The sequence below is a fragment of the Camellia sinensis genome, chromosome 14 (genome assembly GCF_055761805.1).
Source record: "Camellia sinensis isolate YWXY chromosome 14, ASM5576180v1, whole genome shotgun sequence".
NCBI lineage: Eukaryota > Viridiplantae > Streptophyta > Magnoliopsida > Ericales > Theaceae > Camellia > Camellia sinensis.
The window spans coordinates 67,316,235-67,388,323 of record NC_138974.1 but is presented as its reverse complement, the minus strand read 5'-3'; the positions used below and the strand labels follow the sequence as shown (position 1 = coordinate 67,388,323).

At 33.8% G+C, this 72,089-nt stretch overlaps 3 protein-coding genes, 1 long non-coding RNA gene and 1 pseudogene across 16 annotated transcripts in view; 4 read left to right on the top strand and 1 right to left on the bottom strand.

Annotated features, from left to right (window-relative positions):
• The window catches only part of LOC114278412 (telomere repeat-binding protein 5), a 6,602-nt gene extending 5,833 nt beyond the window's left edge, over positions 1-769 (top strand). For all 3 annotated transcript variants that reach the window (XM_028220449.2, XM_028220452.2, XM_028220451.2), the window contains exon 10: positions 173-769. In XM_028220449.2, coding sequence (XP_028076250.2) covers positions 173-340 — 168 coding nt within the window. In that variant the 3' untranslated portion in view covers positions 341-769. The remainder of the gene's footprint in view (positions 1-172) is intronic.
• Positions 770-15,847: 15,078 nt separating this feature from the next.
• Positions 15,848-24,516, top strand: LOC114278411 (uncharacterized). 10 transcript variants are annotated; one of them, XM_082903938.1, is made up of 15 exons: positions 15,848-16,458; positions 16,764-17,102; positions 18,143-18,241; positions 18,473-18,676; positions 19,280-19,468; positions 19,844-19,921; positions 20,199-20,378; positions 20,709-20,795; positions 21,073-21,276; positions 21,438-21,500; positions 21,605-21,684; positions 22,177-22,391; positions 22,789-23,100; positions 23,420-23,483; positions 23,889-24,516. In XM_082903938.1, exons 1-15 carry the CDS (start codon positions 16,194-16,196, stop codon positions 24,048-24,050), a joined length of 2,541 nt encoding a protein of 846 aa, XP_082760064.1. In that variant the 5' UTR covers positions 15,848-16,193; the 3' UTR covers positions 24,051-24,516. The 10 variants fall into 10 exon arrangements, with proteins under 10 accessions (XP_082760064.1, XP_082760060.1, XP_082760061.1 ...); XM_082903934.1 differs by having other exon boundaries at positions 19,721-19,921; XM_082903935.1 differs by having other exon boundaries at positions 18,143-18,322.
• Positions 24,517-33,708: 9,192 nt separating this feature from the next.
• LOC145807576 (uncharacterized) lies at positions 33,709-36,283 on the bottom strand. Its single transcript, XR_014350796.1, has 2 exons — positions 35,733-36,283; positions 33,709-33,949 (listed from the first exon to the last, which is right to left on the bottom strand). It is a non-coding gene; the product is annotated as an uncharacterized LOC145807576 (long non-coding RNA).
• Positions 36,284-58,805: 22,522 nt separating this feature from the next.
• Positions 58,806-63,311, top strand: LOC114278410 (scarecrow-like protein 33 pseudogene; annotated as a pseudogene). The gene is made up of 3 exons (XR_014350669.1): positions 58,806-58,919; positions 59,393-61,720; positions 63,130-63,311. The product of XR_014350669.1 is annotated as a scarecrow-like protein 33 pseudogene (transcript).
• A 7,484-nt stretch (positions 63,312-70,795) lies between these two features.
• The window catches only part of LOC114278409 (scarecrow-like protein 33), a 3,590-nt gene continuing 2,296 nt past the window's right edge, over positions 70,796-72,089 (top strand). Inside the window, exon 1 of the mRNA XM_028220442.2 lies at positions 70,796-72,089. This exon is cut by the window's right edge and continues 1,739 nt beyond it. Coding sequence (XP_028076243.2) covers positions 71,488-72,089 — 602 coding nt within the window. The 5' untranslated portion in view covers positions 70,796-71,487.

The following is a 72,089-nucleotide window of genomic DNA, read 5'->3' as shown; positions in this document are numbered from 1 at the left end:
CCCACTTTTATTTATTTTATTTATTGCCTAAGAGATCTTTAGCTCCTGGGTCCGAATGCAAACGGGACAATATGAGTTGTTACCTTTAGTTATCTACACAATGTTTGTTTAATCATTAGAAGTATGGTCACATGATGTGGTTGGTGGTGTTTTGCGATTGGGGATTATGCAGGACAAGTGGAAAACACTGGTGCACACGGCAAGAATATCTCCCCAGCAAAGGAGGGGTGAGCCCGTGCCCCAGGAGCTCTTGGACAGGGTCCTCGCTGCCCATGCTTACTGGTCCCAGCAGCAAGCCAAGCAACAGCTCAAACAACAGTTGGAGACTTGCCTCCTTTGAAAAACTTCACCAGACTCAGCTCGCAGCACACGCTGAAGAAGCAGTAGGTTTGATTGTGGTTTAAAGAAGGTGCTCTCTAGTTTTTTTTTTTTTTTCGTTGTTAGTATTATGATATGATATTATGTAAAAAGTAACGACAAGGGGGAAGGATAGTTATTGTAATATTTTCCAAGCTCTTGCGCCGATTCTTTTCCCTGCATGCGGTGAGAGGTCGGTGCTTGTAAATGTTTGACAGAATAAGAGCTTTGCTAACGGATTCAATTTTTTTGGTGCCAACATGTTGGCATTTTCTTGTTCATTTGATTTCTTGTTTGGGTGGTTGGAAAAGCAAAAGTAGAAAACATGGGAGCTGAAGTTCATTTGTTGTACTTGTAGATTGGTAGTGTGATTGTAATCTTCTATTTAATGCTAATGCTTGTTTAGCATCAATATTATGAATTTGTTGACTCCCTAAGCTTTGTATTCTTTTCTAATCGACTTGTTTGGTGTAGCTTTGATGAACATAAAGCAGAAGTTCGAAGTATTATTTTTTTAATTTTAAGATTATTAACTTTTTTTATTCAAGGTGAAAATTTTGATATGATGACCTTATGATTACATTTTGGTATTACGAATTGGACGGTCACGATGAGATGATCAACTTTAATACCCTTTCTTTTTAAGGTCACAAATTCCTTTCTTAATAAGGTTACCTAACAGATTCCATTTCAATGGGACATTGGCTTGAAAGAGAGGCAATCTAAGTCGGGGGCAGCCAAGTTGGTTAGGTTTGTTAGGAAGAGCGATATATTAGTGAAGAAGCACGTGTATGCACGTGCTATTGGGAAGGTGGAGTAAAGATATCAGGCTGTGGACTTTATCTGTGAGTAGGCTCAGATTGGAATCTTATAAGATATACGCATAGTAAAAATAATAACAATGAAATAAATAATTTTCAATGATTGAGTTTGAGGATATCTTTGATGATAAATTGATAATAAATAAGCCCTTTGTATTAGACATGACTATGCACATGTATTAGGTCGGTGGTTTTAATGTAAAAATAGATGTTTATTGAGCTGTAATGAACATGAGCTTAAAAAAAACAAGGGTTATAATGAAATAATAAAAAGCATATGAATATTGGCAATTCACATCTAACTTTGGTCATGGCAAACAATTTATTGATTCAATTACAGATTTGTTAGAGTTTGTGTTTTTTTTTTTTAATATTAAAAATTAGTTTGATAAACAATAAAAAGATGCTTTCCAAATTAAAAAAACCATTTTTGCAATACAATATGAAAATGATGAGTAATTTTTAACATTTCTTTATTTTTTTACTAAAATAAATTTTAATTTTTTGAAAAAGAAACTATAGAGAGTATTTTGATTTTTTCTTCGTTTTTTATCTTTCAATTTGTTTTCTTTTATATCATATGGTTAAAAGACTCAAGTCCAAAAATATGATTAAAAGACTTAGGTCTCGTTTGGAGAGACGAAATTTTAACTAAAAAATCATATTAGAAAGTCAAAGATTTGTTCCATTCTCTCTCTCTTTCTCTCTCGCTCTCTTTTTATAAAAATGTTAAAAAATTATTTCTAAATACTTTTGATACTTTTACCTTGTATTTTAATAAAAAAAAAAACTAAAAAAGAAACTGAATTTGAGATAAATAGTAAATGAGAAGTGGACATGTAATCCTTAATGCATTGATTAATTGTGCAGTAAAAATTGATCAACCTAATGCTGCCAAAGGAACTTGTACAAAAAAAAAAAAGGACTAGAGAATCTTCTACATGGGGAAGGAGATGCCTTTTATTTTACTTTTTATGTGTCACTCATATATTGCTTAGAAAATTTATGAATCACTTTCACGAAAACGCAACTTCAATATTTTATTTATATATTACTTTAAGTTAAAAATTGATAGACGAAGTGGTTTGTGCTCCTATTCTAGTGGCTACAAGAAGATAGGGTGTCTCGTCCCACAATTCTTATCTCATTTTTGAGATTCGAAATATGAAATACTTTCTTAATAATAATTTGTAATAATAAAAGGTCCAAGAAAATACATCACAATTAAAATGAGAGGATGGGTTAGCAAAAATGTTTTGAAGTTATTTTTTAATTAAAGAATTATCTTTGATTTGCTGTAAAAAATTTTAAAGTTAACGAGATGTGGGCTAAATTTACAATGAATACTATTCATAATTTACTTTTCTAAGTAGTAATTTAAATAATTTTTCTAGGTATATAATATTATTTTCTTTTTTTAAGGAAATTTTGGATTGTCTAATTTCCTTACTAATTTCGAACCTTTTATTTGCTAGTGCCCAAATAATTGTTTTTCCCGGGTGGCGCTTGTGTATGGTTTAGGCTTCTTTTTGGGAATTAGTTTTAAAAAATAGTTTATTAGCAAAAAATTAAGTTTTGAAAAAAAAAATCTAAAAAAAAGTCAAATTGTAATTTTTTTTTAGCATAAGTAAGTTTATCTGATTTAAATTTTTTTGATAAAAAATGAGTTTAGCAAAGTTTTTTTTTTTTTCAAATGAGATTTTTTAGTTAATAAATCAATTTTTTAACCATAATCAAACAAAGGCTTTCATATCCTAGTCTATCTTAAGAATGGCCCAACCTTCCCAAATTTATTTAAGAAAATGTTTTGTAGCTTGAAAGTTTTTCCTCCGACGGCCCAAAATGACGTCGTTTTGAGCAATTTATTTATTATTTATTTTTTTTCTCCTTTTGTCTGAAACAGGGGGAGAAACAGAGAAGAGGAGAGGAGGGAAGGAAAACAGAGAGAGAGAGACGGCGATGGCGATGGCGGTGCGAGAGACGGTGATGGCGGTGTGAGCGACGGTGATGGAGGGTGCGACAGTGGATGCTCACTCTTGTGATTTCTAGCTCTGATGTGTTGAAGATGAAGATGAAGATGATGTGTTGATGATGGTGATGTTGTTGTTGGTTGTTGTTGATTTTTTTTTTTTTTTTTCTAGTAGATCAAGATTTGAATCCAGATCTGAATGGGGGAAAAAAAATGTTGGCCGATTATGATGTGATGAAGAAGATGTTGTTGATGATGATGATGTTCATCTTCTTCTCTCCTTCTTCTTCTTCCTCTTCTGCGTCTTCTTCTTCTTCAGACAAACGGGAAGGAAAAAAGGAAAAAATAATAATAATAATAATAAAATAATTCCAAAATGACGTAGTTTTGAAATTTTGGGCGATTCGGGGAGCTTCCAATATGAGCTACGTAGCGCGATTGATTTATTTATAGCTGAAGTTTCAGGTGGCCATTGGACAAAGGTTAGAAACCTACAATTTACCTGTAGGGAGTTGGATTTTATATGATTAGATTTATAATAAATCAAAAATTGACACACATGTTCTATTTGTTTTGGCAAAAAGCATTTTCTAATAGAAACATATTCTTTTATTTTAGACAAAATCCATTTTACTTTCCTATAGTAAGGTTCGATAGCACTTTATCCTTAGATGGTGTTTGGTTATCATTTTGGGCTAAATAATCACAAAAAGACAAAAAAAAAAAAAAGTCAAAAAATCACAAAAAGACAAAAAAAAATTTACTATTCCAAAGCTAAAAAATCCAAAAAAGTCAATTAAGAATACTAAACGAACATAAAAGTCTCAGGCTAAAAAAGTCAAAAAACTAACTAAAAAAGTCATTGCCAAATAAAGGGTTACTTTTTAAAAATAGCCATATGCCCCTATGTGATTTTGGACTAAAATATAACTTTTAACACTATTAATTATAGATATAAAATAACTATAATACCCTCAAATTCTATATTTTTTTGTTACTTTCTTTCTCTCTCATCTTTCATACACATAATTTATAATATATAGTATTAATTCAATTAAATTGTAATTAATTATAAATTCTTAATTATTTATTGTTATTAAATTTTTATTCTAATTTTAATATAATTATTTTTAGATCACAGTTAATCCTAAATATTTAACTATTTATTGTAATTACTAACTTTTAATCTGATTTTAATTTAATTATATTTTAGATCACAATTAATCTTAAATTCTTAATTATTTATCATAATTTGTAACATGTTAATCTAATTTTAATTTAATTACTTTTTGGATCAATTCTTAACCATTGTTTATTTTATATTTTATTTAATTATTTTTTATATTTTAGATCAATTCTTAATTACATTTTACTATTTATTTTAATTAACATATTAATCTAGTTTTAGGATTGGAAAAAATTGCGATAAAATTGTCCTTTTGTTGTATTAGTTCATTCTAAATTTTCAAAAAATAAAACTCTCTGCAAAATAGCGTATGTAATACACATTCCGTTAGTTTACACAAAAAAACTAATGGTGCCACCTTAGTCCAAAATCACATTAGAACTTTCTATCTATACTTGAACAATAGGGGGGTGAATGTTCCAACCCCAAACCACAATGGGGTAAAATGGCGAAGGAGGAGGAGGTGAAGGTGGGGTGGTAATGGCAATGATGTCAACAGTGATGGGGGCGGTAGCTGTGGTGACGATGTCAGGATGGGATGACCATTTTATCTTGTCCCGCTATGAACAAATTTTTTCCACATCGAGAAAGAATTAGAGCGGGGACAAGTTTTACTTTCTCCAGTCAGATAATATTTATTAAATATATTTATATGTAAATAATATATAACTTTTGATTTTTTCCAATATAATAATATTAAACCACTCAAATAATACACTTATCATTCATTTTTCACTTATTTATTTTTCATCTTACATATTTTAATTTTCTTTAATTATAAATTATTATTAATAATATATTATATTATCTCTAATTATTATTAGTATTTTTATTTTTTAAGTTACAAAATAAACTCTCATCAACACTAACCTGATTTGCCTCCCTCCGATATGTAATAGGGTGGCCCCCCGGTGGACATCTTTAGATGTGGTGGTAGAGGTGATGGTGACCATGCTAATATAATGGTATTGATAAAATTTTAATTTATAAAATATTTTTCGTTTTTCATCAACTTTTATTTCAAATAGTTAAAAAGACAAAAAAAAAAAAAAAAATGTAGGAGCGATAATCAGCCATCCCGTTGTGGGTATAATTATAAAATTTAATTAACATACGAAAAAACAAAAAACCAAAAAGGCAGCAGCATCGTGTTGCTTTGCAATCAGGCACAGAGGCCAGCCCAGAGCCATAGTATGTGTGGCCTCTCACGGATTAATGGGTCAGACTAGTCGAGCTCCAACTTCTAAGCCCACGTATTTTTCAGACTATTTTCTAGTGTACGGAATTGGGCCAGACTAAAACCCAATCTGGGCTCAAGATGATCGGGGGAATTATCACATGAGTGGTGGAATATTTCCCCGATATGAATAATATTATATCTATCAATTAATATATTAATTAGTGTATTAATAGATGATATGATATAATTTTAAAAAATTTAAATTTTTATAATTTGTATAATGGGTAGGGTGAGTAATAATGTCATAATATGTATTAGTACACTAATTGATATATTAATTGTTACATGTAACACCACCGCTCTAATTTTGTTCCCTCAATTCCATCTCTAATGATGTGACCCACCTTCATGTGAAGTGGTCTCACACTCCTCTCTCTTTCATTTTAGCCTCTCTAATTTCACATTATTAGGAATAGATTTGGATGAGCAAAATTAGGACACCAATCATTATTCTTATTACATATAAAATGGAGTCACAAAAAATTAAAAAAAATTATTTGAGACTCCTAATAAAATCCCCACAATGATGTGGAATGATAGTTGTCAACTTTTGACTTGTTATATACTCAATTATGTGAGGTTTTACTTTCTTGTCACATAATTGAAGGTGTATTTAGAGATCTTAAATGTAAGTCTCTAGCATTACTTTAAAAAACATTTACAAAAAAGTAATAAATATAATAATTAAAATTATAAACTTTATCACTATTACGTAATAATTTTTGAAAATTTATCCTTATTAATAATTTTCCCTTATTGATAAACCAGTCACCCTAGTGCCATTTGTATATTTTCTTGGGATATAATAATTACATTGTAGTGAATTTATTTTTTTAAAAAAATTGTATATTCGTGAAAAAAATTATAATTATAATTATTAATATTTACAAAATTATATATCCATAATAAATCATAACTAAGGCCTCATTTGGGAACAAACTATTTTAGCCCTCGTTTGGCAATCCACACTTGGGCTAATTTTGCCACATCCGTCCAAAGTAGGCTATATTAGCCACAAGAGACACAAAAGAGTCACGTGGATGGGAAAGAGTTCAGCCCGTGTACAAATTACCAAACTATTCCCATTGCCAACCTGTTTGTGTCACAGTAGCACCAAAACAAACCACACACTTTCCCTCACCTAGGGCACGGTTAGACGAGAAGAAGGAGGCGGAAATTGAAGACTACCATCGATGAAGAAGAACAACAACTCAAGTTGTCCATAGCCCAAGCCCATCGGAGTGCACATCGGAGGTCACACTGCAACCAACACATCCTCACCACCATCGATCGTGAGGTACATAGATTTTCTTTTTGGTTTTGGGTCGATTTGATCTCCTTCAACCCGATTTGCTGGGGTAGTCATTAATCGTCCATTTTTTTGTTGTGTGGATGTTATTTACTTGTTTGGCATGTGGGAAAACTACAGTATGATGATGGATGCTCCATAAAATCTGATGGATCTAAATTCTTGTTTTTCTTTAGAAAATTGATCTCTGAAATTACAAGATGCGTGGTCTGTTCCATTTTTTTGCTCGATGCTTTGATTTTGCACAGCATTTATATGCCAATTCATGGGAATTTTTTTTTTTGCCATTCTTTACATGTCCTATTTATAGACACTGAATTATAGATTTTGCCAAGATGAAACATCATTTGAAACATGTACTGTTATTTCCCATTCTTTACATCTCTTATTTATAGACTGAATTTCAGATTTTGTCAAGATTAAACATTATCTATTTATGGACTGAATTATAGTTTGGAAAATTATTTGAATTTTGATGAGTTGAGAGCTAAAGTTGGAATTTTTTTTTTTTTTTTTTTTTTTTTTGGAGATTTGGATCCTCTCTATTTCACAGGGAAATATTGATTCATTTACCTCCTACAAATACTGATTTCAAATTGTTTTTACTTGAAATGCATGTTCAGTGATCATAAAATTTGGTGAATTCAATATATTGATCTGGGTCGGTACAAATTAGGTGTTCTGATCTGGGTCGGTACAAGTTCACGCGTCATTACGGAGTGTAGTGGAATGCACTTTCAGCACATAGAAAAAACAATAGGGGTTTATTCAAAATATGCCTTGGTATGATTTTGCAAATGTGCAAGTTCAGTTGGTTGGTTTGTGTTCAATTGGTTGGTACATCAATGGCATTACATAACTATATACGTAGAAATACTAGCAATCCAACAACTATTAACCCCATCTTCAACGAGGAAGAGACTATGACAATAGTAAATGGCATACCAAAAGTTGCACATGACGAGGGTGGTTTAATGGTTGCGGATAAGGACCCCCATATGGTATTGTTGCGAGTTCCTATACGGGACAAGTTAGTGTACATGCACAATAACAGAATGTTAGGAAACATATAGTCAACCTAATATTTGTATGCTTATAACATTGTTCAGCCATGGTCGGGATGTATGTGATTATATTATATTGTACAATATGTATGTGTTTACACAAAAAAATGAAAGTACTATGGTTTAAGTGCCTTATTTTGTGAAATTATTGGGTTGGAGAAAGAGAAAATTTGTTATGTACTTGTAATAATTAAGTATGGTAGCATGATGGCAAACCACAGTATTATGATTTGATGACTGTGACAGAAAAGTTAAAAATTTTTAAAAAATAAAATGGGCATGTACTATGTTGAAAATTACAATATTTGGCCGTCAACTCAATTTTGGGTAAAAGGTAGTATGATTTATACCACTTTTATTTTAACAAATAGTAAAACAAGTGCAAAGGTGATGTGTCTGAAAATAGATACCAAAAGGGAAATTTATGGGTGTGTTTGGAGATAAATTTTTTAAAAAATATTTGGGGCAAGAGTAACTGAATTTTTTTGGTTTGTTTAGTTATATTTTGAAAATAGTTTGAGAGTTTGGTATGATTTGATGTAGTTGAGAAGATGTGTATGAGAGAATAAGTGATTGAGAAGGATAGAAGAGAGAGAAAGAGAGAAAAAGTGATTGATTGATATGTAAGAGAGAGAAAGTAACTTTGAATTTTTTTTTTCAAAAAATTTGAACCAAACAAAATTTTGAAAATTTTCCTAAAAACTTGTAATATACAATTTTTTACAAGCCCTCTGTTTTTGTTTTTATTTTTTAAGAATGGTAAAATTCTTATTTTTTCTGTAATTATAAAATAAATAAATAAAGAAAATGAAAATAATAGGCTGATGTGGTAGCCTTACAACCTACATGCCCAGGTAAATGAACAGTAAAGGGAACATGGTATGCCCAAGGGCATTTGGGTAATCTTACACATGGACATCTTACCAAAAAGTCAAAAAAGTCAAAAAGCTTATCCCAAACCAGACTTTTTAGTCCTAGGCTAAAATAGTCAAAAAGTCAACCCACATCCCAAACGAATCTTTAGTAACTTTTTAGTTTTTTACGAAAAGATGTGTAAAAAAATAGAGAGAGTGATGTAACAATTTATAGTGACTTTTTAACTAAAACATGTAGTTGTCAAACGAGGCCTAAGTCACAATTAATATCACAATGGGTCACAACTAAAAGTCACAAAAATTATAATTGGTGCATATGTGTATTATAAAATTTTCTAATTTATAGATATTCACTAATGTTGTGTTTAGTTTGGAGATTTGGGAAGGATTTGGAAATAAAAGGAAAAAAAAAAAAAAAAGTGAAATGTGAATAAAATATATATATTTTTCACACACATTTTTTTTAAAAAATTCCTTCTCAAATCTCCAAATCAAATACAACGTAAAGAAAAGAAAAAAAACACAAACTTTTAAAATGCTCAACAATTAATTAATTTATATATATATGGCATATGTGTATAACTTTTCGTTTCATATGAAAAATATGTACAAAAAATAAATACATATTCCAATTTTATAACTAAAAAGAAAAAAAAATATTCCTTACATATATGCATATACAAACAAATATTTGCATAAATACTTTAATTTTAAAATTAGTATAAATAAAGATTTAAATTTATATATTGAATAAAAATGGCTCAAATATAAAAAAGTTAATCGCATCATGTAAACAAAAAAAATTTCAGAACATAAACCTTACACTTTGGATCATTTACTATGTGTATTATCAAGAAATCAAGACAAAATGACATACCTGAATCCATTGGTGAACGGTTAAACGGAAGTGTGATTATCAATGAACTCTTTGTTATTGATTATGTTATTGCCTTCTAATCCTTTCCCCTTTGGTGCCTTATGTTTCTCCTTGAGAGGATTTAGAAAGAAACATGGCAGTGTTCTTATTTTTCCACTTGGGAAGGAATAGGGACCATAACCTTTTAAAGGTTGTAATTGGTTTTCAAAACTGAAAGGTTGTGGAAGTTCAAAATGAATGAAAACCAACTTTAACTATTATTGGTTTTAATTTCTATTTATTGGTTTTCAAAACTGAAAGGTTGTGGAAGTTCAAAAGGAATGAAAACCAATTTTAACCAATATGTTTTAATTTCTATTTCTGCCCCTCATAGAAATAGAAATTATACAACTAGTATCTACACATTAGGTCCATAACACATATACCCTTAAGCCTATTAACTAAATTGAATCACTTAAATTGTAGGTTTCTTATAAATGATAACATCACATTTAATTATGTGATCCCATTGAGACATTATCTAATAATCTCCCACTAGACCACATATGTATCCTGAAAAATGTGCTTAACTTTAGTGAGCTCAGAAATTTGTTATCATAACTTGAGGGTATCCAAACAATCTTGTCCATTAACTATATTAATATAGGATCGAAACGGTCTTCGTTACATCAATTGTAACTCGACCCACCAATGGTCACGTATACTAATACAACTAAATGACATAGATCAATCATGGATGCGTAGCATGGAAATTACATGTGATGTGATCCATACATGCCTATTTCCAACTGGTCCTACTTAACTTTATTGAGATCAATACTTCACAATACGTAACAGAGCGTAATAAACTGAATATTTCATTTCTGCAGAAATTAATCTAATTACATAGATAAAACTCAAGGCTGACATAAAGCAGTAATATAAATACAAACTCCCACTAAACCAGAATGTTCTCAAATAGAATAGCACCCATCTGAGCAGTGTGCTCATGAAAGACCTTGGGTGGTAGTCCCTTCGTAAGTGGATCCGCTATCATGGAGTTTGTCCCAATGTGCTCTATGGAAATCTGTCCACTCTGCACTCTTTCTTTTACAACTAGGAACTTGATATCAACATGCTTTGATTTTGTCGAGCTCCTGTTGTTATTGGAATATAAAACTGCAGACTTATTGTCACAATATAACTTAAGTGGTCTTGCAGTGCCTTCCAAAATACGCAACCCAGTGACAAAATTCCGCAGCCATATCCCTTGGTTTGATGCCTCATAACATGCTACAAATTCTGCGGCCATGGTGGATGAAGCTATGAGCGTCTGCTTTGCAGACCTCCAAGAAATTGCTCCGCCAGCTAACAGATAAATATAGCCTGATGTGGATTTCCTACTGTCTTGGCATCCAGCAAAATCGGAGTCGGAATATCCTATGACCTCTAACTTATCCGATCTCCTATATGTGAGCATATATTCCTTTGTTCTCTGTAAATATCGCATAACACGCTTGACTGCTTTCCAATGATCCATGCCAGGATTACTTAAATATCTGCCTAACATGCCAACTATAAACGCAATATCCAGGCGCGTACATACTTGCGCGTACATTAGACTCCCTACAGCCGAGGCATAAGGAATCTTCTGCATTTCTTGAATTTCAAGACTGTTCTTCGGGCATTGGCTGAGACTAAACTTGTCTCCCTTAGCAACCGGGGTTTCACCTGATTTACAATTTTGCATGCCAAATCTATTGAGTACTTTTTCGATATAGCTCCTTTGTGATAATCCCAGAATACCCCGAGAACGATCTCGGAGTATTTCGATTCCTAATACAAAGGAAGCATCACCAAGATCTTTCATTTCAAAATTCTTAGATAGAAATCTCTTGGTGTCATGCAATAAGTTTATATCGTTTGTGGCAAGCAATATGTCGTCAACATATAAAACCAAAAATATGTGTTTACTCCCACTGAACTTGTGATACACACATTCATCAACAACATTAGTTTCAAAACCATACGAAGTGAGAATTTGATGAAATTTGAAGTACCACTGACGAGAAGCTTGTTTGAGTCCATAGATGGATTTAGTCAATTTGCAAACCATATTCTTTGGGTCTCCTGACACAAAATTTTTTGGCTGCACCATATAAATTATTTCTTTAATGTCACCATTAAGAAAAGCTGTTTTGACATCCATCTGATGCAACTCAAGATCAAAATATGCAACAAGCGCCATAATTGTCCTAAAAGAATCTTTCGAAGAAACTGGAGAGAAAGTTTCTTTAAAGTCAATTCCTTCTTTTTGAGTAAAGCCTTTGGCTACAAAACGTGCCTTATACCTCTCCACATTACCATTTGAATCCCTTTTGGTTTTAAATATCCATTTACAACCTACGGGCTTCGCACCAACTGGTAATGAGACAAGTTCCCAAACTTTATTGTCTTGCATAGACTTATATTCTTCATTCATGGCTTCTATCCACTTATGAGAGTTGGAACTTTCCATGGCTTGACGAAAGTTGATTGGATCATCTTTCGACATTCCATTTTCTACCTCATGTTCCTAGAGATATACAATATAATCATCTGAAAATACAAATCTCCTTTCTCTGGTGGATCGCCTTAATGGCACAGATTCTTGAGGTTGAGGTTGTAGAGTTTGTTCCTCAAGAACAATTACCTCATCTTGAATGGGGGTTTGAACTATATTATCTTGAACAACATTGTCTGGTTAATGATCCGAAATTACTTCTCGAGCAATGACAGGTATAGGAACCTGTGATTGGTCAAAAGTAGTAGTAGGAAGTGGGATTACTCCTGCTTCATCCTCAAAAACAATGTCTCTAACTGGATTTCTCCCTCCAAACTCAACATCCTCAAAAAATGTTGCAATTCCCGTCTCAAATATTGACCTATTTGTGGGATCATAAAACTTGTAACCCCGTGATCGTTCGGCATAGCCAATAAAGTAGCTGCTAATGGTTTTAGAGTCCAATTTTCGTTCATGAGGTTTATAAGGCCTCGCCTCAGCAGGACACCCCCACACATGCAAATGTTTTAGACTAGGCTTTCGCCCAACCCAAAGCTCATAAGGTGTTTTTACAACTGCTTTAGTTGGCACCCGATTTAAGATATAAGTTGCTGTCTTTAGAGCCTCACCCCAGAGGGACTCTGGTAAAGTAGAATGATTGATCATACTTCTTACCATATCCTTAAGAGTCCGGTTTCGTCTCTCAGATACACCATTCATGCTAGGTGATCCTGGCATGGTGTATTGTGGGACGATTCCACATTCCTCCAGGTATTTTGCAAACGGTCCTGGACGTTGTTCACATTAAGTTACCAAACAGATAATCTCTAAATAAATTAATTTAATGACAACATCTCAAGATACCTAGCATAACATTAATACCAAGCCTTTGGGTAGTGATATTAACTGTAAGTGGTATTCTTGTTGTAATGATCAAACATTGACAATAAGTTATGTCAAATAACAAATCTATCTTTTGATGGATTTATTATTCACATTAGGTTTTCTTGACAATTGGCACATGTTTATCACCACAAAATGTGTGTGTAATTCTGCCAATTCTTAATCATGTCTTTGGACCGATAAATACCCGCATGAGATACACAGACATGAACTTCAAAACATTCCATATAAAACAATCTAGACAAGAGAGATCACTTTTGTGACATATTATTTGAATTGACTTATATTGAGAGTGTTAGAAAATTAAATTTCTGTAGACGTTGTATGAAATTACATTAAATTTAAAGATTTTTAAATTTGTGACCCCGTATATGTTATATAATCTGCAGCAATTCCAATTATATATATACATATATAAATAGAATTGACGGGTCCAAAAAACAAATAATTTTTTTTTTTTTATAATGTTCAAAATTAAACCGATCAAATCGCAAGATATATCTATATATATATATATATATAAATACATGATGTTCATCCATTTGAGAGAAAACAAAAAAAAAAAAAAACTGCCCACCGAATCATTTTACAATTCCAGAAAACAGATTGCCATTTTCACAGAACAAAACAGGAAAAAACAGAATTTACATCCATAAGAAAATTCAGAATCTGATTCCAGGAAACTAAATAGAATGAATAAAGCATATCAATTCTGATAAGACACATGATATGCATGCTCTGATACCAATTGTAAACAAAAAAAATTTCAGAACATAAACCTTACACTTTGGATCATTTACCATGTGTATTATCAAGAAATCAAGACAAAATGACATACCTGAATCCATTGGTGAACGGTTAAACGGAAGCGTGATTATCAATGAACTCTTTGTTATTGATTATGTTATTGCCTTCTAATCCTTTCCCCTTTGGTGCCTTATGTTTCTCCTTGAGAGGATTTAGAAAGAAACATTGCAGTGTTCTTATTTTTCCACTTGGGAAGGAATAGGGACCATAACCTTTTAAAGGTTGTAATTGGTTTTCAAAACTGAAATGTTGTGGAAGTTCAAAAGGAATGAAAACCAACTTTAACTATTATTGGTTTTAATTTCTATTTATTGGTTTTCAAAACTGAAAAGTTGTGAAAGTTCAAAAGGAATGAAAACCAACTTTAACCAATATGTTTTAATTTCTATTTCTGCCCCTCATAGAAATAGAAATTATACAACTAGTATCTACACATTAGGTCAATAACACATATACCCTTAAGCCTATTAACTAAATTGAATCACTTAAATTGTAGGCTTCTTATAAATGATAACACCACATTTAATTATGTGGTCCCATTAAGACATTATCTAACAATCAATCATGTATTACTGTCAAGATAATTATTTAGAGAAAGTCAAATTTAAAGACACTGGCTACTGTTCAACCACACATGCATCTTTGATTTATAAAGATAAAAATATTAAAAAATTTATCAAAATTCCTATTAAAGTCTCACATAAATATGGGCTCACATGAAACCTAATTTGATAAAAATTTTAAAAGATTTATAACATTATTCTTATAAAGAAAGTCCAGTCACTCACAAATAACGAGCGTAAAAGTGTAATTTGGCTGAACTGGGCGGTGTTTGGGAACTTAGACCCACTACCCAAACACTCACTCTGTGTGCCCACTTCCATTTTGAAAAGTGCAACGCGGAGGAGGGTTTAGTGAACGAGCGAGGTCTCGTTTGTTTGTTTTTAGAAGCAGAATAGGAAGAATTTATTAGGGGTGAGCATGGTCCGGATTGGACCGGATTGGGATAAAATCAGGATCAATCCGTTATTTACGGTTCCTAAAAAATTGGAACCAATCCAATCCGTTTAAATCATGGAACCAATCCGAACCAATCCATTTAAATACGGATTGGATCGGTTTAGGACCACGGATTCACATAATTAAATAACAAAAATATATATATAACACTTGAATTTCATAAAAATATAAACATAGCGCTATATTAGTTCCATAATAGCAACATGTTTTTCTATAATAACGACATACTGTTCTAGAATTTAAACAACCATAAGAAAACTGGTTTCACCATAAGTATTTAGACCATTGCAAATTAAAACTTAAAACTAACAAACAAAAGTAATAAAAGAAGATATTATACGATTTTAGGTTTGAGTTTAGATTTTACATAGAATAAGAAAAGATACTATGGGGGAGAATGTATAATAAAAATATAGACTATTTGTATACGGTCCGGATCGGTTCCAATCCGGAACCGTGGGATTCAATCCGGAACCAATCCGTGAACTACGGATTTTTAATTATTCAATCCGGAACCGAACCACGGATTCAAAAAACCAATCCAAACCTATCGGATTGGACTGGACTGGATCGGATTACGGATTTCACGGATTCCTTGCTCAGCCCTAGAATTTATAGTGAGGAAATTAAATAAAATTATATTTATTTTGATGATAATTGTTAGTGTAAGAATTATTAAATTATTTTTATATAAAATAAAAAAATATAAAAAATTAAACATTAATATTAAAAAAAAATACTCAACATGTAAAAAAAAAAAAAAAAAAAAATCTAACCCCCTCACTATTTTTCTAATATCACTTTTACCTCCTTCATCCCAATCTCCCTTCCGACTTTCATCTTAATTTTTTTCCTAATTCTACAAACAAACACAACATGAATCTCACTTCCATCTTAATCTCAACCCACCCCCTACCCCAAAAACAAACGGGGCCGAACCAAAACAAACGGGGCCGAAGGGTTTAAGCGGATTTAGGGGTGGGCTCACCAATATATGCAGATGAATGTTCTTTTTATTTATTTATTTATTTATTTAATTAAAAACATCTGGACTGTACTGTTGTGAGAGATGTGTCTGTTTTTTGTTATAGTAGTTGAAGTTGATTTGTTTTGTGAACAACAACTACTGCTACTACTACTACTATTATTAAAATATTGTAGTAGGATCGATAACGATGACGATGATGATATATATTCCGATTTGGATGTACAGTTTGTTGTTGGAGTGGTGAGAAATTTAAAAGATGGGAAGGGAGCACAAGTCCAACAACAAATGGGACTTGGGCTTTCATAATAGTAGGATCGATAACGATGACGATGATGATATCTATTCCGATTTGGATACTGACCTGGATAATGTTGCTGCTCCTGTTCCATCTTCCAGCTTAAGTATGGTGATATCCTTGCAGAGTGAAAATACATGGCCTTTTAGCTTCTTAAATACCATACCTTCTCCTACTCATCCTTCTCCTCGGCAATTTTCAGAGGATGAGTTCCATCGGTCGTCGGGTAGGTAATTGCATTAAATTTGTATTCAAGAAACATTTTTCCCATTTGTTTTTGTCTCTTTCAATTCAATGCATAGAGCTAGGTATGTTCTTTCTAGGTACACAATAATTGTGATGGAGAATTGAAGTGAGGTAATATAAATTCAAGCATTTCTACTAATTATTAAGAGTATTTTACTTTGAGTATTTATTAAATTAAAAAATTAGAAAGATGTGAGCTGATGAGCCCCAGGGAGTTTTAAGTATTATTATTGCCTGTGATGTGATTGTTGGTTTATTAAATAGAAACTGTGTTGATGCTTTCAGATGAGAAATCACAGTTCAACAACCAGAAATTGAAATGCACAACTTCTCAAACTTACTGTACATACAAAAAGGCAAAGCCTTTTGGCAATGCCCTGGCATCAGCATCAAATTCTGATACTGAGCAAGACATTGACAAAGAAAATGTTCAACCACGTGTTGGCAATGGGGAGGTGTTTGCATGCTACAGAATGTCGCGGGAGATGTCGGCACTGACTCATGTGGTGTCTGGACGTGTGACTCAGGATTTTGCTAATCGATCGGATAATTGCAATTCCAACAAGGGGAAGTGCCAAACGTCTCAAAGAAGCTGTCTTTCTGAAATTGGGAATGCATCTGAAGGTACCTTGGTGTTAATTTTTGATGGAATGATAGAAGGACAAAGCATTTGTATTATTGAAAACGATGCTCTGACAGTTTGGAAATGCATGATTTTCTTATAATTTGTGTTCTAACTGATGGGGATTCACACATTTCTTATAACAGTTGGCCTATTTTTGTTGGGAAACCCTCCATATTAATCAAAAAATGGGAAGGCTTGATATGTATGGAACAACGTTTTTATTTGATATAACAATAATTTTGTCCTTTCACATGAATGTTGGCCTAAATATATGGGAATGGGATTTAGTTCTAAATGTGAGGCTATATGAATTCACATGTATCTTGTGACCAGTTGCATGTTTTTATTGGAAGTCTAAGAGTTTATCAAAAAATGGAAAGGTATAAACTCATGGGGAAACCTACAACGGGGGGAAGTAACTTAATGGGCTTGGGTTATGACAATAACACTGGCTTTTACTTTGATGTTTTCAGATGAGAATTTAGACCCTGACCACCACAAGAGGAAACACCAAAGTTCTCAACGCATTTATAATTTGGCTGAGAAAGACACTGATAACGCAGATGCACAACTGCAGAACTGCATTTGCTTTTGTCATTGCTTAGAACCGTGTTCTTCCTCTTGGGAGATAGTTTCAATGCTTCACAGGGATCTATTCTAGTTGATGAGGCAATATAAATTAATTCAAGCGTTTTGTACTATTTATTAGAGTATTTTCTATTGGAAAGTCAAAGGTATTTTCTCTGATAATGTAGATGCACAACTGCTTAGAGCCATGTTCTTCCTCTTGGGACATAGTTTCAATGCTTCACAGGGTTCTATTCTAGTTGATGAGGCAATATAAATTAATTAAAGCGTTCTGTATCTGTACTGATTATTAGAGTATTGTCTATTGGAAAGTTAAAAGTATTTATTGAAAAATGGAAAGATGTGAGCTGTGTGGGAGCTTCACAGTAGGAAGGAACTTTATTGCCTTTTTGCTATGATCTTTTGCTTGACAAATTGTTGGTTTAAATATAAGTTGTGTTGATGCTTTCAGAGCTCCACAAACGTAGAAGTTCTCAAAACATCCGTTCATCCAAAACGGAAAATCCTTGTGGTGATGCCCCGGCATCAAAGTCTGAAGGAATAATCGCAGGCAAGAGCATTTCTAACTTCTCTGAGAAAGACATTAACAAAGTAAATGCTCAACTAGGTTCAACTCTGTCAATGTGTAGAGGTATATTCTAGTTCTAGTTGTAGGGCAATGGTTTCAGTGGTACACACGGTTCTATTATAAATTCACGCATTTCTGCAAATTATTAGAGTATTTGTTTATTGCAAATTCAAAGTATTTACTAAAAAATGGAAACTCTGATGATGTTTTCAGGTAAGGAATCACAGCCTGAAAATCATAGCAGGAAATGCCAAGGATCTCAACGCAACTATCATTCCAGAATGATGAAACATTTTGATGGTACTACTGAATCAAATATGAATGAAATGGTTATGTGTGAAAGCATCTCTAATTTGCCTGAGAAAGATATAATAAAGGAAGATGCTGTACCTGATTTAGCCCTATCAAAGCGTGGAGGTATGTTCTAGCCCTTGTGGATACACATAATCCTTGTTTCTACAATACATAGGAATGGGATTTAGTTCTAATTGTGATTCTAATGAATTCGCATGTATGTTGTGACCATTAGCATATTTTTATTGGAAGTCTTTACTATTTACTGAAAAATAGAAAGATATGGGGAAAGCTACAATGGGGGAAGTAACTTAATGGGCTTGGGGCCTTAACTTTGATGCTTGCAGATGATAAGTTAGAGCCTCATAACCACCAGAGGAAATACCAAGTTCTCAAAGTATTTCTAATTTGCCTGAGAAAGACACTTGTGTGGTAGATTCGCTACAAAGTTTGATTTGGCCAGTAGGCATGCTCTACCTCTTGAGACATAGTTTCAATGCTTCACAGGGTTCTATTCTGGTTGCTGAGGCAATACAAATTATTCAAGCTTTTTGTACTAAAGTATTAGAGTATTTTCTAAGTTTTTCGTGTTCATTAAAAAATGGGAAGATTCGAGCTGAATGGGAGCTTCACAATAGGAAGGAACTTTATATTATTGTCTTTTTGCTATGATCTTTTACTTGATTGATTGTTGGTTTAAATTAGAAGTTGTGTTGATGCTTTCAGAAAAGAAACAACACAACCGCAGAGGTGCTCGAATCATCGATCCATACAAAATGGAAAAACCTTGTGGCGATACCGTGGCATCAAAGTCTGATGGAATTATTGCAGGCAAGAGCATTTTTAAATTGGCTGAGGAATATATTGACAAAGTAAATGCTCAACCAGGTTCACCTCTGTCAATGTGTAGAGAAGGTATATTCTAGTTCTAGTTGTATGGACATGGTTTCGGTGATGCACAAGGTTCTATTGTAAATTCACGTATGTCTTCAAATTATTAGAGTATTTGTTTATTGAAAATTTTAAGTATTTATTGAAAATTGTAAATCTTTTAGGCGATTGGGGGCTTCATCCTGGCAAGCAACTAAATTAGCTTTAGGCTATGACACCAATGCTTTCCTTTTGTAACGTTTGTTTGTCGTTTGAAGTTGTAACAAATGTTTTCAGATGAGAAATTAAAGGCTAGAAACTACTATGGGGAATGCCAAAGTTCTCAAAGCAACTGTTCTTCCAAAACAACAAAACCTCTTGAGGATAACCTGGTCTTGAATTCTAATAAAAAAATTGCAGGCAAGAGCATCTCTAATTTGCTTGAGAAAGACATGAATGAAGATGTTGTGTCAAGTTCGCATCTGTCAACACGTAGAGGTATGTTCTAGCTGCTGCAACATAGTTTCAATGATACACATGGTTCAGTCCTTATTATTGCGGCAGTATAAACTCACGAATTTCTTCTAGCCTTTAAGACTTAAGAGTATTTATTATAAAGTCCTAGTATTTTTAAAGTGGTTAAAAAGTGGAAATGCTTAAACTGACTAGGGAGTTTCATCACTATAAACAATTTAGTGAGCTTTAGGCCATGACAACAACACTGTCCTTTTTGCATGATTGTTGGTCTAAATGGAAGTCACTGTGATGTTGTCAGATGAAAAATTAGAGTCCAACAACCACAAAAGGAAATGTCAAAGCTATCAGAGCAACTGTTCTTCCAAAATATCAAAACCTGTTGACAATCGGCTGGTATCAGATTCCGTTGGAATGGTTGCAGGCAAGAGCATTTCTAATTTGCATGAGAAAAACATAAACAAACAAGATCCTCTACCAGGTTCACATTCTGTCTATGCATAAGTTGGAACATAGTTTCAATGATACGTGGTTCTGTTCTATTTATTTATTTATTTATATAATGATACACAGGGTGCTGTTCTGTTCTAGTCCTTTGGGTAATAAAATTCATGCATTTGTTTTAACTATTTAGAGTATTTTTTTTTTTATATTGAAAATATAAAGTATACATTAAAAGGCTTAAGCTGATTCAGAAGCAACTTTATGGCCTATGGGTTTTGGGCTGTGAACCATGCTATCTTTTTTTAATGCTTTTTGGTCCAGATGGAAGTTATTGTGAATTTTTATTTTATTTTATTTTATTTTTCAGATGAGGAATTAGAGTGCAATTCCAAAAAGAGGAAATGCCAAACGTCTCAAAGAAGCTATCCTTCTGAAATGGTGAAAACATCTGAAGGTACCTTGATATCAAATTATGATGGAATTATAGCAAACCAAAGCATTTCGGATAGGTGGAAATACATAATTTCTCAATAATTTCTGTTCTCATTGGGGATTCAATCATTTCTTATAACGTTTAACCTATTTTTGTTGGGAAACTATACAAATTAATCGAAAGGCTTAAGCAGATTGGAAAGCTAATCATGTGGAACAACTTTTTTATTGGATATGACAATAATTTTGTCCTTCCACATGATGGTTGGCCTAAATGGAGGTTATGATGATGTTTTCAGATGAGGAATTACAGCCTGACATCCTTAGGTGGAAATGCCAAGGATCTCAAAGCAACTATCCTTCCAAAATGATGAAACCTTTTGATGATAACACCAAATCAAATTTGAATGAAGTGGTTACGAGTGAAAGCATCTGTAATTTGTTTGAGAAAAGTATGATTACGGAAGATGCTGTACCTGATTTAGCTCTATTGAAGCATGGAGGTATGTTCCAGCTCTTGTGGATTCACATAATCCTTGTTTCTATAATACATGGGGATTGGATTTAGTTCTTATCGTGAGTCTATCTTGTCATTCTGATTCCAGTTTTACAGCCTAAATTCATTTGTTGCATCACTGAGCATATCATTCTTTTTGTATCCTAGCTACTAGGACAACATCTTCAACAGGAGATCAAAACACATTTCTTGAATCACGGGATTCATACGGTATGAGGGCAACTAGTGGAGTGATTTATATTGTGCTCTTTTGACTTCCTTAGTGCCGGACATCACAAAGGTTCTGATACAAAGTTGTATTTTACTTTACTCAGTGAAGCTTAGGATCAAGTCTTTTACAGTGCCGGAGTTTCTTGTTGAGATTCCAGAAACTTCTACCATTGGCTTTCTGAAGGTATATAAACTTCAATTCTGATTATTTTGCACTAACCTTATTTCACATATTGTGGTGGTCTTGGAAGAAAGATAAGGCAGTGCATTTTTTTTCCCTCTTCAGTGTTTGTGGTATAAATTTTGATTCTATGTCTTTCCATATAGTTTAGGTTCACATAAATGCAAAGAACCAAGGCAGGAATAGTGATTGATATGCATTTGCATCTTTATATGTTGGATCACCAAAAGAATACATATCATCTGTTTTTAATGCAATACTGACATTTTAATAGCACTACTGGGGACGTCTTTGATTGCATTTTTCTCAACAATCATACAACACCGCAAATGCATAATTCCTTAATTTATTGGCCTTTGCATTACCCATCATTCATTCTTCCCTGTTATCTAGTTAATGCTTTCCTAACATTGCTTTGCATAAACATCACTCGCTTACCCTTTGGCAGCATGGTTCCTAAGCATATATCCTGAAGATAGAGTAACTGTTTTGTAGAGAAAAATTATGGAAAAAGCAACTGGCATAGTTGGAGGTGCGCATGTTGGTGTACTTCTTCCGGGGAAAAAGATTGGAGATGAGAACAAAACTTTATCGGAGACTGCTATTTCTAATGAGAGCAGGCTGGATGTCATCCTGGAGCCTATACCTTCACATGTTCCCCACAGTTGTCCCCTCCAGCTCCCTTGCGACATATCTCAGCCTCTAGCGAGGTAATAAAATGTGCACTGGCCTTTAACATGTCTTCATGTCATAATCTGACTTCATCTAGTAGGGTTTGTGGCTTTGTGGCCTTTCCTCCTCCCAAATTGTATACAGTTTAGAAACATAATAAGTTCACTTTTCCACATGTTTTGCCTGAGCCACATTGTAGATTGTGACAATTTATGAAGTTATTTTCTCATTCATAAGTGCATTTGTATTACTGAAGAAAGTGAAGTGAGCTTCCTACCTTCCTGAGCAGTGAGCAAATGCAATTTTTTCAAAATGTCTCCAATGTCTTTGCTGTTGTAGGATATGAGAAGAGAGTTATAGTTATCTCTTTCAAACTGTGAAAAATAATTAATGCCGGATGCCTTTCAGCTAATAACTAACTGCTATTGTTACTAGGTGCTCCTACACTCCTGTTGTTCATCAGGGAACTCCTGATACCTCACTAGATCCTCTATTGTGCAATTCGGGTAATCTTATTCAAGGTGATCATGACCTGGTGGAGTCTCAGACTAACATCTTAGTAGGCAAAAACACTGCTCCCATGGAGGTCATTGCCCTTCCTGCAATGAGTGTGGAGCCATTAGACATGAGCCCCATGCATGAAAAATCCAATTCATCTCAGAATGTGCAGCGTCGTCGTTCTGAATTTTATTCTATTTCTGAAGTTGAAGCACTGGTCCAAGAGGTTGAGAAACTTGGAACTGGAAGGTATGTTTTAGAAAACAAAGCTGTCAACTGCAATCTCTGGTTGGATCATCTGAACTTGCCCTTTGGAAAAAAAATTAACAAATGTATTGTTCTGAGACGTCAAAGCTAGATTGTGCATGTGCATACAAAAACTGGACTCATCAAAGCCTAAATTTCAGCAATTTTTTTTTCTCAAAGTATGTCAGATTTCTTTTCTTTTATTCTGCAAGGACTGGATGGATATGATCCTAAATTAGTTGTTTGAAATTTGCAATTTTTTGGGCATATTATTCCCTATATTGCGATTTGTAAAGTTTCAATCAGTAATTCTATTCTGCAGATGGAAAAAAATTAGGGAACAAGCTTTTGGAAATGCCAGTAACCGGACACATACGGATTTGAAGGTGAGGACTTCACTATAACTTTCCATGCTTGCTTGTGGATTTTAATACGTGTTTTGTTGGATTTGTGGCTGTTACTTTGATGAGGCTATTTGATTATCACTCGACTCTTTGTCTTCTTCCCCTCCTTGCAAAAAGAATGAAAAGGAAGAAGATGAAGATTTATTTTCAGAGTAAAAAAAGAGGTTCACTGCACTCTACCAAGTAACATAATTCCCAATTTAAAAATGAAAAAGAAATAAAAAAGAAGAAAAACATTTACCAATCCCTTTCCATGCATAATAACAATATAACAGCTACTTGTACCTCCAAGTAGGCTCCATTTTAAGCTGCTTATCTCTATCTTCTTGACGTGTGTTGTATCATTTAAAAGTATGCTCACTTGATGTGGTTGGTGAATTGGCATAGGATAAGTGGAGAGCGCTGGTGAAGACAGCCAAAATACCTGTCAATAAAAGGAGAGGAGTGGTTCTCCCACAAGAGCTCTTGGACAGGGTCCTAGCTATTGAAACTCACAGTTCCCGACTTCGAGCCACCCAACACTATTATGATCCCTTTTCTCTCTCATGAACTTTACCTAAAGAACTGGAAGATGCTAGAAAGAGGGAGGGAATCGATGAGTTTAGAGCCTTGATAAGGGAAAAAATTGATAATTTAGAGATATTTCTCTAATTGATTAATTATACATATACAGTGGCAAATTTGTTACGTGATTAGTTTTTGGTATAGGATAAATTGAAGGATTAAAAGAGTGCAGGAAAACTTCACCATAAACTCAATTCAACTTGGCAAAACCTTAAATAATTGGAATGCTAGATAAATTTTGTTTTTGTCATTTCACTTTGTCAAGTTCGATTACTTCAGTTTATCGTGCTTTGTCGTGTTTTTGTTTAGTATTTCAACCCAATTGGTTTTGTGTTCCCTCACCCCTCCTTTCTCCTACAAACTTCCTCACTGGTGTAATTGTTAACATTTGTTGTATGTGCTCTTGACATTTGTCTATAATTTCTATAATTATGATTGTTGTTAATATTTAGTTTCATTTGTACCGTAATTTCGATTGTTATCTTATTTGATTTATTTTGTTATGAAGTCACTAATGTTCATTTCGCTTTCATGTAAGGAGCGATACATTTGTTAATGTAAATTGTAAATTGTGTAAATTACCACACCACCAACTCCACCTACCATTTCCACTACCACCCACCACCTCCACTACCATCCACTACCACCACTCACCTACCTCACCTACTCCCAAATCCTCTCCTATATAATAGCTTGTAATATACAAAATATACACAACAATCTTGTAATACATCAATCAATAATACATCATTTATAACATGGTATCAGAGCTATAGGTTAGCTCTAGGTGATCTTCACCTTCCGGCGGGCGGCAACCTTGCCTTCACCGCCTGCCGGACCCCAACCGTGCCAATTGAAACCTCCAACACATACCTCCTCTCCTTTCACCTTGGTCTCTGCAACCTCACTCTGTAAAATCATCACCTCCATCGGCGTCGTCCAAGTCGGCAACGGCAGCCGCAGCAGCACCGTTCTCTTCCTCATTCTTCTCTCTCTACCTGCCGGAAATTGAGACTCCAAAGATAACCAACTCCTAAGAGCCCTGTTCTGCTCCAAAATTCTGTTCTTACACCTCTGCCCCGTATACCTCACTTGGGGTTTCTAAGGACAATAATCAACAACAACCCAGCAACAACAACAACCCAGCTTTCTCTCTCTACCAAACAACAACAACAACAACCCAGCAAGAGCAATACCTTCCTCACCATGGCCTACATCCTCGCCGTCAACGCCTCCATCCTCTCCGACTCCGGCGCCACCTGCTCCGTCTCCGACTGCATCCCCCTCTGCTCCGACTCCACCGTCTCCGCCGCCAACTGCTCTACCATGAATCTTGATGTTCCCGAGCCATGGCTAGTTGAGCCTGTTATTGCTGTCCATGATCTGGATAATATATTGCTTGAGAACCTTGGTGACCTAAGGACCTTGCAAGCAGTGTTTGAACTTGAAGCTCTTGTTCTTACTGGACACTGTTCAGAGAAAGACCATGATCCTCCTCAAGGTCTTCAGCTGATTCTCGGAACTCTGAGTACACCTCACTTGGTTGATACCATTGTGCAGTGTGTTATCTGTGTGCTGGGTCTTTGCCTCCACCCTTGCTTTCTTTCTGCCCGTGCACCCCCCGAGGGACAGCCACTACTGTGTTGTTTTTTTTGAATAAAGTCAGAAAACTTGCATCAAAATTCTCTTCTCTCACTTTACTTTTTTAAACTCACAGCTCCTTTTTCTTTCACCACCGATTCCCTTTCTTTTCTTTTCTTTTCTTTATTTTTCACTTTCAAATCCACAATCTTTTTTTTTAATCAACCCACTCAACTTTCTTTTATTTTAATATATATCTATATATATCTATATTTATTATCATATATTACACCGACTCTGTCTACTTTTACACATTGTTGCATTTCTTTTTCCCCATAACTTCTCTCTCTCTCTGGCCATACTTTTCCACTACCCCACTTTTTTTTTATTTATTTTATTTTGTCACATACTTGCCCGAGAGACAGTTGTCATGCCTTCTCTCTTTTTACTTTCTTTTTATTTTATTTTCTTTTACATTTTCTTTTCATGAAAACCAACAACCAAAAAAAAAAAAAAAAAAAAAGAACAGAAAGACGAAGGAGCCTGCACAACAAACTCATTTTATTCGTGTCGAAAAAAAAAAAAAACACAAAACACAAAACAAAAACAAAAACAAAAATAAAAAAAAAAAAAAAACAAAAACAAACAACACATCCACAGGCGGAATTTTTTTTTTCTTCTCTACTCTACTGCAGGTCTCTTCTTTTTGCCTCCGTCCTGCGCGGCCCTTGACAGTGTTGCCTCCGTGTTTTCCTAGACCACCAAGCAAGTTGCCTCATCCCTGCTCCTCCACTACAGCATATGGCGGACCTCCAAATCGGAACATAACGGTAGCCTTCCGCTTCAGCTCCTTATTTTCCGCCTTTAGCACACTTATCTCTGCTCGCGCATCCTTATACATGCGCTGGAGCAGAGCCAGTTGGGCGTTTAACTGCTGCACCTCATTTGTCCTACTCTGCAGCCGGTGCGACAGGTTTGTGACCGCCGTCATAGTCTCCACACATGACTTCAATGTATACTGATTGGCCTCTACATCTGATTGCACTGCCATTTTTTGCTCCACAGACCGCATCGGAAAGTTCAACGGAGCAAACTCCGGGGCACTTGGTTGAGGTTCCAGTGCCACCGCCCCAGTTCTCTCTCTTGTTGACTCGTTGAGGTCGGGAAAGAGAGTGAGCAGACCACGGGACAACGAAGCCATTTTCTGGGCAACAGAGTGTTACAGACTCTCTCTCTCAGCACAACAGTGTTACAGCCTCTCTCTCTCAGCACAACGAAGAGTCTCTCTCTCTGTCTTGGTTAAATAGCCGAGGCAGCCACGCGCATGGCGCGCCTCTTGACGCCGACAACCTGGCACGCCTTTTCATGACTCGGGCACGCCTTTTCATGACACACCTTTTGAGGGCACGACTTTTGAGGGCTCGATATCTACATCCATGTATATCTTTTGGGCAGCCTATATACACACTCATACAGTGTCTTCTACACCGGTCAGCTTTATCAATCCCTTTGTTTCAACCTCAAATAGGTTTCTATCTTTACACCTATTTGAGTTTGAGGGGGGGTTATACACAGTATCATGTATAAGTCGCTCATGGCGCACTCCCTAAGTCACCCCCTTGGTACACCACCACAATCTTCTACAACGGTCCGACATGATCCCGTAAACTGTCTTCTACACCGGTCCGGCATGACCTCGTAAACTGTCCTGCTACAACGGTCCAACATGACCCCGTAAACTGTCTTCTACAACGGTCCGACATGACCCCGTAAACTGTCTTCTACATCGGTCTGACACGACCACACAGTGTCTGCTACAACGGTCCGACATGACCCCGTAAACTGTCTGCTACAACGGTCCGACATGACCCCATAAACTGTCTGCTACATCGGTCTGACACGACCATACCGTGTCTCCTATCCTGTTTTATTTTTCAGTTTATTTTTCTGTTTTGTGACTCTCTCCAAACTCAAGTTGGCTAGTGCCTATCCTCCTTGAGTTTGAGGGGGGCTGTTAATGTAAATTGTAAATTGTGTAAATTACCACACCACCAACTCCACCTACCATTTCCACTACCACCCACCACCTCCACTACCATCCATTACCACCACTCACCTACCTCACCTACTCCCAAATCCTCTCCTATATAATAGCTTGTAATATACAAAATATACACAACAATCTTGTAATACATCAATCAATAATACATCATTTATAACAACATTGATACTTGTTCTAGAATAGATTTTCATGTAGTAGCAAAATAATAATAACAAAAATAATAAATTTTAAGAATCTCATGGTTTTATTATACCTGCCTTAATTACTAGTGTACAGGTTCATTTGAATAAAGTCTTGATGACCAATGCCAATTTATTATTGTTCAGTGCTTATTTGATTATAAAGGTTATTACCTTAGTTTTGTAAAAAGATATATTATAATATTAAAGACTTTCAATTTAAATAATTCTTAAATTTATAATGACATGCCAATAGAGTTATGCCTTGCATGGTTGAATTGGTGAGTAACATTAGTAGAAACTTTTAGAAGTTTCAAGGTTCATTTGTGTATCACTTATCTGGGCCTGAGATTATTATTATTATTATTATTATTATTATTATTATTATTTTTAAAAACAAAATCCACTACAAGATATGGGTGCTTTGTCTTTAATTGTTTAATTCTAGGCATAATATACATCAAGAAACATTGTACGAATATACATTATGCATGTTCCACACATGGTTTAGTACTTATAAAATTATGCTGTCCTGTCCCCCATTTTGTTCGGAGTCATAAGAACTTAGGGTTCATTTTGGAAGAATCAAAAACAGATAAAAGTGAACTTTTAAATTATTTTGAATTATATTATTTTTTACATTTTTTATACGTCTTTTTAAAACATAATTAAAAAAATTAAAAAGTTAATTTTTAATCATTTTCATAAAATAGACATTAATAATAAGAATGAATCAGGAATCCAATTCTCCTCATCGGCTAAAAAAAAACTTGTTAAAAATCATGCCCATGCTTCACAATTTGTACTATTTTTGTTGTATTTTTTTGGGATAAGCTAACACGTGCACATTGTATGATGCGTTGACTGTTATTTGAGTATCATCCATTTCTTTGTATCATAAAATAGATTAACGTAAATAAAATGATAATAGAGATTGAGGCCCATTAATTTTTTTTGTTTATTAGGATGGCATATAATGTAGTACTCTAGGACGTTAATGGATGGATTAAAGAAGGTCATGGTGCATGACTGATCAAATTTTTTTTTTTTGCCCCATAGATTTTGTTATTATTTAATTCATGATAGTTTTTTTTGATTGAGTGGTAGACAGAACAATTTTCTTTTTCGAGTGTAGGAATTTTCTAATCTTTGTTTGGTTTCTGAGAAACCCAAGTCGGACTTGTATCCATTTCAATTTTCTACTCTTTGTTAGATTGCGGAAGTTCATGATTGTGCTGACCTTCGTAAATAATCTCAATTATTTGCCCATCACAATCACTTGCCTTGACCTGTTTTTGGCCATATTTTTGCAGGTTTGTCAATGGCAGCGGAGGGAAATAGTGATTTTTTATTGCGTTAGACTTATTTATTTTGATAATTTATTTAATTATATTTTTAATTTATTTGGAAGAGAAAAATAGAATTAACATTTATTTTGATAATTTTATATTTTAATTTATTTGAAAGAGAAAAATAGAATCAAAATTTATTTTATCCCATTATTTCTTACCTAAAACTTTTATCCTAAATGTTGTTAGAATGTATTTAATATTTAATTAAATCAGAGGTTCAAACAGCCCAAAACAAAAGTTCAAATAGCCCAGCACAGCAGCAAACCAAAAGGTTCAAGTGAAAAATATTCAAATTAGTAATGATGGAGTGGAAGATATTCAAATGAATACAACGGTTATAAATTCAAATGAATACAATGGCTAATAAATTGTCAGAAGCGGCTATAAATTCAAATGAATACAACGGTTATAAGTTTCATTATATATACCAAAACCTCTAATGTAAACAAGTTACAAAAAAAATCAGAAAATATTCTTTAATCTATAATCACTCACATCTATTCTCTGAAAAATTCTCTGAGAAGTGTTCTTCAATTTTTGTTTATGTCATCTTTCAGAAATTATACATTGAGACGTATAGCTTTAAGCCCATCTTTCCCGTGTGAGGAATACAGAAAAATCAGAGTCTCATTTTTATATCTATCTTTGAGAGATAATTCTTGTAGTTTTCTGTGAAAACAAAAATACTTTCTTTTCAATCTTGTCAGAGTGTAATACACTCAGTGTTCTTGACTTAGAAAGTTTGTGTAAAATTTGTGCAGGATTGCTCCATCTGTGAAAAGGTTGCTAGCATCCTATGAAGTTAGAGTATAGTGAAAAATCTCAAGTGAAGCTTGAGGAGTGGACGTAGGCCGAGTTGAAACTGAACCACTATAAATTTGTTTGTCTCTCTCTCTCCCTTATTTTTTTATTTTATTTTAAATTGCCATAACTATATTTCACATTTTCACTGTACTGAAATCATTAACTGACATAGTTGTTAGAACACTTGTTTTAATTATTTTTATTTCATTAACTATATTTATCTATTGTGCTAGTCATAATTTTTATTAGGGTATTATTATTTTTATTTGTAAAAACCTAATTCACACCCCTCTTAGGTTGTCTTTTGGGTAACAATTGGTATCAGAGCCTAGACTCTTGTTTTAAATTTAACCATCTAGGAGTTTCGATCTATGGCAACCTTAGCTTAAGGACAAGCCACAAATAGGCCATAATTGTTTGACGGAAACAACTATAGTCATTGGAAGGATAAGATGAACTTATACCGATAAGCCACTAATTATGCCATGTGGATTATTGTCACAAAAGGTCCAAAAATTCCTACCAAATTAGTAGATAATATTAGTGTACCTAAAACTGAAGATGAATGTGATGAGAGTGATCATAAATTATTGCAAGCCAACGTTAAAGCCAAACTCACCCTTATTTGTGGATTAGACTCTAAGGAGTATAATAGAATTTCAAGTTGTGATTCGGTAAAAGAAATTTGGGACAAACTTGAGGTAACATATAAAGGTACAAACCAAGTGAAGGAATCTCGTATTGATATGCTCGTTCATAATTATGAATTATTTAATATGAATTCTGATGAATCTATTTCAAGTATGTTTACTAGATTTACTGAAATTGTAAACTCTTTGAAATCTCTTGGTAAAACTTATACTAACAGTGAGTTGGTGAGAAAAATTCTTAGGTGTTTACCAAAGAATTGGGAAGCAAAGGTCACAGCCATTATAGAAGCTAAAAATCTCTTCACACTTGGATTGGATGAGCTTATGGGTTCCCTTATGACTCATGAAATCACTATGAAAGAACATGAGGATGTTGAAAAAAAAAAAAAAAAAAATGAAATTGCATTTAAAACTTCATCAAATAAAGAAGAACATGAAAACTCCAGTAAGGATAAAAGCTATGCCATGTTTAGTAGAAATCTCAAAACACACTTCAAGAAAAATAATTATGGAGGAAGACGATCTTTCAAGAAAGAATACAACAAAAATAACAAGAAAGAGTCTATTATTTGTTATGAGTGCAAAAATCCTGGACATATGAAGATGAATTGTCCAAAATTAAATAATTATGAAAAAGACTACAAAAAAATAAAAAGGCCATGATAACAGCTTGGGGAGAAAATGAAAATAAAAGCTCAAGTGATGAAATTGAAAATGAAGTAGCCAACTTATGTCTCATGACTCTTGAAGATGAAGACTCTACTCAAGATGAGATAACTACTCTTTATGAAGAACTTGAAAGTGCATTCCATGAACTACAAGATGAATTTAAAAAAGTTTGTGCCAAAAATAATGTGTTGAAGAAATCTGTTGCATCTTTATCTATTAATGTAGAAAAATTAAAGAAAAAAAAAATTGTTTTGAAAAATGATTTTGATACTATCTTTAATGAGAAAACTACTTTAAAAAACAATATTGATGATTTAACAAAAACACTTGAAAATTTTGTAAAAGGTATAAATAATCTTAACATGCTTCTTGGAAATCAAAGATGTGCTTTCGATAAAACATGCATTGGATATGACCCTATTAAAAAATAAAAGAATTTCAATACAATTTTTGAAAAGGCACCTCTCATGACTCACCCTCATATAACTTGTTATTATTATAGAAAGAAAGGTCATTATATATCTTCTTATCTATTCAAAAATAATATAAACATGGAAATTAAAAAGATTTGGATTATTAAGAGATCTAACAAAACTAACCAAGAAGGACCCAAGAAACTATGGGTATCAAAAACCAACACTTGATTGTCATCTTGTAGGTTTGTTTTAAGTCCAAAACTAAAAAAGGGAAGTGATACCTTGATAGTGGATGTTTCAGATACATGATCGGAGATAAATCCTTCTTTACTACACAGTCATCCAAAGATGGAGGCTTTGTTATTTTTGGAGACAACAAGAAAGGAAAAATCATCGGTATTGGTAGTATCGGTATTTCTCCTAACCCTTCTATTGAAAATGTTTTACTTGTTGATGGACTTAAGCATAATCTACTTAGTATTAATCAATTATGTGATAAAGGTAGTCGAGTTATTTTTGATAAATCACATTGCACAATTGAAAGCACAAATGATCATAAAGTTTTACTCGTTGGTAATCGTCACGATAATGTTTATGTTTTTCATCTCAATGATCTCTATGCTAGTGATGTTAAATGTCTATATGTTAATAATGAAAATAGTTGGTTATGGTATAGAAGACTTGGTCATGCTCATATAGATTTAATTGTTAAACTTTTGAGAAAGGATTTGGTCGTTGGACTTTCAAAAATTAAATTTGAAAAAGATCATCTTTGTAGTGCTTGTCAACAAGGAAAACAAACTAAAATATCGTTTAAATCAAAATCTCACATTTCCACAACTTAACCTTTACAACTACTGCATATGGATTTATTTGGTCCCTCAAGTACATCTAGTCTAGGTGGTAAACATTATTGTCTTGTTATTGTTAATGATTATTCAAGATTTATATGGGTTATGTTTTTAGCACACAAAGATGAAATCTTTTCTTCTTTCACAAAATTCTGTCGTAGAATTTAAAATAAAAAAGGCTTTCTTATTACTAATATTTGACCCGACCATGGTAGAGAACTTGAAAATGAAAAATTTGAATTGTTTTGTGATGAGTATGGTATTGGACATAAATTTTCAGCACCAAGATCCCCTCAACAAAATGGTGTAGTAGAAAGGAATAATAAAACTTTACAAGACATGAGTAAAATAATGCTTTGCAAAAATAATCTTCCCAAATATTTTTGGGCCGAAGCCATACACATCTCATGCTATATTTTAAATCGTGCATTAATTAGACTTATTCTCAAAAGACTCCTTATGAACTTTGGCATGATAGAAAGCCCAACATTATTCACTTGCATGTTTCTGGTTGTAAATGTTTTGTGCATAATAATGGTAACGATAAATTAGGTAAATTTGATTCAAAATCTGATGAAGCAATTTTTCTTGGCTATTCCTTAACTAGCAAAGTTTGTTATGTTTTTAATAAAAGAACTCTTGTTGTGGAAGAATATATACATGTGGCATTTGATGAAGCTAACTTCTCTGCTTAAAAGCAAATTGTTAGTGATAATATAGATTTGGAACCAAATGTGAAAGATTCAAGTATCTACAAAGAAGAGAACCAACCATGTAAGATGAACAAAAAGATTGAATAACTTATTCTCTTATCTCAAGAAGAATGAGGAAACAATGATGATTTGCCAAGAGAATGGAAGTTTGTTCATAATCACCCTAAGGATTTAATCCTAGGTGATTCTGCAAAAGGAATTGAAACTCGCTCTTCACTTAGAAACATTTGTAGTAACTTGACTTTTCTCTTACAGATTGAGCCTAAAATCTTTCAAGAAGCCGAATTCGATGAGCATTAGATGATAGCTTGTGACGCCCCAAATTTTTTTTTTTTCAAGGGAAATTAAATAAACAAAATGACTTAATAAACTAAAAAGTTGACATCTTAATAGGGTAATCCAACTCTCGTACATAACCAAACGTCCAAATAACAATAGATAAAAACTTAAAATTATCCAAATACAACATCAAATGAAATTATAAAGTTCTTAATAGCTATTATATAAAATAATATAATTTATTCGGCTCTACTCGGGGTTTCAGGTCAGCCAAGGCTCTACGTTAGCGTCGACTCCATTTCAGCTTCAATTATTTTCTCGCCAAGACCTGGCATAAAACGCCAGGACAACAAAAATATATGCCATGAGTTTTGCAACACAGTAAGAAAACATAACCAACCTACCATTCTTTTTAAGAGAAAAATAATGAGATTACAAACATGAGGTAACAATATAATTGTAAGCATAAATTACAACCATTAAAATAATTTTAATAAATTAGGTGACACTCGAAATCTCACCAAAGAGATTTAACTTACCAACCACTAAGTATGGCAACAGTTAATTTGAAACCCTCCCTTGGTCAAATATTCAAGTGTTACCAACCGTAACTACCAGGGATGCCCACGTCCGGAGTGATATACCCAAGTAGTGGCATCCGTGGTCTGCACCAAGGAAACGGTCTGCCAGGGGTACGTAACCTCCCTGTGTACCACCAGCACATCCACCCTTATTCCAAAACCAAATACCGAAAAGGGTTCAAATAAGTCCCGTGCCATCTTAGAGTTTCGCAACATAATTTACGTGAGAATTCTCAAAACCAGGGCTCACCCTGAACAACCGGTATTAACCGTCAATCCCTTGATTTCATACACTCTTTAAAATCAGGACTCACCCTGAATAACTGGTATTAACCGTCAATTGTTAACTTTGTATATGCCGTTAATCATTTCAGTTAATTTTGATATTACTCACAAATAATTCCAAATTTTAATCACAATTGATGTTATACCAACTCATTAAAATTCCCAACATAAAATATTACACACGTCACACAATAATAAATAAATGTGCAGCCTTTAAATAAACAATTTATTTAAACCATGGTATGAAATAATAATTTAGATACAGAGAAAATAAACCAAAGTCACACACGTGCATGGATCTTTAATTTACAAGATTAGACTACCACAATATTAAATAAACCACAATACACCCATACATGGATTACTAATTTACTATATTTGATGAATTGGACCAACACAATAACTAATTTTTATCCGAATAAATAATTGAAGTCATGATCTTAAACCCGTCTAGAAATTTTCAGGTTATACCTTAGGTAATAAAAATTATAAATAAATTATTTATACAGTTCTAAAATTCGTAAAAATGTACAGGATATTCAATAAATATGTTTGGGTCATTTTTCAGAAATAAATTCCCAAAAATAAGTTATAAATAATTCTGTAAAATTCCCAGAAATTTTATGACACAGATTTATCACATTTTCTTAAATTAATTCCATACTTAAATTTATAAATCAGATCCACAATCTAAAAATTTAGTATGAAATTAGACTTCTCAAATTTCATATTTTAGTTAGAAATTACCAGATTTGGCTTAGTATAGAATTTTTTTTTATAAGCTTTTAACATATACTAAAATCTGTCTTACAGTAGCAGATTTAATTATAAATTTTGTATAAATTCGTACCAAGCTCAATAATTGTTAAGAAAATTCCTGGATGAACTAGACATCATTCTCAACAACTTTGTAGAAGAAATCATTTCAAAATTTTGAGCATAAAATTGTTTAAAAATTCGTACAAGTTTCTGGCAGATTGAAGAGTTATATAATCAAACCAAATAAAATCTTTAATCATCTCTTTAATGGCACAAATTACACATGCAAGTCTAAATCCAAGATTATATCATGATTTTAAGGCTACTAATAAAGAAATGACCTTCAAATATTTAACATACCAATCACAAATTTACATACAACTATAAACAAAATTTTATCTAAAGTTTTAGCTATGTTAACATATGAACACAAATCTAAATATTTAACAATTAAAAAGAATGAGACGGTTATGAGAGTTTTCTTACCATGTTAGGTTGTTAACGATTTATCGTTCGAATTTGATTTATGATTCTGATCGTAAGATATGATCGTCCTGGCTCCATGATTGTCTTGCTGAAATTTTCATATCAATCGGACGCGATCTCACCGTTGATCTTTTATTGGATTATCTAGGAACCTTTAGTTGTTGATCATCATCTTAGACTTAAAATTTGAAAGATCTAACCCCAAAAATGGATTCTACATGTCGAAAAACCTAAGGGTGGTCATCCCCAAAGTCATAGGACCACTCGATTAACCTAAATGTGCTAGGATGCACCGTAGCACCAAGAGCCGAGAAATACTGGATAAAATTTAGTTCATCTTCTCCAACAGCCGTAGCATGCATGAACAGAAGACCCAGAATTTTAGTTTCAATGTCACCAGTTCAAATGTTTGTATCTTCTTCATCGTAACTCTGTTTTATCTTATTTTTCTGTCATTGGATTCAACTCACGACCTAGTTTTTGGTTCACTACTCACACGCCTTGTTCCGTCTCTTTTTGCATGCCATCGGATCTCCAAAATTTGAAAAAAAATAAGATTGTTTTCCTACCGTCTCGGACATTTTTTCCGAACCATCTTTCGGACCCCATAACTTTCTTAATTCTTAACGATTTTACTTCATTCTTTCGCCATTCTCTTCAACTTACTTCGTACTTCATCGTACATGACCTATTTTTCTCAATTCATCCCGGAATGGATGGTTTTGGCATGCCGAAAGTAAGCCGAAAACCAACTTTTGAACTTCAAAATAAACTTTTCTAACTTTGCTTCTTTCTCCTCCATCTTCTTCTCTTTCTTCAACTACAACACTTTGTGAATGGTGGTTCTAGATGATAATGGAAATAGGTGATGGTGGCGGTCCGGCGGTGCGCCAATGGTGGTGAAGTTCGCGGGTTGGTGGTTCGGATGGTGATAGTATGGGTTGAGGCCATGGCTATAGAGGTCGGGGGGAGGAGGAAAAAAATAGATAAGGAAGGAGGAAGAGAGTTTTGAGAATGAGAGGTAGAGGGAGAGGGAGAACCGACGGAGAGGGAGAGAAAGATGAAGCTGAAAGTGAAGGAAAATATGAAGGAATGTGAAGAAAAGTTTGGTTCAATTTATGAAAAAAAAAATGAGGAAGAGCAAAAGAAGATAAAAGAAAATGAAAAGATTTTTTTTTTTTTTTAAAAAAAAAAAGGAAGAAAAAGAAGTTGAACACTTGGTGGTATGAAGTTGAACACTTGATGGTATGCCTTCAGCATGTCCACCACGTTTTTTATTTTTTTATTTTTTATTTTTTATATTTTAAAAAGGAAAGAAAAAGAAGTTGAACACTTGGTGGTATGAAGTTGAACACTTGGTGGTATGCCTTCAGCATGTCCACCACGTTTTTATTTTTATTTTTATTTTTATTTTATTTATTTATTTATTTTACATACATAAGATGATTACACGTTGAAGGTGGAAAGCGAGAAAACTTGGGGAGCAAACCCATGGTTTTTGATTGGGTTTTAGTACAGAAAATATTAGGTTCCAGTGTAATTTGATTACAAAAATATAGAAAAAAATATAATAAAAATATCATAAATTTCAAAAATTAATACTGAGCAATAATATAAAGTAAAAAATATTTTATTTTATTTTATTTAAAAAAAATGTTCAGTATAAAAATATACAGACTATTAAATTTAAAATATTGTGAATAATTATTTAAGAAAATTAAAAATATATATTATTTTTATTATATAAAATACGGGGTTTCACATAGCTATGCATGAAGAGCTTAACCCATTTGAGAGAAACAAAGTGTAGAAACTTGTGCCAAAACCTAAAGATCATACCATTATCGGTACCAAATGGATCTTTCAAAACAAGCTTGATGAATCCGACACAATTATAAGAAATAAGGCTAGACTTGTTGCACAAGGATACAATCAAGAAGAAGGTATTGATTTCGATGAAACCTTTGCTCCGGTTGCTAGATTAGAAACCATTCGCATGTTACTTGCATTTGCATATTTTAGAGATTTCAAACTTTATCAAATGGATGTAAAAAGTGTCTTTCTTAATGGTTTTATAAATGAGGAAGTTTATGTTAAACAACCCCCGGGTTTTGAAGATTTTGCTTTTCCAAATCATGTTTTTAAACTATCAAAAGCTTTATATGGTTTGAAACAAGCACCGCGTGCATGGTATGAACGATTAAGTAAATTTTTTATTGAAAATAATTTTTCTAGAGGAATGATTGACACAACACTTTTTGTTAAAACTAAAAATGATGATTTACTTATTGTGCAAATATATGTGGATGACATTATATTTGGTGCTACTAATAAAACCTTGTGTAAGGAATTTGCTAAGTATATACAAGGTGAGTTTGAGATGAGCATGATAGGGGAGCTAAATTATTTCCTTGGGCTTCAAATCAAACAATGTAAGGAAGGAATTTTTATCAACCAAGCTAAGTACACAAAAGAACTACTCAAAAAGTTTGGTATATATGACTCAAAAATAGCTGAAACACCTATGAGTACATCCATTAAGCTAGACAAGGATGAAAAAAGGTAAGTCCATTGATCAAACAAAATATCGAGGTATGATCGGCTCACTTCTTTATTTAACTGCAAGTAAACCCGATATTATGGTTAGTGTTTGTATGTGTGCTAGATATCAATCAAATCCTAAGGAATCACATCTCGGTGCTGTTAAAAGAATTTTTAGATATCTTGTTGGCACTCAAAATTTGGGACTGTTTTATCCTACAGGTGTTGCATTTGATCTAATTAGTTTCTCGGATACCGACTTTGCCAGATGCAAATTTGATAGCAAAAAGCACTAGTGGCACTTCACTTTCTTGGTAATTCATTACTATATTGGTTTAACAAAAAATAAAATTCTATTGCTTTATCAACGACCGAAAGTGAATATATAGCTTCCGGAAGTTGTTGTGCCCAAATACTTTGGATAAAATAACAATTGGAGGATTTTGATTTGCATTATGATCATATCCCTATTAAATGTGATAATACTAGTGCCATCAATTTAAGCAAAAATCCGGTTCAACACTCACGAACAAAACATATTGAAATTCGATATCATTTTTTAAGAGATCATGTTCAAAAAGGGGATATTATACTTGAATTTGTAAATACCGACAAGCAATTGGCGGATATTTTCACAAAACCCCTAAGCGAGGATCGCTTCAATTTTATTGTGGCGAGCTTGTAATGTCGATTTCTACTTAAAAAGTTCTGTTATGACTGTGAAACTTGAATTTTTGTTAAAATAAAATTTGCGTATTGCTACATTGATATAGAAACATTTATATCAATTGAATGCTCTCAAGTCCTTTATACATTTATTCTCCTTAATAGTTTATTTTTCTCAACTGTGTAATTTTTTTTTTGGGTTCTGCATCTTGAGGTAAAATTAACTTTGCATACATTGATTTTTTTTAAACCCTCATGGTATTTTTTTTTTTTTTTTTTGCATTACTATTCCAACAACACCAACGTCCCATTAAGTTTAATTTCTTCTGGTATTGTTTTATTTTATTTTAATTTATTTTTTTATTTTACTATTAGGCTTAATTTATTTTATTTTTATTTTTTTCTCATTATTATTTTTTGTTTGGGCTTAAATTTTTTTTTTTTTGCTTTTTAATTTCATTTTTCAGTACTTAAACATAAAAACACACACAAATCAAAATATACAAATATTTACATAAAAAAAACACCCTTCATTTTTTTTATGGTCATGCGCCGATCAAAATAAACATATTTATATTAAAAAAAAATCAAAAAAAAAACCCTTCATTTTTTTTACGGCCATACGCCGATCTTACTTACTCGCCTCTTCCATCGTTTTTTTCTTCTTTTTATCACCTTGAGCAACCCTTGATGCTCTTGACTCCGTGCTTTCGTCGAGAGCGACGACTTCCCGCTGACTATCAAAGGCCAAGAACGACGTTGCTCCAAATCGGGCCATGGAGGTGGTCTTCCGTTTAAACTCTTTATTTTCGGCCTTTAGTGCACCTATTTTTGCTCGCGCATCCTTGTACATGCGCTAGAGCAGAGAGAGTTGGGTGTTGACCCGATGGAGTTTACTCGTTCTGTTCTGCAATCGATGAGCCAATTTTGTGACTGCAGTCACCGTCTCCATACAAGACGTCAGTGTGAAATGATTGGCTTCAATGTCTGATTGAGCTACCATTATTTACTCAATCGACATCATAGGAAGGTTGGGAAGAGTAGGAGCCGGGACACTCGGCCCAACAACACTTATGGGATCATTCAAGTCCGGAAAGAGAGTAAGGAGACGGGATGAGGCCATGAAGTAGAAGAGAGAGATGTAATCGAAAGGAGGGTCGTTTTTGGCAGCATTTCTGCTCTACTCAGTCTCTCTGTTCTATCTCTCTCACGCAGAAGACGAAATGGATGGAAGCGAATGAAGAGGAAGAAGGCGAAGAGAGTGATTAAAAAGAAGACGGAGGAGAAGACGACAAGAGGGAGCGAGAGCCGAGGCAGCTGATTGACTCGTCTCGCTTTTGTCGGTCGGCTGAACCAAAAACGAGAATGTGTGTCTGACGTGATTTTCGACAGAAAAGAGAGATGCGGGCGAATCCTATATATATATATATATATATATATACGTTTTGATTATTTGTTTTTGATGCCATTTATCACTATTGTTTTCCTTCTCCTCCTCCAGATTCTAACCCATGATTTCCTTTTGATAATGTCACACGGAGAGAAAGCTTATGATGTTATGATGTTATGTATTATAGTATTATTTTCAAATTAAGGTATTATTTAAAAACTAATATGATGATTATGTATTGATAGTTTAATATCTTAGTCTATAGCGATCCCGGCTATCTCTTTACTGTTCTATTGTATTCCGGACTCGGTTCCGTGAAGTTGGTAGTGGTGTTTACCTTGTTGTGTCCTTTAATTCCCTTTGATTGAGTTTTAGGATGTTTTGAGGAAGGTTGTTACAGGTTGGTTAGGCCTTGGTTTCAATTCCTTGTCGTTCAGTTTTTAGGCGGTCCGCTCGAGCGGGTATTCTTGCGCTCGAGCGGAGATTGCACACTTCCAGTATTTTCGTGTTCCTGCAAAACTTATGCAGGTGTGGTTTTTACGCTCGAGCGGGTTTGTTTACGCTCGAGCGGTGGCGCTCGAGCGGGTCGGTTGGCGCTCGAGCGGGTAGTGCTTCCAGAGTCTAAGTTCTGGGAGGGGGAAATCTACGCTCGAGCGGGTATTCTTGCGCTCGAGCGGATGTGCTTTATTCTTGTGTCTTGGCGCTCGAGCGGGCCTTATTGCGCTCGAGCGTGTCCAGATTTTGTTCTTGGCGCTCGAGCGTCGTGTTATCCGCTCGAGCGGGTCATACGTATATGAGTTATCCGCTGGGTGATTTTAAATCACTTTTTACTTTTCTTTCTCTCTCCTACTTTTTCTAAAAACCATTTTGAGAGCCTCTCTCTCTAAAATCTTACATTCTCTCTAGATTTTGATCTAGCTAGGGTGAGTTCCTTGTCTTTGGCCTTTACAAAAGAGTTGTTGATCGTTGGGGGCTACTTTTTAATCTAAAAATCTCAGGTTTTGGAGCACGTTGGGTTTTGTCATCTTCTCCTTTGGGGCTCCGAATTTGAGGTAGGGATATCCTACTCCTCTCTATGGATTTTGTCTTTAAATTTTAGTATTTTGAGATGTTGGGGTTGGTTTGGTAATTTTGTGAGAGTTTGGGGCTTTTGTGTAATTTTACAAAAGTCGGGGTTTTCTTCGTAATAAACCTAGGTGCATGTTTGGCATAGAGAAATGGAATAAATGTTGAACCATTGATGAAAATGGAACCTTAAGGGTTGTAATGTTAATTATGGAAAATGACCTAATTACATTGTTGATTAATTGGGATAATTAATTGTGAGAAATGAGGTTACGAAATGGAATGGTTGAGGTTGGGAATGCATGGGGTTAAAGGGTGTAGTTGAATTATTTATCACTCACCGAAGTGAAATGTTGATTTAATATCCATTTGTGCATTTATTTTCTGTTTAGAAATAACTGCTTTGGGCTATCGGTGGAGGATAGTCGTGATTGTTGTAGACAATGCATGATGATTAGGCAAACTAAAACTCATCGATTGAATGTGTCATAGAGTATGACGGTGGATTGAATACATTAAATTCATGTATTGATTGATTGTGTATAGAACCCTTGTGTTTATATGCATTGTGTGTAGAGGAGGAGATGGGGGATGTACTCCGCGGTTTAGGGGAAGATGGGGGATGTACCTCTAAACCGGATAGACTTGGGAGGAGATAAGGGATGAACTCCGTAGATACAGCTCATATGCTTGTCTAGAGAAATGAAGATAGAGCTCATATGCTTATCTTTGAGAAGTGTAGATATAGCTCATATGCTTGTCTAGAGAAGTGAAGATAGGGCTAATATGCTTATCTTTGTGAAATGTGGATGTAGCTTATGTGCTTATCTGTGAATGTGGGATATAGTTTATATACATATCTGTTGAAATGATGATGGAGCTAATATGCTTGTCTGTTGAAAAAGGGAAAATGAAAAGTAACTTGGACTCATAAGTCGTATGACATAAAAATGTGATTTATGTGGATGTATCAGTGTTGGCCATCTATCAATTGCTAATCTTTTAGTCATTGTTTATGGTTGGTTTAGTGTATTTCTACTGGGCTGTGGCTCACCCTATATGGGAATATCATTTTCAAGTGCAGGTAGCATGCCACCTCCAAGGACATAGCTTGGGAGGCTAGAGGCGGACACGCTTTTGTCGTTTTATTTTTGATGTATTACATGTAATTTCAAGCTAAGGGCTTAAAGCGTAGTGGAGTTGATACTCTTTTGTTGTAACCAAGTGTTAACTTGGAAAGCTGTAAGCCCGTAGGGCATTTGCTTTTGTTGTTAACATGTAATACTTTTGTAAGAAACTACTCTGATAAATAGAAGAACGTTTATTTTTATTGTCAATGTATGTCTATGTTGATGGGTTAATGTTATTATTTTGAGGGCGTTACAACTTGGTATCAGAGTGTATCGGGTTCGAATACTTTGGGTACGTGGGAAGTGATTAGTATCACAATGGGTTTGTCTCGCTTGATAGAGACTTAGGTGTAGTGTCATATGCTATGTGTTTAATTGATAACATGCTTATGTGACTATGTGGGTATGGAATGTAGTTTCTAGGATGTTGATTGGATCCTTGGGTTTCTGTGAGTCTTGTTGGAAAGGCACTTGATCAATGCTGTTTTTAACCGGAACTCTAGTAACGCCTCGGGACTATCATTATCCGGAAATGAAATTCGTAAGTGCTTATGTGTTTATGTGCTTACATGGAGTGAATTACCGTTGTCCATGCATTAGGACGTGAGTGTTCAGTTTCGGCACATTTGTGAATGTTCTAACGTTCTGTATTACCTTTATTAGGATGTCAGGGCGAGGAAGAGGTGTTAGGCGTGGTAGACCTGCGAGGCAGGAAGTACCGTTACCGGGGGAGGTTCCGGTAGTACAGGAGGGAGTTGGTCAGGCTAACGTGGCCGAGCCAGCGGGTCAGCAGGCTATGAGTGCCTTGGCACGAGAGATAGCAGGAGCTTTGGGTATACTCAGAGCTGGGAATCAGGCAGCTGAGGCAGGGCCTTTTTTCTTGAAGAGGGAGTTCTTCCGGTCTAACCCGGATGAGTTTATCGGGGATCCGAATGAGCCACTGAAGGCTGATGAGTGGCTAGAGCAAATGAGTAAGACGTTCGAGATGCTTGGCATCGAGGACGGAGCACTGAAAGTGACCTTGGCATCCTTCCAGCTGAAGGGAGATGCGGGTCAATGGTGGAAGTACGAGAAGGCTCGTGTTGGGGTTACTTGGGAGGCGTTTGTGAATACTTTTCAGGAAAGGTTTTTGTCTGCAGCAGCTCGGGAGAAGCTGAGGGATCAGTTTAGCCGGCTTAATCAGCAGGGCTTGTTAGTGGCCGAGTTTGAGGCTACTTTTACCAGTCTGTCCAGGTTTGCACCTGAACTGGTGGCGTCTGAGGAACGCCGTTGCTATGAGTTTGAGTGGAAGTTGAGGCGGGGCCTCAAGTTGAGGGTTGGTGGATCTTTCATCCGTGAGTATAGGCACCTTGTGGATGCTGCAGCTCATATGGAGCTCTTGATGCAGGAGGAGGATGAGGGGCAGAGAGGCTCTAAGAGGAGCCAAGATGGCCAGGGTGATGGCAGGAGGCAGAGAGGTTCTAACCCTCAACAGTCGCAGGGTGGTGTTGCTAGATCGACCTTTCCAGTGCCGAGTGCAGGATCGGGGAGAGGTAGTTAGGGGGATTTTACCTGTTATAAGTGTGGTCAGCTGGGTCACAAGGTTTCGGTTTGGCCGCAGAAGGGTGGGGGTCAGAGAGTTGCTTCTTCTTCAGCTAGACCGCAGAGTCAGAGTTTGGACAGGGGGCAGTCCTTGTCGTGTTATCAGTGTGGTCAGCCCGGGCACCTGAAGAGGTTTTGCCCGCAGTTGAGTGCCACTTCGGGGGCGTCTGGTTCTAGGTAGACACAGAGTCTTCAGCCAGCTCAGTCTGTGCAGGCCTCGAGGGCCAATCTAGGGGCTTCGTCGTCCCAGTCTGTGCAGCAGTCTTTTGCTCCTAGAGGTGAGCAGGTGGATCAGGGGCCTACAGGGCGTGTGTATGCTGTTACCGCGCAGGATTTAGTACCGGCTCCATCAGTAGTGAGAGGTACTTTTCTGTTTTGCAACTCGGTTACTAGTGTTTTGATTGACACGGGTGCATCTCATTCTTTTGTATCTGCTGCATTTGCATCTGTTTTGGAATTGGAGTTGGCATAGTTAGCATCTCCTATTTGTGTAGTATCGCCTATTGGTGGTGAGTTGATCTTGAAACAGGGTGTTAGAGGTTGCGATATAGAGGTCGCCGACTATAGGCTTCCTTTTCCTTTTGTGGTCATGCCCATGAAGGGTTTTGATGTTATTTTGGGTATGGACTGGCTATCGTCATACCGGGCTGTTATCGATTGCTACCGCCAGAGGGTCACGTTATGTACCTTGAGCGGGGAGTGGTTCCATTTCTTGGGAGACCGGGTTGGTAGTGTTTTACCACCGGGGTGTGATTCGCGAGGGCGAAGTGAGCTTAGTGGTCTACTTGCTAGCTTTTAGAGTGGTGAGTGTGATGAGACCCAGATTGTATTGCCGAGGGTGGTTTGTGAGTATTCGGATGTCTTTCCCGAAGACCTTGTTAGTTTGCCACCTCACCGAGAGATAGAGTTCTCTATTGATTTAGTGCCCGGCATGGCGCCGATTTCTATGGCACCTTATCGTTTTGCTCCAGCAGAGTTGGTTGAGTTGAAAGTTCAGCTCCAGGAATTGTTAGATAAGGGTTTTGTTCGCCCTAGTGTTTCGCCGTGGGGAGCACCGACCCTCTTCGCTAAAAAGAAAGATGGTGCCTTAAGGTTGTGTATTGACTACTGGAAGTTGAATCGGGCTACGGTCAAGAATAAGTACCCTATGCCCCGTATAGATGATTTGTTTGACCAGTTGAAGGGTTCCCGTTGTTTCTCTAAGATAGACTTGAGATCGGGTTACCACCAGTTGAGAGTCAGGGAGGAGGATATTCCGAAAACGGCATTCCGTACGCGGTATGGCCATTATGAGTTTCTGGTAATGCCATTTGGGCTTACCAATGCACCGGCAGTCTTTATGGACTTGATGAACCGGATTTTCCGGGAGTTCTTAGACCGATTTGTGGTCGTCTTCGTGGACGACATCCTTATCTATTCGCCTTCAGAAGAGGAACACGAGGAACACTTGAGAGTGGTGCTTGAGTTGCTTAGAGCCCATAGGCTGTATGCCAAGTTTGGAAAGTGTGAGTTCTGGCTAGGAGAAGTCAAGTTCTTAGGTCGCGTGGTATCGGGGGAAGGAGTGTCTGTTGATACATCCCAGATTGAGGCAGTGCAAGATTGGGCACAGCCTAAGAGTGTGTTTGAGATCCACAGTTTTTTGGGATTGGCTGGGTATTACCGTCGGTTTATGAAAGATTTCTCCAGGTTAGCATCACCGTTGACTAGGCTGACTCGGAAGGGAGTCAAGTTTGTGTGAAATGAGACTTGCGAAAAGTCGTTTCAAGAGCTGAAAGTTAGATTGACCACTGCTCCGGTGTTGATTATTCCGAAGAGGGAGTTGGGTTATGCGGTTTATTATGATGCCTCGCGAGAGGGTTTGGGTTGTGTGTTGATGCAAGAAGGGAAAGTGGTAGCTTATGGCTCACGTCAGTTGAAAATACACGAGAAGAATTACCTTACACACGACCTAGAGTTAGCAGCAGTGATCTTTGCCTTGAAAATCTGGAGGCATTACCTTTATGGTGAGAGGTTCGAGGTGTTCTCGGACCACAAGAGTTTGAAGTATCTGTTTACACAGAGGGACTTAAATTTGAGGCAGAGGAGGTGGATGGAATTCATCGAGGACTATGATTTTGAGTTGCACTATCATTCGGGAAAGGCCAATGTTGTGGCCGATGCCCTTAGTAGGAATTCATTAGTGATGTAGCTAGTATAGCCATCCGGGAATGGGAGATGTTGGGTGCACTTGGGGAGTTTGATTTACTTCTGAGTGAATCCGTTGAGGCTGCGGCCTTGTTTTTTGTTGTTGCACAGCCTACATTTGTGACACGAGTGTTAGAGGCGCAGAGAGGTGACCTTGAGGTAGAGTCCTTCCGAGAGAGGATCTCCAGTGGGAAAGTTGAGAAGGGTTTGGCAGTGTATCCCGACCTGAGTGTGAGATACCGAGACCGTTTGTTCGTGCCGAAGTCTTGCCGAGAGGAGGTACTCCGAGAGTTTCATCATTCGCGCCTTGCGGTGCATCCGGGAGGTACTAAGATGTATCAGGATTTAGGTCGCCAGTTTTGGTGGCGGGGTATGAAGAGAGATGTGGCTGTTTTCGTATCGAAGTGCCTTACTTGCCAGCAAGTGAAGGTCGAGCATCAGAGGCCAGCGGGTTTGTTGCAGCCCTTGCCTATTGCAGAGTGGAAGTGGGAGCACGTCACTATGGACTTCGTTGTAGGTCTTCCGAGGACTCAGCGGGGTAGTGATGCTATTTGGGTGGTTGTAGACCGGTTGACTAAGTCGGCGCACTTTATTCCTATGCGCGTGAGAGATTCGGTAGATCATCTTGCCGACTTGTATATTCGGGACATAGTGAGATTGCACGGGGTCCCAGTGGCGATCGTCTCAGATAGAGACCCTCGTTTTACTGCTAGGTTGTGGCAGAGTTTGCAGAGTTCCTTGGGCACTAAGTTGACCTTTAGTACGGCTTATCACCCTCAGACTGACGGGCAGTCCGAGCGTACTATTCAGATCCTTGAGGATATGCTTCGAGGTTGTGTCCTTGACTTTAGTGGGACGTGGGAGAGGCACTTACCACTGGTAGAGTTTGCCTACAACAACAGCTTTCAGTCTAGTATTGGTATGGCACCGTTTGAGGCCTTGTATGGCCGACCGTGTAGGTCTCCAGTCTGTTGGGCCGAGGTGGGTGATGCACCTTTGTTGGGTCCGGAGTTGGTTAGGGAGACGACGGAGAAAGTTGGGCTTATCCGTAGGAGGCTTGTTACAGCCCAGAGTCGCCAAAAGAGTTATGCCGACCGTAGGAGGAGGCCTTTGGCATTCGAGGTAGGTGATCATGTCTTTTTGAAAATATCACCTAGGCGAGGTTTGATGAGGTTTGGGAAGAGCGAGAAGTTGTCCCCTCGGTTTATTGGTCCTTTTGAAATCCTTGAGAGGATTAGCGAGGTTGCTTATCGGTTAGCTTTACCGCCGCAGTTGTCCGGAGTTCATGACGTGTTTCATGTGAGTATGCTTTGGAAGTATGAGCCAGATCCATCACATGTGTTGGATTGGACCGATTTAGAGGTAGATGAGGATGCCTCGTATGAGGAGAGACCGGTTCGGGTCTTGGATAGGAGGGATCAGGTCCTGCGTGGCAAGACCATTCATTTGGTGAAAGTCTTGTGGAAACATCACGGGGTGGAGGAAGCCACTTGGGAACGTGAGTTGCAAGTCCGTGAAAAATACCCGGACTTGTTTGTTGATGTATGATCTTGTATTTAGATTTTGAACTATTGTTGAACTTAAAAGCTTTTATATATGTCTTAAGTTGTGAAACATTGAAAATGTTTTGGTTTATTGGAAGTATGTTTTGGAACTTGCCTCATATGGAAGTTGAATGTAACATTATATGTGTTGAAATATATCGTTGAAATTGGAAAGGAAATGCGTAATGTTGATGCATGTTGAAAGTACATATGTTGTTTACATATTGTGAAATGCCTCTTGATAAGAGATGGGATGACCGGTAATGGGTCGAGTTTTTGAATGTTAAAATGTAACATTGTTAAAATGGAGGAAAACCTGTTTTCGAAACTTATGCTTAATTTCAGGGACGAAATTCTTTAAGGGGGGGAGGTTATAGCGATCCCGGTTATCCCTTTACTGTTCTGTTGTATTCCGGACTCGGTTCCGTGAAGTTGGTAGTGGTGTTTACCTTGTTGTGTCCTTTAATTCCCTTTGATTGAGTTTTAGGATGTTTTGAGGAAGGTTGTTACAGGTTGGTTAGGCCTTGGTTTCAATTCCTTGTCGTTCAGTTTTTAGGCGGTCCGCTCGAGCGGGTATTCTTGCGCTCGAGCGGAGATTGCACACTTCCAGTATTTTCGTGTTCCTGCAAAACTTCTGCAGGTGTGGTTTTTATGCTCGAGCGGGTTTGTTTACGCTCGAGCGGTGGCGCTCGAGCGGGTCGGTTGGCGCTCGAGCGGGTAGTGCTTCCAGAGTCTAAGTTCTGGGAGGGGGAAATCTACGCTCGAGCGGGTATTCTTGCGCTCGAGCGGATGTGCTTTATTCTTGTGTCTTGGCGCTCGAGCGGGCCTTATTGCGCTCGAGCGTGTCCAGATTTTGTTCTTGGCGCTCGAGCGTCGTGTTATCCGCTCGAGCGGGTCATACGTATATGAGTTATCCGCTGGGTGATTTTAAATCACTTTTTACTTTTCTTTCTCTCTCCTACTTTTTCTAAAAACCATTTTGAGAGTCTCTCTCTCTAAAATCTTACATTCTCTCTAGATTTTGATCTAGCTAGGGTGAGTTCCTTGTCTTTGGCCTTTACAAAAGAGTTGTTGATCGTCGGGGGCTACTTTTTAATCTGAAAATCTCGGGTTTTGGAGCACGTTGGGTTTTGTCATCTTCTCCTTTGGGGCTCCGAATTTGAGGTAGGGATATCCTACTCCTCTCTATGGATTTTGTCTTTAAATTTTAGTATTTTGAGATATTGGGGTTGGTTTGGTAATTTTGTGAGAGTTTGGAGCTTTTGTGTAATTTTACAAAAGTCGGGGTTTTATTCGTAATAAACCTAGGTGCATGTTTGGCATAGAGAAATGGAATAAATGTTGAACCATTGATGAAAATGGAACCTTAAGGGTTGTAATGTTAATTATGGAAAATGACCTAATTACATTGTTGATTAATTGGGATAATTAATTGTGAGAAATGAGGTTACGAAATGGAATGGTTGAGGTTGGGAATGCATGGGGTTAAAGGGTGTAGTTGAATTATTTATCACTCACCGAAGTGAAATGTTGATTTAATATCCATTTGTGCATTTATTTTCTGTTTAGAAATAACTGCTTTGGGCTATCGGTGGAGGATAGTCGTGATTGTTGTAGACAATGCATGATGATTAGGCAAACTAAAACTCATCGATTGAATGTGTCATAGAGTATGACGGTGGATTGAATACATTAAATTCATGTATTGATTGATTGTGTATAGAACCCTTGTGTTTATATGCATTGTGTGTAGAAGAGGAGATGAGGGATGTACTCCGTGGTTTAGGGGAAGATGGGGGATGTACCTCTAAACCGGATAGACTTGGGAGGAGATAGGGGATGAACTCCGTAGATACAGCTCATGTGCTTGTCTAGAGAAATGAAGATAGAGCTCATATGCTTATCTTTGAGAAGTGTAGATATAGCTCATATGCTTGTCTAGAGAAGTGAAGATAGGGCTAATATGCTTATCTTTGTGAAATGTGGATGTAGCTTATGTGCTTATCTGTGAATGTGGGATATAGTTTATATACATATCTGTTGAAATGATGATGGAGCTAATATGCTTGTCTGTTGAAAAAGGGAAAATGAAAAGTAACTTGGACTCATAAGTCGTATGACATAAAAATGTGATTTATGTGGATGTATCAGTGTTGGCCATCTATCAATTGCTAATCTTTTAGTCATTGTTTATGGTTGGTTTAGTGTATTTCTACTGGGCTGTGGCTCACCCTATATGGGAATATCATTTTCAGGTGCAGGTAGCATGCCACCTCCAAGGACATAGCTTGGGAGGCTAGAGGCGGACACGCTTTTGTCGTTTTATTTTTGATGTATTACATGTAATTTCAAGCTAAGGGCTTAAAGTGTAGTGGAGTTGATACTCTTTTGTTATAACCAAGTGTTAACTTGGAAAGCTGTAAGCCCGTAGGGCATTTGCTTTTGTTGTTAACATGTAATACTTTTGTAAGAAACTACTCTGATAAATAGAAGAACGTTTATTTTTATTGTCAATGTATGTCTATGTTGATGGGTTAATATTATTATTTTGAGGGCGTTACATAGTCTCATATCATGTCTCTAATTAAAGCTTATTTATTACACATGTGCTAACCTATGTATTTATAAATGAATTGAGGGAGCATGACTTGATGGGGAGCTTTTCCTACTCCAAAATCAAATCCAAACATCATTGTGTGCCGTCATCAAAAAGGGGGAGATTGTTAGTCTTATTTATTTTGATGATTTATTTAATTATGTTTTTAATTTATTTGGAAGAGAAAAATAAAATCAAAATTTATTTTGTTGATTTATTTGAAAGAGAAAAATATAATCAATATTTATTTTGATGATTTATGTTTTAATTTATTTGAAAGAGAAAAATAGAATCAAAATTTATTTTGTCCCATTATTTCTTTATCCTAAATGTTGTTAGAATATATTTAGGCCTCGTTTGAGAACAGGCTAATTTAGTAACTTTTTGGCTATTTGGCTAAAAAGGTAGGTAAAAAAAACTTATATGTTTGGGATGCCTTTTTGGCTAATTACGAAAAGATGTGCAAAAAGTAGAGAGAAAAGAGAATCTTTGACTTTTTGATATGAGCTGTTGGCTTTTTGGCTAAAAAGGTAACTTTTTGGCTTTTTGGCTAAAAAGGTAAGTCCCCAAACGGGGCCTTAATATTTGATTAAATCAGAGGTTCAAACAGTCCAAAATAAAGGTTTAAACAGCCCAGCACAGCAGTAGGCCAAAAGGTTCATGTAGAAGATATTCAAATTAGTAATGATGGAGTGGAAGATATTCAAATGAATACAACGGTTATAAACGGCTATAAATTTAAATGAATACAATGGTTATAAACGGCTATAAATTCAAATGAATACAACGACTATAAACGGTTATAAGTTTCATTATATATACCAAAACCTCTAATGTAAACAAGTTATAAAAAAACCAAAAAATATTCTTTGATCTATAATCACTCACATCTATTCTTTGAAAATTTCTCTGAGAAGTGTTATTCAATTTTTGTCTACATCCTCTTTCAGAAATTATATACTGAGACGTATAGCTTTAAGCCCATCTTTTCTGTGTGAGAATTACAGAAAAATCAGAGTCTCATTTTTATATTTATCTTTGAGAGATAATTTTTGTAGTTTTCTGTGAAAGCAAAAACACCTTCTTTTCAATCCTGTAAGAGTGTAGTACACTCAGTGTTCTTGACTTAGAAAGTTTATGTAAAATCTGTGGAGGATTGCTCCATCTGTGAAAAAGTTGCTAGCACCCTGTGAAGCTAGAGTATAGTGAAAAATCTCAAGTGAAGATTGAGGAGTGGACGTAGGCCGAGTTGAAACCGAACCACTATAAATGTGTTTCCCTCTCTCTCTCCCTTATCTCTTTATTTTATTTTAAATTGCCATAACTATGTTTCACATTTTCACTATACTAAATTCATTAACTGACATAGTTGTTAGAACATTTGTTTTCATTATTTTTATTTCATTAATTATATTTATCTATTGTGCTGGTCATAATTTTTATTAGAATATTATTATTTTTATTTATAAAAATTTAATTCACTCTCTTTTTAAGTTGTCTTTTGGGTAACATATTAGATTGTGAAACCTCTGATGATTCGATTATGGAACTTTCAGCCTCTGATGTATGTGTGCACCTCTTGTTGCCTCGCATAGGATTGATGGTGGGTCAAAAGATTCTGCAGAAGCTGGTAGTGATGGGTTATTTTAGTCTGTTACACTTGAATATAATGAGCATCATTGTCTATACAAAAGAAATAAGGGTAAAATGCGAATTGACTATAAAATTCTTTTTGATTCTGCAATTGTGTTTGCTTCATTAATGGCTATTTAACAGAAGGAGAAAAGTGATACATAATAGTGACGCAGCGGAGAGGCCATAGTCATTTTAGGAATCTTAGGGGAGGTCATTATAATTTCATTAAAGAGTGATGACCATGTCATTTATTATTGTTTAGTGTTAATTTAATAAAATATTAAATGATGAAGTTTGTGTTATAAACACTCCAATTATCTTTTGTTTTTTTTTTTTTTTGCATAAACAATCCAATTATCTAGACCCTTAATTTATGCATCTTACAATACTTTATTATTATTATTAATACTTTGCTTTTGGTAGCATTAAAATTCCATGTCATTCATGGAATAAAATGGAAGTCTATCTTATTTCAGATTATAAAAAAATTTAATTTTGTTTTTTATTCATGTTGGATTAATTTGCTTGACTTGTTCTTGAGATTTTCTTATTATATTTTTTGTTCTTTGTTCACCATTAGTAGGGTGGTTTATTTTTATTTTTAACAACATTGTTTACATAGGTTTAAACATAATTGAAATGTCATTTTACTTATTTAAGGTTAGGATAGTTCTTAACATACTAGTCATCTACTATCTTAATTATAAAGGTTTTGAACTTAATTTTATAAAAGATATAACATTAATGTTGCTCACAATTGAAAATTTACTTATAATGATATAATAAGTGAGTTTGTCTTTACATTATTGTTGAGTTTGTGAATGTGCTAATTATGCCGTTGTGATGTGACTAAATTTTTTTTTTTTTTTTTATAGATAGAAAATTAGAAGAAGGGCTTTAAGAGTCTCAATTTGTATTGATTATTTGTTTTTCTTGGATCACTTATCTCAATATGGATTTTCATTAAAAAAAATCTATAGTGTAAATTCATCTCCTATCCCAAGTAATAGATTATACGAAAATGATATTTGTTGAAATTTGTTACTTATTAGTTTAAGATTTTGACAAATTCCAATTACAAAATAAATAAAAATAAAAAACTTGGCACTGCAGGGTTTTGTCTTTTACTCACGTTGTGGGAATCAAAAACATTGAGTCACGACCTATTAAAATAGTATAATATAGACAATTCTGGTTGATAAGAAAATTTTAAAATTTTGTCAGTATTACTATCAAGATTTTTTATTCTCAAATTTCTCATGTCTTAATATACTTTTTATCATTAAATTATGTAAAAAATTAATAGATGAATTTTAGGGCTTATTTGGCAAGTGGTGACATTAATCAAAAAGTCAATAACTTATATTAAAAAGTTAAAGATCATCTTTTTTCTCTATTTTTTACACATCTTTTCTTAAAAAATTAAAAAATCATCCCAAACATACTATTTTTTTTAGAGCATCCATACGAACCTCTTCAAATTTTTAGTTAAATTAAAGCTATTTTACTATTTTAGCTACCAACTTACTTTTTTAGTGGCTACAATTGAAGAGTTCCAGAGGCTCTCCAAATAAATATGCATGTATATATCTTGGATTTTTATATATATTTATGTCTTGAATTTGGGATTTTATATGTTTTATATATGTATATATGTATGTAGCAATTTTATATGTTCTTTCAATTTTGTTTGATGAATTACGGAACAATTTATTTTGTATTTTGTATTTTTTACCTCCTCATTCTACAGGTTTTGTATGTTTGTATGGGCAAATTTATTTATTATTGCAAATTTATATTAGTAAAATATCAGCAATTAGTATTTTTTGTTTTAAAAATTAATTAAGTTAGTTTGGATGTTTAGCTAAAATAAAAAGTGTGGTTGGAGAACATAATAGCTAAAATAATTAGGTAAAATAAAAAATGTACTTTTTTTATACTTTAGCTAGTGAAAAGTAGAGAATGAGTGTTATTCACCAAAAAAAGTAGAGAGTGTGGTTGGAGTTGCTCAGCATCAAACTCTCTATTCTAACTTATTCTTATTAAAATATTATTTTCTTATTGTGTTTGTTAGTTTTTCTTTTTTTTTTTTTATTAAATTGGTAAGTTACTAGTCAAACAATTCTTAAAAAAAATAAAATAAATAAATTATCGTTGACCGATTGACCAGTTAGACATCTAGCCGGACTTTCGGGCAAACATTCGATAACACTAATTTAGCGATTAACAGTACGTCGCTTGTTGTAGTGAGATACGGTAGCAAACATAAATTTTGACGAGTTGCAAAAGAGTTTGATGGAGTTGATTTTTTTAAGTTTATTAGTTAAAAAATGATTTTGAAGAGCTTGATGAGCATCTCCAAGGGAATAGCTAAAAAAGGCTTGTTAGACATTTTAGTCAATATAATTCTAATTTTGGGCTCTAATGGGTTGGTTATTGAGCTAACTACTTTACCATCCTACCTTTTTGCTGGTTACAATTATAGAGCCCCATAAGCTCTCCAAACAAATATGTATGTACAGGTCTTGAATTTTTGTATATTTATGTCTTGGATTTAAGATTTTATATATTTTATATATGTATACATGTATGTAGCAAATTTATATGTTCTTTCAATTCTGTTTGATGAATTACAGAATAACTTATTTTGTATTTTGTATTTTTTTCTTCACATTCTACAGGTTTTGTATGCTTGTATGGGTAAATTTATTATTATTGCAAATTTGCATTAGTAAAATATTAGCAATTAGTATTTTTTGTTTTAAAAATTAATTAAGTTAGTTTGAATGGTTAGCTAAAATAAAGAGTGTGGTTGGAGAATAGAACAACTAAAGTAATTAGGTAAAATAAATCGCGTACTTTTTTTATACTTTAGCTAATGAAAGTAGAGAGTATAGTTGAAATTGCTCTTACATTATAGTTGAGCCAAAAAATTATTAAAAAAATCTCTTTTCAAACGAGACTTTAGGACATGATCAATTAAAATAGGAGAACAAAAAGCCCATCGGACCGTGTAGTTATTATTGAAAAATCACAAAATTACAAAAATGTGAAGGGATACTTCATCATTAATTGTTTAATCCTAGTCTTAATTATGGTAGTCAACGTTATGCATGTTCTACCGATAGTTTGGCACTTATAAAATTATGTTGCAAGTCATCAAAACTTACTAAAAAGAACAAATCAAGTATATAGGGGCAATTTGGAAACATGTTAAAAAAGTTAGGCTCCGTTTGGCACAACTTTTAAATTATAGTTCTATCCATTGATTTGAGTGTTTTGTTTGTTTTAAGCTTTCAAATGGTAATTCTACACCCATTTCTCAAAACTCAATTTAAAACATAATCTTTACTTTTCAAAACTCATAACCAAACACATAATTAAAAACTCTTTTTGAAACTCAATTCAAATCAATATTTTAATTTTTTAAATATTTTAAGTATTTAAATATTTTTAAAATATTTTAATTTTGTTAAGATTTTAAATATTTAAATATGTTACGATTTTTTTAATTTTTTATTTTTTTGAATATTTTTAAATATTAGGATTTTAATTTTTTAAATTTGAAATATTTTATAAAAATAAATTCAAACTCTATTTTATAAAAATATTTTTAAATATTTTAATTTTTTTGTTATGTATTTGGTTATGATCTGAGTGTAGAATTATGAAAGCAATATGGAGTTTCGAGTTATGTGTTTGGTTATGAGTTTTAAAAATAATTTCTTAATTGAGTTTTGTTTTATGTGTTTGGTTACGATTTGAATGTAGAGTTGTTTTTAAATTTAAAATATTAACTTTTAAATTATTTAAATTTTTTGAATATTTAAATTATTTAAATTTTTATGATTTAAATTTTTTGAATATTTATTTTAATTTTTTACTTATTAAATTTTTTGAATATTTATTTTAATTTTTTACTTATTAAATTTTTTAGATTCTTTAAATATTTATGATTTAAATTTTTTGAATATTTATTTTGAAAAAAAAATTATTTCCTTTGTAATATTTTCAATTAAAAAATTGATTAATATTATTTTATGTTAATAATAAAAAAATTTAATTGAATTTTAAAAAGAATTTGGTTATGAGTGTTGATCATAATTTTCAATAGTATGAAAGTAGTGTGTTTTGTTATGAGTTATAACAATTTGAATTAAGTTTTGAAAAGATTTGAATTAAGTTTTGAAAACTCTTTTCAAAACTCACAACCAAACAAATTTTCTTACTTCACATGTCAAATCAAACTTTCAAAACTCAATTTCACACTCAAATCAAAACTCAATTCAACACTCTATTCAAAAACCATAACCAAACAAATTTTCTACACTCAAATCATAATTCCACAATTCACAAACTCAAAATACAACTCATACTCTCAAATCATATTTACAAAACTCTACCAAACGCAATCTTAATTTTTTTTATTTTTTAACTTTTTTATACCAAAAAAATAAATAAATCTAAAAAAGCTACAAAGAAAGCCAAAAAAATGCACCACATAATCAAAACAAACTTATTAAATCATAATGCTTCATAAAATGTACTATTTTCTGTCATTTTTTTTTGGGTATAAGATAACTTATATATATATCTAGAAATATTAACATTACATGATGAATTTATCGTTATTTTAATACCATTTACTTCACTCTATCGTCAAATAGATTAACTTAAATAAAATAATAATAGAGATTAGGACCCATTTAACTTTGATACTGTCGATTGTCCATTTAAATATATGTCAAAGTTATTTGAGATATATATGCCTCCGTTTGGGAAGTGGGTTAGTTTTTTGGCTTTTTAGCTTTTTTGGCTATTTGAGCCTGAGCTCAAAAGCTTGATTTGGGAAGGACTTTTTGGTTTTTTGACTTTTTTTGTGAGAGAAGAGTGTAATGATTATGGGTTGGATGTGATGTTTTGTCTGTTGTAACTCAAATAACCTATTCTGTCTTTTGTGGTTCAAAGAGTCAAAAGAGCCCAAATGAGCTCTTCCCAAACGACACCTCGCGTTAAATTTCTCCTCAACTTTTAAATAATAATATTTTAAAAATTTGTTAATACACCAAGCAAATTTGTACAAATTCACAAACAAAAAAAAAATTAAAATTAAAAAATGATATAAATAGTTTTAAAAAAGGATAAATTACAAATATACTCTTAAGGTTTGATTAAAATATAAATAGCCTTCTGTGGTTCTGAAAATTACATTCCATCACCGAGGTTTTTAATTTTATAACAAATCGCTCATTTTATTAATAAATTATCAAGTCAATTAACAATTAAAATATAAATCGCCTTCCCGCTGACCAGTCCGACCGAGTTCGGATGCTAAAAAAAATGAAATTCAAGCTCGTTGGTGGCAAGGACAAAGAGTACGTTCGTCATGGGATATATTTACCAAATATATAGCAAAACTGGCCCGCGTGTAAGGACGAAGATTCCCTATTCAAAATAATTCAAACGCATTTATTTTCCCGCCTTTGCTTTATGTCTATCATTCTGGGGAAAATATTTTCTTTACAGCCACGCAAACCACCAGAAGAACGACACGTGTATAGCACTATTTGGCAAAGGAATCAAAAGTACTCACACCACTCACACCTGGGCCCAGGTGTGACTTCCTTTTTACTACATCCATACACGTGTCTATAAGTACAGCAATGGACGGCTCAGATCAGCGGGAGGGGGGCGCTGGTAATATTAATACAGCGCCCCCCGTCACACCACTTACACCATTCACACCAGGTGTTTTAACTAATAGGGAGGCCTTGTACGGCTGGTGTGAGTTTACCAAGCAAATTTGTACAAATTCACACAAAGAAAAAAATTAAATTAAAAAATGATATAAATAGTTTTAAAAAAGAATAAATTACAAATACACTCCTAAGGTTTGATTAAAATATACATCGCCTTCTGTGGTTCTGAAAATTTCATTCCATCCCCAAGGTTTTTAATTTTATAACAAATCGCTCATTTTATTAATAAATTATCAAGTCAATTAACAATTTTTAATGATGTTATAATTATGTTTCAATTAATAATTTAGATAATTTTATTATTGTATAGTAGAGCAATTATGATTTTTTTTTAAGTTAATTTTGTTAAATAAAAATTTTTAACAAAGGAATATTTGTAATTTTTCAAATTATAAGAAGTAATTTGTACTTTAAACAAACTTCCAGAGATGTATTTATAATTTACCCATTAAAAAATTACACCAAACAAGATAATATAGCGAAAATTCTATACATTCTTAGAAAGTTAAATACTTAAATTTCTTCGTCTATTATGTGTGAGTTATATTTTGTGTATTTTTATTTGGATTTCTCTCAACTATAATTTTTTTTTATATAAATTATATATTGTATTTGATTATTATAATTATTTTCTATCAAACTTTAAATTTTTTTATAGTAACACCAGAAATAAACAATTTATTTACTTATTTATTACAAGTTATCATACCTCCTTTCTATTTTTTTATACATTTTAAAAAAATAAAAAATAAAAACCTACTAAATGACTCATACTTGAACCATCGGCCTGTTTTGACAAGATAATTAAAAGTTAATTTTTTTACTTTTTTGAATTACATCATTTCTTTATTTTATTTTATTTTTGTTTTTATACATTTTTAAAAAAAAAATAAAAAAGACCCAAGAAAATTAAAAAATTAATTTTGACGTACATCTCAAAATAAGTCCGATCTTTGCTTTTTAATAATAACATAATGCATCTATTTATTAAAAAAATATAAAAATATGATAAAAAGGGCCTAAAGAGAAGAACAGTAATATGATCAATAGGGATACACAGTGCTCTGTATCTCCTCTCTCTCTTCTTGGATTGGAGGTACGCAACAATGTCTCACGTTTCACTCTCATCTTCTTTCTCATCTGTTGTTGCTTGCACTTTTAATTCATGGATTTTTGAAATTCTCTCTTCTTTCTGTGATTCTGAGTTGATATCATATGACCAAATGAATTACTAACAAGCTGGTATTGTATGAACTCTTTTAGCTAGTTTTTCTCTGTTTCTGAACTGTTATCCATGGCTAGAAATTTTGTTATTTTTGAATGATATGTCTATAAATCAATTGTTCTTAGGGTCTTCTTTAAGCTATTTCAATATGGTGTCATGGGGGTCTACAAGTTCTATTTTAAAATTTATATTTACTCTTAATTTTTTCTATTTTTTTTGTGATTAAATTATTGTCTGTAATTAGATTTTAAATCTAGGATTAGATAAAGTATAAGTTTTTGTTAATCTCTGGAAATTAATCAATTTGGGTTAGAGTTCTTAAGGGTAACTTTTGATTTTGCTAGGGTTTTTGAGTAGCTGATGATCATGGATCCTCGGTTCACTGAATTCTCCAATTCTACCGAAGATTTCAAATTTGATGATGATTCCTTCTATCAGTCTGAAAATCCTGCTAACATGTTCACATTTAAAGGTGACCCTGGAGATCTCAATTCCATTGACCATTCTTTCTTTCCCCACAATTCTCCTAAACCTGGTTTTATTGCGCCGACAGTGAGTAGAAGCTTAGAAGTGGACTCTCAAGATGATATTCTTAAGTACATAAACTTCATTCTCATGGAGGAGAACATGGAGCAGAAACCCAGTCTGTTCCATGATCCTCTGGCCCTACAAGAAACTGAGAAATCCTTGTATGATGTTATTGGTGAGAAGTACCCTGCTTCCCCCAATGAACCCCCTCTTTACTTCAATCCAAATGTCAAAAGCCATGATTTTTTATTTAGTAGTTCCAGTGAGCAGAGTAGTGGTAGCAATTCCATTGATCCTCTATGGATTGCTTATCCAGGAGAGCAAAAGCCATCTTTACAAAGTAATCCTTTCAAATACCCGTTTGAGACAACTCTGAAACCTACTTCGCAGTTGTTGTTTGGCTCTATGAAGAGTTTTGGTGATGATGTTAATGGTCCAATGAACTCTTCTATGAGTAGCTATCTGTTTTCAAACAAATTTAGCGATAGCGACTCTGTTTTGCAGTTCAAGAGAGGGTAGGTGGAAGCTAGCAAGTTCCTCCCTAGAAATAATCAATTGATTATTGATTTGGAGAGCTATGTACTGCATCCAGAGTCGGATGAAAGGGCTTCAGACGTTGTAGTCAATATGGAGGATGGCAGGGAAAACCCACCTAATGGCTCAAGGGGTAGGAAGAATCATCTCTGGGAGAATAGTAATTTAGAAGAGGAGAGGAGAAGCAAGCAGTCGGCAGTTTATGTAGACGAGTCTGAGTTGTCAGAGATGTTTGATAAGGTTTTCCTATATACTAATAGGAAAGGTGAGCCTGCATGCTATAATAGTGATGAAGAAGCGCAGCAGACTGAAGCAACCAAGAACTCCAAGCAGAATGGTCAATCACATGGACCTAGTGGCCCAAAGAATCGCGCTAAGAAACAAGGCATTAAAAATGAAGTGGTGGATTTGACGGCTTTCTTGATTAATTGTGCGCAATCTGTTGCAGCTGGTGATTGCAGGACTGCCAATGAACAACTTAAGCAAATTAGGCAGCACGCTTCTCCTTTTGGTGATGGGTCTCAGAGGGTAGCCCATATCTTTGCCAATGGTCTTGAGGCATGCTTGGCTGGCACTGGAAGCCAGATTTATGCAGCCCTAGCTTCCAAGAGGATTGCAGCCACTGAACAGTTGAAAGCTTACCAGCTTTATCTTTCAGCTTGGCATTCATGAGGATGTCGATATACTTCGCAGGCACAATGATTTTGAATTTAGCTATGAAATCAACCAAAAAAAGCTTCATATTATTGATTTTGGTATCTTATTTGGTTTCCAGTGGCCCATCCTGATCCAACATCTCTCAACCCTACCTGGTGCTGCTCCTGAACTTCAAATTACTGGGATAGAGCTTCCACAACCTGGTCTCCAGCCTGCAGAACTTGTTGAGGAGACAGGACATTGGTTGGCTAAGTATTGTGAACGCTTTAATGTTCAATGTCAATACTATGTCATCGCACAGAAATGGGAAACTATCAAAAGGTGCTTGCTGTGAGCTGTCTGTTCCGGTTTAGGATCCTACCTGGTGAGACTGTTGACGTGGATAGTCCAAGGGATCTGTTCTGAAATTAATTAGGAAGATGAATCTGGACATTTTTGTCCATGCTGTCATTAATGCATCCCACGATGCACCCTTCTTTGTCTCTCGGTTTCGTGAGGCTGTCTTGAACTACTCTTCACCGTTTGATATGTTAGACATTAATATGTCCCGTGAAGCTCAAGATAGGGTGAATTTAGAGAGAGAGTTCTATGGGCGTGAAGTTATGAAGATAATTGCATGTGAGGGTCTGGAAAGGGTTGAGAGGCCTGAGACATATAAGCAGTGGCAGGCTCACAACATGAGGGCTGGTTTCAAGATGCTACCATTGAAGCAGGAGATTTTAAAAAATTCAGGGGTAAGGTGAAGGAAGGAGGGTACCACGAAGATTTTGTGATTGAAGAAGATGGTCAATGGATGCTGCAGGGATGGAGGGGTCGGATTTTCTGTGCTAGCTCCTGTTGGGTACCTGCATTGAGGTCTTTAAGGCATACTTGTTATGACTCTGAATTGAAGGCTAAAGCTTTCTTGACAACGTAGCTGGCAATGATTCTCGAGAACACAGACAAAGGCAAAGGTACTGCTTTCTTCAACTTTTATTTACTAATCTCTCTCATACACGCACACAAATCCAAACTAACACACATGTGCAAATTTTTTTATGCATGTAGGTATGTATTTAAATTTAGTGGCACATCGGATATTGGATGAGGTATATTTATACGTGAATTTCATTTATTTCACATTTAGTTGCACAATTTAAAAATGGGATACTATTTCTGGAGGAGACACTACATATCTCCTCAATATGCGATAACTCAATCCATGGGATATCTCAATCCCGTTGTTTGGGAATAGAGCATGATAGAATAAAAACATTGGAATTGATTATATGCATTATCCTCCACAAAATATAGCATTTTGTGGGATACATAATTTTCACTTTTTCCTCAAGATAGTCGTATCCCCCAAATCCCAGGCAATGTGCCCTATCCATTTATATTTTGGTATCATTTACTCGTAGTTTTGTCTTATAATTTAACTAATGCGGTTGAAATCTTGTTAAGTAATGCTTCTAATAAAAATAAAAAACAATAAATTTATGGGATTGTTATTGACAATAAAATGGAATATGAGGGATCAAATAATGTGAATGATAAATATAGTTAGTTTGTGTAGAAATTTACAAGTGTAGATCTATACCTGCAGAAAAAGAGTAAAACAGACCAAACATCATTATACAATGTAATATACATACACTTCATTTACTTTTAAGAATTTAAAAATATTGAGAATTTTGCCTACTTTTTTTAGTGTCCGTATTTTTCTAACTTTGATATTTGGCAATATTTGTCAAAAAGTGACACTGTTCATTGTTAAAATATAGCAAGTAGTCATTCATTTATTAGATCGTTAGAGATGCTCTAAGAGATAAAAGGTACAGTAAGATCAGACAAATATTATTTTTATTTGGAAAAGAAATAATTATGCATAATCAACTTTCTCATGATTACTTTTAGGATGGACTGAAAATTAGAAAAGTTATTTCATAGGGAAACAAAAGTGACTTTTAGAGGTAACAATGCCATGTATGATGTAGGTGGTGGTTCCTCTCTTTCCTTTATTTTTATACTTTTATTTGGTTAAATTAAAGTTTATGACAATTACAGAGACTTCTCCTCAGGTTTTTGAAATGAAATTGACCTCCCGTGTCTGTGTTGTCGGCAATTTTTTGATCAATTTTTCAGTCCAATAGGTTTTCGATCAATTTATGTAGTTTGAGTTCTTTTTTCATATTTTTTTTTTCCTTTTTTTGTTTTTAATAGTTTATGTTGATTGAGTGGTAGACAGAACAATTTTCTTCTTTGAATCTTTGAATTTTCTACTCTTTGTTTGGTTCCTGAGAAACCCAAGTAAGTCTCGTTTGAAATTATCTGCCCATCAAAATCACTTTGCCTTGACCTGTTTTATGCCATATTTTTGCAGGTTTGTCAACAGCAGTGGAAGGAGGCAGTGATTTCCTATTGGATTGTGAAACATCTGATGATTCCATTATGGAAATTTCAGTCTCTGATGTCTGAGTGTGCAGCTCTTGTTGCATAGCAAAGGATTGATGGTGGTTCAAATGATTCTGCAGAAGAGCTGCTAGTGAAGAAGGTTGAAGAAGGTTAATGCAGCCTGGTGTTGTAACTTGTGCTATAGGGGTGCGGAGTATACAGTAGTGAGTGAAAGATGGAGCTTTGATTTGAAAATGTAATAAGGTTATTTTAGTCTGGTACATTTGAATATAAACGTCTTGACCATGCCGATTTATTATTGTTTAGTGTTTATTTGATAAATATTAAAAGATGAAGTTTGTGTTAGAAGGTTGAATAAGCAACAAGTTATCTAGATTCTTGGTTGCTTGACAATCATGCATTGAAATTAGCATAGAAGACTCTGTATACTTTCATAGTATAAAATATAATTTTGTTTTACTCATGTTAGGCTTTTAATGAGTTTGACTTGTACTTGAGATTTTCTTATTATATTTTTGTTCATGTTCATCATTAGTAGGGTTTTTAATTTTTAACAACATTATTTCTTTACATATAGGCTCAAGCATAATTGAAATGATATATATATATATATATATATATATTACGAGTTGGGATTTAGATTTGTTTAGTCTACTATGTTAAGGTAATTATAAGGGTTTCGAACTTAATTTTAAAATACAATAAAAATGTTAGAAAGAAACTTGTAATTTTAATTTGACCTATAATTATGTAGTAAGAGAATTGTCTTATATGATTGGATTTATGACAAATAAAAAATAACACATAACTTGCATGTTATTGCATATAAATTTAAGAGACTTTCTTGGAGGTCTCAATTCTTTTCAAAGATCTAATTACGTATTGACTATTTTGTATTATTTTTGGATCACTTGGCAACCTTTGATTTTAGTCAAAAAGTCATTATAAATTATCAAATCACTTTCTCTACTTTTCTGTACATCTTTTCATAAAAAGTTAAAAAACTACTAAAATAGTAGATTCGCAAACAATACCTTATTTGATCCTTAAATTAGTGGGATTTTTTTTTGTTATAAATTTGTTATTGTGCAAAATTCATCTCATATCCCAAGTGGATATTTTGATAAAATAGTTAAAAGTAGACTTTAATTTTCCTTTTAAATTTTTTTAACTTTTTTATGTCATAGGTAATATAATTGAAAATAAACTAAAAGTTAACTTTTAACTTTTTATTAATGTTTCTAAATGACCGCACAATATCAGTTAAAATTTTGTTTTGGGGGATGCACCAATAAATCCCAAATTAATAACTTATGCACTGTTTAGTCCTAAAAGTTTTCTTATAGACTGAAAGGTCCCATTACAATGTTAATAACATCAGATACAATGTTAATAACATCAGAGTCATGTTACAAACATTGGATTTCAAACATCTAATGTTCATCAAATTTCAATAATGTTTGAAAATATAGGATGATAAACATCTAATGTTCATCAGATTTCAATAAATTTTGAAATTATAGAATGAAACATCAGATCATTTACATCATTCACATCATGTTGATGTAAAAATGGGACTAAATGGAGCATAAGAAAACTTTTAAGACTAAATGGTTCAACGTTTCAAAAACTAGGACTTATGGATAAATTTTCCATTATAGTTTTGCGTTTTTAACTAATCGTGGTGAAAATGTTTCTTGGAGCAACCATATCTTTTTTTTGTCTTTTACTCCATGTCTACCTTGTTCTAGTGTGAATTTAAAAATCGGGTAGTGACCTATTAAAATAGAGACAACTATTATTAGTATTTTTTTTTATTTTTTATTTTTACTTGTTAAGGATTATCTTTTGTTTTTATATTTTTGTCTTCCTATCAATATCTCAAAATATTATCTTAAAAATTATTAATTTTTTTTTAGGTCTTCAATCCTTGAATTATATAATAGAGATTTGAGAGTAAAAGATGACGAGCGACTTTTAAGGGGTTAGTGATCTAGTGGTGCAATTATGTATCATTGAAAAGTCATAAAACTACCAGATGCAGATGCTCCATTATTAAAACAAGCAACATTATATGAAACTATGTGCTATTTTAGAAAGTTGGTAAAGGTCAGTTTTTAGTTTTTTTACTAATTTTAGGTTATATCATTTTTCACATAATTTACTTATAAAAAGATAAAATAAATTTAAAAAGTTAAAAAATTAGCTTTTTACTAACTTTCCAAAACACCCCATATCGTTTGTGAATAAATTATTTAAATAATTTTTTATGTTTTCAAAAAATATATATAAAAAAATAAAGAAAGTGATGTGACAATATAGATTAACTTCATGATTTTTTTGAAGATTGCCAAACGGGGTTATGCATGTTCTACACATAGTTTGAGACTTATAAAATTATGTTGTTGGTCTATTTTGAAAAATAGATTAAAAGTTGATTTTTTGACATATTTTAAAAAAATACATAAAAAAATAGGGAGATGATGTGATAAAAAATTAAAAAAAAAAAAAAAAAACTAAAAAGCCAATAAATCGACTTTTAATCTTATTCCCAAAATAAGCCTTAGTCCGCAGTCATTAGAACTTAATAATAACAAATCAAGTATCCAAATTTTCTCATGAGCAAAAACATTAATAAAAATCACAAGCACTTAATGCTTCATAGTGCCGTTTTGGCAACTTAAACAAAAAGTTGCGTTTTTCCCACTTAAACAAAACGCCAAACCAGGCAAAAATCAGGAAGATCCCAGTTGGGAAGATCCAAAAAAACTGCTTAAAAATTTATCAAATTACTCTCTGGAACATTGTAATTAATTAATTTAAAAATATGTTTTTAATTAAAAAGTAAGGATATTTTGGTCATTTTAGAGTGATGTGACACTTTTAAAGAATATTAAATCAAAAATAAAAAAATTTAATTTTTTACCAACTTTCCAAATTACTTCCAAAAAAAGTCAAAAAACTTGATAAAAAACTAAAAATTAATTTTTTACCAATTACATTCGTTTTTGGGTGAGCTAACATATGCACACATGTAAATAATGACATTATACGATGTGCTTTTACTGTTGTTTAATCTTATTTAAGCAAGGTTTGTCACTTTCTTTTTTTTTTTTGTTATCTTTTTTTTGATTAATTTAATTTTTTTATAAATATTTTTAGGATCTATTAAATGAAACGGACTCGAAAAGTTAAAAAATTTTGAAAAAAGTTTAGTAAAAGTGTAAAAAAGATTAAAAATTAATATATTTTTTTATCATTAGTGAACTTTTGTTTTAAAATTTTGTTTAAAAGAGGATCTGATAAATAAATTTTTCTGACATGTGGTAAAAGAAATTTATTAAAGAACAAAAAAAAAATTTATATATATATATATAATATAATTTGTGAAACAAAACTTCCATCATAGTCTCCATCGACAAAATAAAATAAGGGTAATAATAGATCCATCTACAAAATAAAATAAGGGTAATGATAGAGATTAGGACACATTACTTTATCTGTTTGACTACGACTGTGCATTCGTTTGACCCGATTCAGCAAATGCCACCACAATCGTGATTGGACCATTTAGATGAATGTCAAAGTTATATGATATATATTGTATATAATTGTGTAAAATTTAATTGTAAATTAAAGAGGCTTGCTCTCCAAGAATTTTATTTATTTATAATTATTTTTTTATTAATGTGTTGAATTCAACAAAGTAAAAAATGGTGGGCTGCACCATATCGGTTTTTCACCGGCTACACAGGTCATCGCAGTGGTAGATCCCATGGGCCATGGTGGCGGATTATAATTTGTATAATTGTCAAAAAGTAATGCTAAAACTTTCAAAATTTTATCAAATTTTTTAAATATGTTATATGAGTGTTGAATTCATATTGGAGTCACTGTGTGACTCTCATATCTATACAAAATATTTAGTAAAAAATTTAATAAAATTTTTAAGATTTTTAAGATTTTTTGTTATCAAAAAATTCATTAGGTCTATTTTGATGAATAAGTTAAAAGTTAACTTTTTAATTTTTTAATTTTTTTAAAAAAATATAAAAAAACATAGAAAGATGACGTGATAAAAAAAATAAAAATATTAAAAAATTAATTTTTAACTCAATTGCCAAAGTAGGTATTTGTTTTTGTTTTTGTTTTATGAAAATTGTTAAAGTTGGAATTTCTTATGCTATATGATTATGAGAGGGTAATTTTCTATTTCTAGAGTTCTGCAACGGCACGTGTGCAATAAAAAGTTATATAACTTTTATTTTATTTTATTTCGTTTTTAAAATTTATTTTTGATTTAAAAAAAAAAGAATTTTTTTTTTAAAGTTCTTGATAAAAAGATTTTATAAAATATAGGATATATAACATTTTCATAATAATTAAGATCTCTTAACATTTCTACAGAGAAAATTTGACTTAGAGAAATTTTACCTGACTTAGAGAAATTTCATCCTGATTCAAAGAAATTTCAATTTTCATAGAAAAATTTATCTGATTTCACATAAAAGTTTCAAAATTTCTTTGAGTTGAATTTTTTATGTGAAAATATTGAGGGATCTTAGTTAATAAAAAAAACATCTTCGACATCTCCTACTACAAAAAGTTAGAGAGAGATGTTTCACTAATTTTTCTTTAAAAGAGGAAAAGCAATAAAATTATTTTAACAAAACCAAATACTAAAAATACATTTAACCTTAAAAATGAGAAAAATACATGAAAATAGGCTAGTTAATTACCAAAAAGTCCTGTCTATATATTTGGTGATAGCTTAGGTCCTATCAAAAAGTTTTTGAACCAATAAATCTCATTTATAGGTAAAAAGACGTTTTGCCTTTTAATCCCAAAACTGAGAATATTCTCAATTTCAAAACTGAGAATATTCTCAATTTTCAAACAGAGAATGATTTCAGTATATAATTATCAAAATTAAAAAATTTCTATTTGACTTCTAAGAAAAGTATGGGATTGAAAAGAAAGATAATTCTGCGAATATTCTAAGAAATTTATAATTATCAATTTTGAAAAGTTTTCTCAATTTTTTCATGATTGAAATTGAGGATATCATAAATTGAGAAGGTTCTCAATTTTAAAATATAAAAGAGCCATCGAATTGCTTCTCTGACGAAGAAAACCTTCGGAGTTTGGTCAACAAGATTTCAGAACTTAGACCTAATTGAACCAAGCGCTTACATGCAGCCATTAACTTCAGAAACTGAAATTTTTTTAAAAATTTCAGCTTGATGCTCCAGCTCCTGCCACTGCTATTAAACTTGGCAGAGCCATTCAAACGCCACTCTTATTTATATCTCTCATTCCCCCACACCATTCGCTATCCCCATCTATCTATCTCTCTCTCTATCTTTCTCTTTCTTTCTCTCTCTCTCTGTAAAAATGGCCGGAACCGGAGTAGTAGCAGTGTACGGAAACGACGCAATAACAGAAGCAAAGAAATCCACTTTCTCCATTAAAGTCGGCCTCGCCCAAATGCTTCGAGGCGGTGTCATCATGGACGTCGTTAACGCCGACCAAGCCAGAATCGCTGAGAAAGTCGGCGCCTGCGCTGTCATGGCGCTCGAGCGAGTCCCGGCCGACATCTGAGCCCAAGGCGGTGTGGCTCGGATGAGCGACCCTCAGTTGATCAAAGAGATCAAGAACGCCGTCACGATTCCCGTCATGGCCAAGGCTCGGATCGGTCACTTCGTCGAGGCTCAAATTCTGGAAGCGATTGGAATCGATTATGTTGATGAGAGCGAGGTCTTGACTCTCGCTGATGATAAGGGGGTTTGGATGGATAAATTGGTCTATTAAAAATTAATGGAACTTGAAAGAGTAAATAATTTTATCTAGGACCTAATGGAGTATAAGTTCACAAAATGGGACTTGTATGTAAATGTTCTTTTTTTTTTCCACCAAATTAATTTTTAGTCTTTTAGTTTTTCTTTTAATAAAAAAATAGATTTTGAAAATGAAACTATATAGAATATTTTTGCAAGAAATTAGTAATTTTTATTTATTTTTATATATTTTTAAAGTTTCATTTTACATGCCTGAATTTTAAATTTCAAAAAGTTTAATCATCAACTTTTGTGTTTTTATATACAAAAACACAAAATACCACTTAAATAGGTGAGAAATGGGTTTTTACTAACTTCTCAAAATACCACTTAAATAGGTGAGAAATGTGTTTTTTTTTTTTTTAAAAAAAACACTATTCATCCTTTTTAGTGACAAATAAAATAAATGTATAATTTATGATTATCGAATCAATTTAAATTTTTGTGTAAATTATATGAAAAATGTTTCAAACCCCCTTTCCCTCTCACCCCCTTTCCCTCCCATTGGTCAATTTTTTTTTTTCTCCTTCTCCTCCAATCACCACCCGCCACGTGTGTGTGGAGGTGGTAAGGGTGGTGATTGGAGGGAGTCTCTATCAATGCTGAAATTATATACACAAAAAAAATTACAAAATGATCGATTCAATTCGTTTGAAAGGAGACTATTGATAAATTATACAAACCTGAAGTAAACCCTTCAAACCAGGGTAGGAAGCCCCGCCCTACATCTAAGACCATCTCTCACGTTGCATCAGATTCAATATCAAATTTGAATTTGATGAAAAAAGTCACTTTTTTTGCTTCAATGGTTTCACCAAACTGATATCAAACTCAGAACGGAGCAAATTTTTCACCAAACTGAGAATCTGCGTGAGCCTTCACCAATTTACTGTGCTGTAACATTGCAAGTGGGCCCACCAGTTGACCAACTGGTCATCCAGTCGGTCGACTAATTGGTCGATCGGAAAAAGGTTCAAACAGTTCAAATAGGTAGGTTCAAACAAGTTCAAAAAGAAAAAAAATATATTTTTTTTGCCTTACCGGTCGATCGGTCGGTAGACCCGTTGGTCGACCCTTGCCTTTGATGACAACCATTGGAGCAGCTAATATCAAATTGAGAAAATGGTTATTTTTTTACTCAGATTTGATGAAAAAAAAAATGAACCATTGGAGATGCTCTAATTCAGCCATTCATTAACACGTTTTTGACTTCAGCCATTCATTAACACGTTTTTTTTTTAAAGTCAAATTACAAATCAGTGTAATTTTATAAATAAATAAGAAAAGAGTTAAATTAATGATAAAATTTATAAATATTAATAATTAAACAAATAATTTTTTTCACTACTTTATAAATATTTTGACTAGAGTTTTTTTGGCTAAAAAAAGGCTAAAGAAAAAATAGAGAAAATAAATTAATATGACAAAATGTCGTATTTAAATTATAATTTTTTTTCTCATAAAAAAAATTTTAAAAATTTAAATTAAACAAATTTTTAATCGCAAGGTACATCCAACAAAAAAAAAGTCAATTGACAAGAGAACGGACAACGTTGAAGGAGCATTTGAAATGATTAAAATAAGTGTATTTTTTTAATTTTTTATAAAAAAAAATATGAAATGTAAATTGAATTTAATGTGATGTGGTAAAGAAATGATATAATCTAAATACAATAACTATGACTCAAATAAGATTATTGTTTTGACACATGCTAAACGCCCCCTTAAAAAATATATATTTTTATAATAAACAAAAAATTAATTTATAAGTCATCCTTAAAACAATCTTTAATCTTCGTTGAGAGACGGGATTGACCGGCTATTACCGGTCGAGCTGACCTCGTCTACCTTCCACTTTCCAGCGCTCTGTTTCCTGGAAAATTCATGACCTCTGCTGCAAGAAACGTAAAGAAAATAGATTTCTTTCTATATATATATAATCATTACTCTCTCTTATCCATTCAATCCCTTCTTACAACTCTCCTTTTTAGCTCCTCGTACAAGGTTCAGTGAATCATTGCTCTCTCTCCCTCTCTCTCTCTCTCACTATACTGCTGTCTCTTTTTTCTATTCCTCGGAGGTACGCAAATGTCACACTAGTTTCTCATCATCTTTGTCATATGTTGCTTCTCTGCCTTTGATCCGTTTACGTCTTCTACTTTCAACTTATACGTTTTTTCAATGAATTACTAGCAAACTTGTATGAACTTTTTTAGCTGCTTTTTCTCTGTTTTTTGATCTAGAATTTCTCTTATTTTTGAAGGACACATCTTTGATCTTACCATGAATCGATTGTTTTAGACTCTACCCATTGTAGTTCGTTTTAAGCTATTTCATTATGGTGTCATGGTGGTCTAGATTTCAAGTCTAGAATTAGATGTAGAAACTTCGTTGATTTCTGGAAATTAGTTGATTTGGGTTTTAGGGTTCTTAAGGGTACCTTTCTTTTTTCTTTTTCTTTTTTTTCATCTAGGATTTTTGAGTTGTGAATGATCATGGATCCAAGTTTCACTGAATTCTCCGATCCTACCCAAGGTTTCAAATTCAATGATGATTCTATGTTTCCCACTTTTGATCAATCTGAAAATCTCTCAAACATGTTCCAATTTAAAGATGACCTTGTAGATCTCAATTCCATTGACCTTTCTTTCCTTCCCCCTGATTCTCCCAACCCCGGTTTCGTTGCACCGACATCGAGTACAAGTTCAGAAGTGGACTCTCCAGATGATAGTGATTACTCCAATAATCTTCTTAACTACATAAACTCCATACTCATGGAGGAGAACATGGAGCAGAAACCCAGTATGTTCGATGATCCTTTGGCCCTACAAGAAACTGAGAAATCATTATATGATGTTCTTGGCTCTGCCTCCCCCAATGAACCACCCCCTCTTTACTTCAATCATCCAAATATCGAAAGCCCTGATTTTTTATTTGGTAGTTCCAGTATGCAAAGTACTACCAGCAATATTAGCGGTAGCAATTCCATTGATTCTCAATGCATTGTTGATCCGGGAGAGCAAAAACTATCTGTTCAAAGTTATACTTCCGGATACCCTTTTGAGACGACTTTGCAACCCACTTCGCAGTT

Excerpts from the sequence above, each read along its gene's own strand:
- LOC114278411 (XM_082903933.1), top strand. The coding sequence starts at position 16,194 with ATGGGAAGGGAGCACAAGTCCAACAACAAATGGGACTTGGGCTTTCAT. Across the intron at positions 21,277-21,437 it reads AGCTCTATTGAAGCATGGAG|CTACTAGGACAACATCTTCA; the intron begins GTATGTTCCAGC and ends TTTGTATCCTAG. Across the intron at positions 23,484-23,888 it reads GGACACATACGGATTTGAAG|GATAAGTGGAGAGCGCTGGT; the intron begins GTGAGGACTTCA and ends GAATTGGCATAG.